At 37.1% G+C, this 72,089-nt stretch overlaps 4 protein-coding genes across 5 annotated transcripts; 2 read left to right on the top strand and 2 right to left on the bottom strand.

The window, feature by feature from the left end:
• Positions 1-18,352: 18,352 nt before the first annotated feature.
• Positions 18,353-34,857, bottom strand: ldlrap1a (low density lipoprotein receptor adaptor protein 1a). Of its 2 annotated transcripts, XM_030146531.1 has the most exons (10): positions 34,609-34,857; positions 27,366-27,508; positions 27,160-27,272; positions 26,868-26,982; positions 25,141-25,213; positions 24,849-24,944; positions 24,640-24,764; positions 22,503-22,537; positions 22,257-22,288; positions 18,353-19,598 (listed from the first exon to the last, which is right to left on the bottom strand). In XM_030146531.1, exons 1-10 carry the CDS (start codon positions 34,691-34,693, stop codon positions 19,552-19,554), a joined length of 864 nt encoding a protein of 287 aa, XP_030002391.1. In that variant the 5' UTR covers positions 34,694-34,857; the 3' UTR covers positions 18,353-19,551. The 2 variants fall into 2 exon arrangements, with proteins under 2 accessions (XP_030002391.1, XP_030002390.1); XM_030146530.1 differs by lacking the exon at positions 22,257-22,288 and having other exon boundaries at positions 18,355-19,598; positions 34,609-34,854.
• A 1,783-nt stretch (positions 34,858-36,640) lies between these two features.
• Positions 36,641-49,402, bottom strand: maco1a (macoilin 1a). The gene is made up of 11 exons (XM_030147375.1): positions 49,323-49,402; positions 47,990-48,131; positions 47,163-47,289; positions 46,882-47,005; positions 46,563-46,741; positions 45,278-45,803; positions 44,524-44,682; positions 43,133-43,315; positions 42,897-43,017; positions 41,043-41,217; positions 36,641-39,327 (listed from the first exon to the last, which is right to left on the bottom strand). Exons 1-11 carry the CDS (start codon positions 49,400-49,402, stop codon positions 39,125-39,127), a joined length of 2,019 nt encoding a protein of 672 aa, XP_030003235.1. The 3' UTR covers positions 36,641-39,124.
• A 192-nt stretch (positions 49,403-49,594) lies between these two features.
• srfbp1 (serum response factor binding protein 1) lies at positions 49,595-53,256 on the top strand. Its single transcript, XM_030147376.1, has 3 exons — positions 49,595-49,698; positions 50,561-51,013; positions 51,566-53,256. Exons 2-3 carry the CDS (start codon positions 50,561-50,563, stop codon positions 52,811-52,813), a joined length of 1,701 nt encoding a protein of 566 aa, XP_030003236.1. The 5' UTR covers positions 49,595-49,698; the 3' UTR covers positions 52,814-53,256.
• A 670-nt stretch (positions 53,257-53,926) lies between these two features.
• On the top strand, positions 53,927-63,544 carry e2f3 (E2F transcription factor 3). The gene is made up of 7 exons (XM_030147377.1): positions 53,927-54,000; positions 58,632-58,742; positions 59,605-59,824; positions 60,047-60,175; positions 60,371-60,485; positions 60,966-61,131; positions 62,187-63,544. The coding sequence occupies exons 2-7, from the start codon at positions 58,688-58,690 to the stop codon at positions 62,453-62,455; spliced, it is 954 nt and encodes a 317-aa protein (XP_030003237.1). The 5' UTR covers positions 53,927-54,000; positions 58,632-58,687; the 3' UTR covers positions 62,456-63,544.
• Positions 63,545-72,089: the final 8,545 nt, after the last annotated feature.

Genomic DNA, 72,089 nt, shown 5'->3' with positions numbered 1-72,089 from the left:
GGAGACAGTTGTTGGAAAGAGGATCACTGGCACATGCAGTCATATGTATCTAAATCACAGCGCTCGTTTAGAGTACCAATCAGGTGAAATTGGGTAGTCTTCCATGGCACACCTAATGATTTCTCATGGCACACTTATGTGCCGCGGCACACTGGTTGGGAAACACTGGTTTATAGGAAATAATAATAATAATAATGGATTGGATTTTATATAGCGCTTTTCTAGACACCCAAAGCGCTTTACATTACTGATCCATTATTCATTCGCTCTCACATTCTCCCTCTGGTGGTGGTAAACTACATTTGTAGCCACAGTTGCCCTAGGGCAGACTGACAGAAGCGCCTACAGCCCCTCCAACCACCAAACATTCATACACCAGTGTGAGTGGCACTGGAGGCAAGGAGGGTGAAGTGTCTTGCCCAAGGACACAATGGACTGACTAGGATAGAGCAGGATTCGAACCACCAACCCTTCGGTTATTGGACAATCCGCTCTACCACCTGAGCCATGGCCGCCCCGTAAATATGGATATGTGTGAATTGCCGCTTGCAAAACCAAAAAAATATGCATATTCAGGTAGGAAGTAGATGATCAGCTGATGGTTTTCTAGTATAAAGCTTTTATGTAGTTTTGCTTGAGTTTAACAGGGATTAAACTAAAATGGTGTAATTGGTCCTGAACTGGACACTGAAACTGATGCCCTTATAGAATAACTCTTTCCTAAACCGAATCAAAAGAAACAAACACTATTGAAACTTAGCTCATGAAAATAAGTGCATGTAGAGCTGACAACAACGGGTCACTGAACGTTGATCTGATATAGTGGTCGATAAAAGTCTGATTTAGCTTTGTAACTGTAATACTGTTAATACCTGAAGTGGTAATTTTCCCATATTGGTTTAATCCAAGCACAGCCACAGATCTCACACACACACATGTACACACACTTAAACACTCACTCATGCATCAAGTCCATTCTCCAACTGGCTGCCGTCCAAGCTGACACATTTGGGAAGCGGCAGAAGGCAGGTCTGGACCAGACAGCTCTGTCTCTGTCTATCTGAGGCTGCAGGAGGCGACTCAACAGCTGCTCAAGGTGAACATCCAATGAGGCATGTGTGAATATGGAGCCTACTGGAGCCTGAGAGAGAGAGACATTAAGACAGACAGAGAGAGAGAGAGACAGAGGGGATGATGAGTCAGAGAATCAGAGGGAGTCAAATGGGCAGTGACAGCCAGACACAGACTTGATTGTACCCAGTGAAGTTTATAGTGTCAAAGCTCCAAGTCCAGTCCAGCATGATGAAATATGTGAATGGCAACATCAGACAGAGCAAGACACTGCGGACGAATCATAGTCTGTACAAGAAAAGGAAAAAGAACAAGAACATCTAACAAATCTTTTCTAATTTGCCATCAATCATTGTCTCATTTTATGTTCCTGCAGGTTTCTATAAATTGACTTCCTTTCATTGTTCCAACAAGTGCCCTCTCCAAAGTGACATTATACTTGTTTTAATAAAGTGAACACAATACTATGTGTGACAAAGGAAGGATACCGTGTTAAAATTACACACACACCCCCCATCCCACTGGTTTGTCTGTTGATGACTGGATGAATGAATATTGAGAATAATCACCATACGGCCCTATACATAATACTAATAAAGACTAGGGGCCACTTATATATTTGTACTTTGTGTGGAATCAAATAACCAAGAAGCATGGATTTACAGCAGAATAATGGAGTCAGTGTTTTATGTACAATCATTAAGTCTGTGTTGAAACATTTTGATGTTCATGGGATAAAACCTGTTCATGAGGGCTAGCATGACTCTGCTATTGATCACACCCATGGTATATCCTATTTCTATGAAAATATAAATGTCTACTTATGTATTAACACAGAAAATAAATAAAATATTTTCATTGCATCATGTGAGTCTTGGTATTTACTGCAGGTTCTATATAGGAAAGGAATCTTAACCTCCTGAAATCCAGGAAAGTAAAAGTTCTGTTGTTGTTGTTGTTTTTTACATGAACTGATTGGGGAAACAGAATAATGCAACAGTTTTTTCAGACACATTTTTTATTGTTTTATTTATTTAATTTCTGGAACGTCCTCTGAAATGGACATTTTTTATCTTCTTTTCAAGTAAAGCTGTGAAACTCATGTCACCTTCAGAAGATAAAAATGCATTGCTGGGACTCAAGTGGTTAAAGTAAAAAAGGTAAAAGCTTGAGATTGTCCCTTTCTTCTACATATGATTTGCAAGTCAACATGGTGACTTCAGTTTTGAAGCTTTTATGGTAAATGGTAAATGGTCTGTACTTATATAGCACTTTTCCAGACTTTTATGGTGCCCAAAGCACCTTACAAAGCCTCACATTCACCCATTACCGCACACACTCATACACCAGTAGGCTTTTCTGTAAAACTTAGCTCAACAAGACTAAAGATGTAGTTAGGGATCATTGAACATGGAAACTAATTACAAGTTAGAAGCTTAGTGGCAGCTTATAAGTCACGCAACCAATGTGTGATTCATTTATAGCCCAACTTTTTGCATTTTACGCTTTAAAAAAATCATACAAAATGTTTTTCATTGGAGAAAAATGTCTTGTTGATCTAAATGTGTACATACCACAGTCTTTTGTTTGACACAGCTCAATTTGCGCAAAAGTCTGTGAAAATTTTGTGTTGGATTTTCGTAAATGGAACATATTCTTTTAAAGGTCTGGGACATGCCAGTAGCACTGCATCTGAAAGTGTATGGTGGGTGGGGAATGGGGGTACATCCTGCCTGTCATTGGCCTGTGTTTGGATTGACAGCCTTTAAATATAATGACTGCAACTAGATAAAGTATCTCAGGATTTGTCATTTAACATCAAGTATTAAATATATTCATGTTGGGTGGTATATGAAATGGAGGGGTACAGTGGGGCAGTGGTCAGCGCTGAAAGAAAATCTGAGTTTGATTCATAGTTGGACCGAGACCTTTCTGTGGACCTTCTTCTCAGGCTGTATGAGATTCCTCTAGATCACAGGTGTCAAACATGCGGCCCATGGGCCAAATCCGGCCTGCCAAAGGGTCTAATCTGGCCCGTAGGATGAATTTGTGAAATGCAAAAATTACACTGAAGATATTAATCAATAGTGTAAAAATCATGTTATTTCAGGTTCCATACAGACACATATAAACCAAATAGATCTCAACTGGGTCAGACCAGAAAAATACTGTCATAATAAACTATAATTAATGACAACGGCAGCTTTTATCTTTGTTTTAGTGTAAAAAAGTGAAATTATATGAAAATGTTTGCATTTACAAACTATCCTTTTACAAAAAATGTGAATAACCTGAAGAAATATGAACAATATGAAATGTCTTGAGAAACGTAAATGCAATTTCATCAATATTCTACCTGTTACTAAGTGTTTTGTGTATTTGTAATTGTAATGTAATGCACATGTGTGAATGATAAACAGATAAACTGATGCAGAATACTGTTAAAACTGCACTTGTTGCTCTTAAGACATTTCAAGTTGTTCACGTTATTCAGATTTTTAAGGAAACAATATAATTCTACTTATTTCACTGGTATTATTTTACTGGTTCGGCCCACTTGAGATCATATTGGAGTGAATGTGGCCCCTGAACTAGAATGAGTTTGACACCCCTGCTCTAGACGCTTTGGTTTCTCCCCACTACAATAAACATATGCTAGGTTCATTCTCCTGTCAGAGTCAAGGACCGCAGACCTGGCAAAGATCTGGAGTTGATCTGGAGTTGTGACTGGTTCAGTGGAGATGTTGAATTTCCTTACAGGGTCAAAGGAAGTGAACTTAATTTAATTTGAATTTAATATTTAATCCTAGCTGGTGATAAGCATTTGATAGTTATAATAAATATGTTCATTTCCTCATGGTAAAGTCAGCTAATGTAAAATATCCTTGTTGTATAATAATGTGAAGTACCGACATAACTCAATCTGAAGGTAATGTTGGTGCAGGTAGAGCTAAGTCATAACAAATGGAACTTGTGAAAACTGTTAAAACTGTATATTGGTTATTTATGGTAATAGAAATCATACTTTAGCTAATATTCTGCACTGAGTCGTGATTATCTACAAGCAGTATTTCAACAGTTAAACTCTTTTGTTCGTCTTGGCAGCAACACCATCAGCCAATGAGGAGCCAGGATGTACTCTGATTTCTTGCTCATGGTACACTTTCCAACCAACAGCCAATAATAATGTGTGACGTGAGTCTCTAAATTGATAGGGCGGGCCAAGGCGGTCTGTTAGCCTTGGCAGGACTCTAAGGGGGAGGGTGGGTGGGAGGATGAGGGCAGCGGTGACAAGTGTCATTTAGAACCTTGAAAGAGAATTTCCACAGAAATTCAGCCACTGAAACATCTGCAAAAACACAACTAAACTGCATCTATCTATCTATCTGGGTGCTTTTATGAAACTGGGTTCATTTGGTACCAGGCCCTTTTCCAGCTTTTTAGACCCAATAATAAAAGACAAATTTAGACATGTTTCCCCCACGATGTACCTAATGATGACCTCAGATGAATGCAAAAAAAATTATACACTTTCTCTGAGCCATCCCAAAATGTATTAATTTTTAATAAAATTTTGGGGCCAAAAATAGGACCGCAACCGGGACCTGAAAAGCTATCTAGGTGTCAGTGCATTTGATCTGAAAACATGGCTTGAAATGGTCTTATATAGCATTTTAAATAAAGACACTGCGTTAAATTTGAGGATCCTAGTGGTTGTTCTAACCCAGATGTGGGCTTTTCATCAATCGGCAGACTCATTCCAGGTTTCATGTGTAACCCATCGAGTCCACTCACGTTACATACAGAACCTGCCCGTTTAAACAAAAAATAAATTGCGTATGATTTTGCAACAGTGGTAGTATTTGTGAAACACTCTGCCTTGCATAACTAGTTTGATTCCCAAAATGTACCTATGAGAGAATAACGTTATATTTTTAAAAAGTAGCGCATAATTTTCGTGTCCTTTTGACCGTGTTACATGCAGATTTTTGTATTAAATATAATGTAAAATAATATAAAAATGTGTTTTATCTAAAAAACAGTTTCTATTTTATCTCAGTATTTATTTTTAAAATAGACCCAAAGTGCTTCCAAATTTGCTTAATAACATTAGTCTACATCTGGTTTGAATTTTTAGCCCACTGTCCTGTTTTTAGGGACCAGTTTCACAGAAGCATCTATCTATCTATCTATCTATCTATCTATCTATCTATCTATCTATCTATCTATCTATCTATCTATCTATCTATCTATCTATCTATCTATCTATCTATCTATCTATCTATCTATCTATCTATCTATCTATCTATCTATCTATCTACAAACAAGTGAATAGCCACTTTTACACAGAGATCCAAGAAAAAAGGTGAGATGGTAATCCCACCTTTTTTCCACCACTGACCCATTTCCCCAGCCAAACAAAGTAGTAACAGGTGAAACAGGCTGGACTTTTACACAGCGGACCTTTTGTTATGAAATCAAACGGGCAGTGATAATATCTGAATAAACTGTGAAATGCACAGTATAAAAGTATGTTCATATTACACTGGTCTACAAGGAAAATGCTTCCAGAATAAAAGTAATGAAATTTTACCACATGAGAGTCACTGATAAAGAAAAATCAAGTCAAAAATGCTGGTTGGCTGAACTTTCCAAGATACAGCCTTGGGTCAAAATGTGAAATTCAAGAATTAAAGATAGAATGGGTTTGACTCAAAAGGAATATTTGTCTCAGAGCAACAAGATCTACTTCAAAACACTGTCTGCACATTAGAATACATTCACTTTACAGGTTCTATTTAGTGGAAGATTTATAAAACTATTATATAAATGTACATAAACCAATACATATGTGTAATAACACTTAATCATATACCTTGAAAACATCAGCAAACCGGCACTTTTGTCATTTATTTTCCAATTAATCTTATTAAAATACATAACATTTAGCACATTTAATCTCTGAAGCAAATCATTTCTTAAATATTGTAGACCAGTGTTATCAGAACCACGTCATCATTAAAGTCTTTGATTTATGCAACCTTCAATCTTGTATTTAACCTTATTATTTAAGTGTTCAGCTATATTTGTCTTTAACTAAAACCTGTATTTTGCTGAAAAGGGGGTTAAGAAAATAGACATTGTGTTGCAAGTTTTTAGCCTATAATTGAGTTATTTTATCTTAAAATCACCTTATTTTCACTTACATATCACCTGATACAATAACCTATGAATTTGATTTTACAGAGATGCTGGAAAAATACCAGAAAAAGCAATTTGTGGATGCTTACAACCTCATTATATGTGATTTTCTGGGTTAAAATGAGTGTTTTTGGCATTTTTTGATGGGCCCTTCATACTTTGTGGTAGGAGGGGGTCAAATGTTGATGGATTTTGCTAAAAAAATTTTTGGGGGGGTATTATCATGTTGGAGATTAACTGGTTTAAATAACACCGTGATCTGAAGAGAAAAGTGATTTTTGAGACGCCCTACAGCGATGCAGCGTGTAGTGTGATGTATAACTTGTGCGTCGGAAATACCCCGAGCATAGCGGTGTTGGCTCTCAAAACAACAATGGAGTCCCCCACCCGAACTGACATGGGATCTCGGCGTCTCCCCAGTTTGACATCTTTCTAGTTGTGTTGATGTTTGTTTACTGTACACGGTCCACGTTCATTTTTAAATCCTCCCAGCGTGGCGGTCACACACGTAGTATGTCATCAAAACACCACACCTTGGTTGCGGAATGAGAGGTATTCCTTTCACATTGCATTCCGGAGTCATGATTCCACCTTTATCACGGCTCTGTTACTACCTCCAGAGGTGTTACAGAGCCATGACAGAGGTGGGACCGAATGATCCCACCATTTCATTTACACAGATGTCATTATAGAACAGGGGTGTCAAACTCATTTTCTTCCAGCGGCCACATTCAGCCCAGTTTAATCTGAAGTGGGCCGGAACAGTACAATAATAGCATGATAACCAATAAATAATAACAACTCCAACTTGTTTTAGTGCAAAAAATAACATTTAATTATGCCAATATTTACATTTACAAATTATCCAAACAAAAAGGATATGAATAACCTGAAAAAAATGCAATTTATTAAGAAATATAAGTACAATGTTATCAATATTATGCCTCGACTTATCATTTATACTGATGATATGATAAACTGAGGCAGAATATTGTTAAAATTATGCTTATTTTTTCAGTTTGTTCATTTTATTCACATCTTTTGAAAGGATAGTTTGCAGATGTAAACCTTTTCATAATGTAAATTAACTTTTCTCGCTCTAAAACATAGATAAAAGTTTGGAGTTGACATTATTTATATATTATTATGTTATTATTTTACTGGTTCGGCCCACTGCAGATCAAATTTAGCTCGACTTATCATTTATACATATGCATTACAGAGCAGATCTACAAAGGCACAAAACATGTAGTAACAGGCAGAATATTGTTAAAATTGCACTTAATTGTCTTTAGACATTTCAGGTTGTTCATAATTGTTCAGGTTATTCACATTTTATTGTTAAAGGATAGTTTGTTAATGTAAAAATTTTCATACTTTAATGTTTTTTGTACTAAATCAAAGGGAAAAAATGGTGTTGTCATTATTTATAGGTTATTATGATATTATTTTTGAGTTTGATGCCTTAACTTGCACTTTACAAATTCATATCGCGGGCCAGTTTTGGTCCCCGGGCCGCATGTTTGACACCTGTGTTATAGAATATAGGTGAAATATTCCCGGAACAGAAGTGCTGTGTAAAAGGGGCTAATGACATCGATGAACTATATGTGTCTGTAGTCCACAACAAATTTGTCTACAACTTCTTAGTTTACTGACAACGTAAGATGTAACGGACATACAGCTGTGTGGTGATCCTGGTGTCATGTACGTCACAATAAGTTTCTGTGTGAAAAACAATGGTGGAGCCAAGGTTTCACGCAACAAAATTAAGGAAACAAAGCTTTAATTCAGGAAAATTGTAATCGAAAAAAAAAATTTTTTTTTCAATTGATTTGAGTTGATTAATCGATTAATTGTTTAAGTCTAAATGGCTCCCTATATCAGCCTACATCATGATGACTACAGAGCTTGGAAAGTGCAAACTGGAACTTTGCATACTAATGTGTGGGTGTGTGTGGCCAAAGTTGACATCCAGCATATGGAGTGTGACGAGGTTGGACTGCGATAGATGTGGCCCAGGCCTTCAAACTCAAGGCTGGTTTATGAGGCTGGATCGGCATCAGTAGAACAACCCTTTGCATGCACACACACACACACACAACCACACACACACACACACACACACTCTCCCACCCATCCTGGGCATGCTGTGGAACCGAAAACATAAATTCGACCGGGGCTCCAGAGAGTGTACAACCGCAGGTGTTCACACGCTCAGACACACATACACACACACAAGCTTAATGGTGTTGTGTCAAATAAAATGGTGATATTTGCTTTATAATGAATGAGGTAAATAGCGGTGGCTGATGATGACTCAGTAGATTGCCAGAGGAGGCTGATGGAGCCTAATGATGCAGACAGCTTTGTTCTAGGTTCTAGCTGGCGTCTGTGTGATGTGACGTTCACGTCAAAAATGAAGACAAAGATGCACAAATATTCACACCAGCACAGGGACACACACATTCATTCCATTGCATGAGGATCATTTTAAACTCTCCGTTTTTTAGGCCCAGTGATCTCTGCTTCTCTTTCATTTTGTAGTCATTGCTTTTGCAGAGGTATGCACGATGCAAAATTAATATGACTGCTTTACTCTCCAACTGCTTCAATTCATTACTGATGGCAGGTCAAATTACACACAAACTTTATTAGATATATGAATTAAGAATGGCATTGATCGCAGCCACTGCAAATTAATCTTCTTTGAAGGTAATACTTTGCGTAAATGTTTATTCGATGCTGAGACAGTTTTACTGCAGTGCTTGCCTCAGCCATACAATAAGCACACCCCGCTACTGTTTGTGTGTTTATGTGTGTATGACATAACCACTGTATACCCTCTTTGACCGCTGCAAAGTCTGTTTACCCATGAGATTTTGCTGTTGAGTGAAAGCCAGAATTTTCCATCCATGTCAGTGACTGCATTTACACTTTGTTCTTATAGTGAAGAGGACTCAGTTGTCTTTTCTGTGTATAAAAGACATTTCTGGGCCTTGTGTCTTTATCCTAATGTGTACTATCTTGTGCAGAAACACTAAAGTAAACTGAAGCATCATTTAAAGCACAGGTGTCAAACATACGGCCCGGGGGCCAAAACCGGCTCACCAAAGGTTCCAGTCTGGCCCACGGGATGAATTTGGAAAGTGAAAGTTAGGGCATCAAATTCAAAAATAATATCATTATAACTTATTTATCACAGGTGTCAAACATGTGGCCCGGGGGCCAAATCCGGCCCAACAAAGGGTTCAGTCTGGCCCTTGGGATGAATTTGTGAAATGCAAAAATTACACTAAGATATTAACAATCCTTTTAGTTCAGGTTCCACATTCAGACCAATTCAATCTCAAGTGGGTCAGACCAGTCAAATACTATGATAATAACATATAAATAATGACAACTTCAAATGTTTCTCTTTGTAAATGTAAATATTTTCATGTATTTACACTAGAACAAAGTATAATTTCGCAAAAAATGTGAATAACCTGCAATGTCTTACAAGAAGTAAATACAATTTTAACAAAATTCTGCCTGTTACTCAATGTTTTGCGTATTTGTAGAGCCACTGTGATCTGTAAGTTATAATGTACATGTGTAAATGATAAACTGAGGCATAATATTGTTAAAATTATACTTATTTTTTCAGTTTGTTCATTTTATTCACATCTTTTAAAAGGATAGTTTGCAGATGTGAACCTTTTCATAATGTAAATTAACTTTTTTCGCTCTAAAACATAGATATAAGTTTGGAGTTGACATTATTTATATATTATTATGTTATTATTTTACTGGTTTGGCCCACTGCAGATCAAATTTAGCTCAGTCTGGCCCCTGAACTAAAATGAGTTTGACCCCCCTGCTATAAATAATGACAACACCATTTTTCCCTTTGATTTAGTGCAAAAAATATTAAATTATGAAAATGTTTACATTAACAAACTATCCTTTAACAATAAAAGGTCAATAACCTGAACAAATATGAACAACCTGAAATGTCTAAAGAAAATTAAGTGCAATTTTAACAATATTCTGCCTGTTACTACATGTTTTGTGCCTTTGTAGATCTGATCTGTAATGCATATGTATAAATGATAAGTCGAGGCAGAATATTGATAAAATTGTACATATATTTCTTAACAAATTTCTTTTTTTTTTTTTCAGGATATACACATCCTTTTTGTTTGAATAGTTTGTAAATGTATATATTGGCATAAATGAATATTATTTTTTGCACTAAAACAATGTGGAGTTGTCATTATTTATTGGTTATCATGCTATTATTTTACTGGTCCGGCCCACTTCAGATTAAATTGGGCTAAATTTGGCCCCTAGAAAAAATAAATTTGACTCCCCTGATTTAAAGAATAATCTAACATTCAACTAAACATTTTGGGATATATGTTTATTTTCATTTAGTTTCAAAAGACAGATGAGAAAATAGATCTTTTTGTCAGTGTAGTTACTTGAATATTTTAACTTCTGTTGCAAGTTATCCTTCTCCTTCCCATTTCCTCACCTAGCTTAGTAGAGGCAGAATTAGCAACTAGCTTAGCATAACAACTGGAATAAGTTAAAACTAGAACAAAATATACAATCTGCCATTTACTTACATGCAATACTCATTTATTTATTTATTCCATACAGTTATTATTGCTATGTGCACAGTGTCTGTGTCCTACCCCGTTTTTTTTTTTTTGTTTTGTTTTTTTGTTAAGCTATTCATCCCTTGCCTTTAAGCTAAAAGTAGCTTAGCAGAGCCATAGTTAGCCTAGCTTAGCAAAACAACTGGAATAGGTCACAAATAAAAGAAAAATTCTTCCAATTTTAACAAGTATTACCCATATAAAGACTAATGTGTTTAATTTCTTGCTTCCGCTTTTCATTTAGGTGGTAAATTAAGCTAACTTCCCTTTTTCTTGTATTCATCTGTAGCTCTATATCAGGGGTGTCAAACTCATTTTAGTTCAGGGGCCAGATTCAGCTAAATTTGATCTGCAGTGGGCCGGACCAGTAAAATAATAACATAAAAATATATAAATAATGTCAACTCCAAACTTTTCTCTATGTTTTAGAGCAAAACAAGTTAATTTACATTATGAAAAGGTTTACATCTACAAACTATCCTTTCAATGTGAATAACATGAACAAACTGAAAAAATAAGTATAATTTTAACAATATTCTGCCTCAGTTTATCATTCACACATGTACATTATAACTTACAGATCACAGTGGATCTACAAATACACAAAACATTGAGTAACAGGCAGAATATTGTTAAAATTGTACTTGCTTCTCTTAAGACATTTCAGGTTATTCACGTTTTTTTGCAAATTTACTTTTAGTGTAAATACATAAAAATATTTACATTTACAAAGAGAAACATTTGGGGTTGTCATTATTTATATGTTATTATGATAGTATTTTACTGGTCTGACCCACTTGAGATTGAATTGGTCTGAAAGTGAAACCTGAACTAAAAGGGTTGTTAATATCTTAGTGTAATTTTTGCATTTCACAACTTCATCCCAAGGGCCAGACTGGACCCTTTGGCGGGCTGGATTTGGCCCCCAGGCCGCATGTTTGACACCTGTGCTCTATATCATATTCATCCCAGATAGCAAATATTTTGGCAGTATTATGGCATACATCACTGGTCTACAATTTTTTAGAAATGATTTGCTTCAGAGATTAAATGTGCTTAATGTTACGTATTTTAATAAGATTAATTGGAAAATAAATGACAAAAGTGCCGGTTTGCTGATGTTTTCAAGGGACGTGATTAAGTGTTATTACACATATATATTGGTTTATGTACATTTATATAATAGTTTTCTAAATCTTCCACTAAATAGAACCTGTAAAGTGAATGTATTCTAATGTGCAGACAGTGTTTTGAAGTAGATCTTGTAGCTCTGAGACAAATATTCCTTTTGAGTCAAACCCATTCTATCTTTAATTCTTGAATTTCACATTTTGACCCAAGGCTGTATCTTGGAAAGTTCAGCCAACCAGCATTTTTTACTTGATTTTTCTTTATCAGTGACTCTCATGTGGTAAAATTTCATTACTTTTATTCTGGAAGCATTTTCCTTGTAGACCAGTGCATTTGGCATTTTTGGCTTTCTTTTGGCATTATGAAAACCTTTAGGCTTAACTGTGGTATGATTAAGGTTATCCATAATAGATATGGAGGCACCAGCTGTATATGGCTGAGTTCTGGCATATGTCTGGTTAACCAAAAGACTGGGCAAAGAGTGGGATCAAGTATAGGGATGGTATGGCATGTTTATGGCAAGCCAGAAGATTGAATAAAGAGCGGCAACATCTTATGCCATATATGGATGTGTTTTGGTTGTGTTTTGACATGTTTCTGTAAAGCCAAAACACTGCGCAAAGAGCGGGAATTTCTACCCAGAAGAAAACCCCACTTCATTTTAAAAGCATGATCAACACAAATTTTGGGTGAATTTTGGCCTCCTTGTGGCCTCTCTTTGGGTCAGTTTTGGCTACTTTTTGGCCAGATTATGGGGATTTGGGGCTTTTCTGGGACAATTATGGCTATATTTTGGATATCCGCCATTAGTTTTGGGTGAATTTTGGCTTCCTTCTGGTTTGATTTTGGCTTGCCTATTTTGGGCTGCCCAGAGCTTTGCCAAAATGGCATGCCAGTTTTGGGCCAGATTTAAGCCATAATGATTTTGCTATCTGGGATGTGTCTTATTTTCTGACAAACATGAACATTTTTCTTGTTGTGCTTCGTCTGAGCTTTAACTGTAATAAAAAGGTAGTATTCGTTCCAAAAAAACTGCATACTTTGGGATTTTAAAATGTATATTTCTGTCTTTTTTTTCAACCACTTTCAACAATTCAGAAATACTTGACCTTCATGCACAGAAGTCCATTCAAAGCTTTAGCCCTCATTGCTATTTCATTGTGTAAGTCTACCAGCGTCTGTCCCTTCCTTGACTGAGTGGAGCCTTTAGTCGGGCTGTATCTCACCGTTCATGCTTTCACCAAACTTACAGAGAGTTTGAGCTCCCTTTGAGGAAAGACTGTTAAATAATGCAGGTGGTTAAGTAAGCTTGTCGGGACGAATTGTAAAAAAGACCCTGCTTCAGTGAGCTGGAGCCTGTTAGAGAGAGAGAGACGAGGGTGGGGGTGGGTGGGGGTGGATATGGGGGCCGCGTGACTTCAGCCCTCCAGAGTCCTGTTCACACTCATGGGTCGAATACAGAACGTGGCGTGGAACGTGTGTGAGGGGTGCAGCCGTGACGAGGATGCCAACCCAGGTCCCGGCGCCCCCGCCATCATGTCCTCTCACTGGTGGGTTATGGATCAGTCTGGCACAAAAGCATTCTTAGTTTCTTTTCCCTTTCATGCATCAATATCTCTTAGAGCTAATAAAGTTGAGTTTATTGACCTACACTGTCACTTTGAATTTAGGACAGCGACAGGAAGAGGAGACACTTATTAGACATGTTATAACATCATCTTCTGACAAAGGAGAGTACAAATGAGTGTCTCTCAGAGTTGAGGATGTGACCAGCATCTGATACTCCTTCAGTCTCCAACAGCACAGATCTGAACAGTCATGTGTGGTGTTGTCAGTGTAGTCCGGGGCTGCCCCCTGCTGTCCACTCACACAAACCGCAACTCCACGTTGACATCCAAGCTGCTGAACACCTCCACCCATGAGTGACCGTTGGAGGCCCCGCTCGTTCCAGTCTGTGCTGTGGTAAAATGTTAAACACCAATTACACATTCCATAAATTCTTTACAAAGACTTCCAAACATAAATATAGCAATATGTGATTTATTGTGTCTGGAGTTTGTAAGACCTTTGAGTGACAGATTTACGGATTAACTCTTTAACCTGTGAAGACCCAAATCATCTACTGCAGGGGTGTCAAACATGCGGCCCAGGGGCTAAAACCAGCCCGCCAAATGGTCCAATCTGGCCTGCGAGGTGAAGTAGTGAAATGCAAAAATTACACTGAAGATATTAACAATCAAGGATGTTAAAATAATTTTAGGTCAATTTCATCTGAAGTGGATCAGACCAGTAAAATACCATACTATCATAATAACTATAAATAATGAAAACTACAAATTTTTTCTTTGTTTTAGTGTAAAAAAAAAGTAAAATTACACAAATGTTAACATTTACAGACTAGCCTTTTACAAAAAATGTGAAAAACCTGAACAAATATGAACAATCTGAAATGCCTTAAGAGAATTAAGTGTAATTGTACCAATATTCTGTCTGTTATTAAATGTTTTGTGTATTTGTAGATCCACTGTGATCTGTAAGTTGTAATGAACATGTGAAAATGAGAAGCTGAGGCCAAATAATGGCATAAATTGTTAAAAGTTCACTTTTTTTCTTAATAAATTTCATTTTGGTCATGGTTGTTCATGTTTTTCCACATTTTTTAAAAGGGTAGTTTGTAGGTGTAAAAAATTTGATAGTGTACAGTAATTTTACTTTTTTCACTCTAAAACATAGAAATCAGACATATACATTTTGAATTGATATTATTTATGTATTATTGTGTTATTATTTTAATCATCACCGGCCCACTGCAGGTCATATTGGGCTGTATGTGGCCCCTGAACTAACATGAGTTTGACACCCCTGATCTACTGATAGAAACTTTTTAATACCTGTTGATCCACTAATCCTATAAATATATGTAAATAATTTGTGTAAAATACCATTTGTCATCTTTTCATGGTCATCAGATATGACCCATTTAGACGTTCAGAGACTCCGTAGTGAATGTGGAAACACCATCATCTTCTACAACATTGATTCACCAGTAAAACCCATGGAGTTTAATAAATGACAGTGGATGGACACTCTGGGTTTATGTTCAGTTAATGATAGATTTTGCTGAAAAAGTCATTGTTTCTTCAGTTTTCTCTATTTTTTGATATAATAATCCTCAGCTTTACTCTTTACGTATGAACATCTACATCAGTGGTTCCCAACCTTTTTTGGCCCATGACCCCATTTTAACATCACACATTTCTGGCGACCCCAGACATTCAAAACAGACTTTTTTTTTTTTTTTTGCTGAAATTAATTTGTTTTTGATCATGTAATAGTTTTCTATACAATGTTGCAAATAAATGTTAATTTTTGAGGACATTTAGTCTATATAATGTATATTATTATGGACAGAGGCAGTAAAGCCAGGTGTAGATTACTGCACAAAGTGAGAATTTGATTTTCCTTGGTCAGGATATGTACAGTCAGTCCAGCTTGGATTTACAAGGCTGACAATTAATACTGAACAAACAACAACTCAAACTCTGAATTATGAAAGAGCTGCAGCATCTGAAACTGACCACAATGAACATTTGAAAGATAAACAGTACCACAGTGCTTCAGTTTCAGCTTCAGTTTGTCATGTCTTTTATGGATTGGGATTGGCTCGTTCAACTCACTATATATTTTTTATTAGTAAGATTTTTTTTTTAATCAATTACTAGAAATTTCAGGCGACCCCATTTGAATCCAGGTGACCCCACTTGGGGTCCCAACCCCAAGGTTGAAAAACACTGATCTACATGATTAGTAAATTAAATGTAGGAAATTACTTGATTTCTGTTGGAAAAAAAAACAAACAAAAAACCCCCCCCACAAAATGCAGAAGATAATGTTACAATAAGTGGTGATATATACTTAAGGGCAGTTAAATGTAGAGAAAACTTCATCTGGGAACTGCCACAAAGGTCATACTGGGTCCTTATGGGTTGAGTGCAAAAGTCTCAATACTGCGACAAGCAACATAACTGAATGATACAGATAGCTTTTTGAAATCTTAATATCAAAATTGATTTTTTTAAAAATAACTCTGGCACCTAAAAAGTTAATTATCAATTTTATGGATTATTAAGGCCTATATTCAGATCAATTATATTTATGACTTTTTAAGAATCCATGGAAACCCTGTGGATTTATAAGAACTGCGATCAGATGACGGGTTTATTTATACCTTCATGAGTGTGGTATCACTCAGATTGGTTCTTCTAGCACATCATCTGTAGCAGGTAGATTATAAAAGACATATTTGTTGTATCCCTTAGTTTCTCTGCACTCTTGTTAAGAAATGCCACAGTTGGTGCTCGAAATTTCACTCTAGTCTCATGCCTCTGTTAACAACTACATCCCTGCTTCAGCCAAGTTTTCTGTTGGATTAATATCAGAGCTTTGTCAGAGCCAGTTCTCAACATTTGCTTTAATGACTTTAAACCATACTGTACTGGTTTGGAGGCATGCTTAGGAACATTGTCCTGCTCAGATATTCACATGCAGGTTTTACATTCCTTACTGATATGTTTAGACAACATGAAAATGGCTGTAAAAACTGTCATAATGCAACCCGTTTGATTAAGAGCTACAGTCCCTCTGTAGAAAAAAACCCCAGATAATATGATGTTGTGTGTTCCCAGGGTGTTCATATGTGTAGTATTGCTTGGACAGATGAAGATGATGCCTTTAAGTGGTTCTTCTAAGGCAGGGGTCTCAAACATGCAGCCCGGGGGCCAAATGCGGCCCGCCAAAGGTTCCAATGCGGCCCCTGGGATGGATTTGCAAAGCGTAAAAATTCCACAGTCAAGGCTGTGGAACTCATTTTAGTTCAGGTTCCACATACAGACCAATATGATCTACAGTCAAATAATAACATAACCTACAAAAAACAATGACTCCATATTTTCTTCTTGGTTTGGTGTGAAAAAAATATTACACTACGCCTATAAATAATGACAACTTCAAATTTTTGTCTTTGTTTTAGTGCAAAAAATAACATTAAATTATGAAAATATTAACATTTACAAATTATCCTGTAACAATAAAATGTGAAAAACCTGAACAAATATGAACAATCTGAAATGTCTAAAGAAAATTAGGCACAATTTTAACAATTTTCTGCCTATTACTCAGTGTTCAGTGTCTTTGTAGATCCAATCCATACTGCACATGTAGAAATGATAAATTAAGGCATAATATTGTTAAAATTGCACTTATTTTTCTCAAGAAATTTCAGCTTTTTCAGGTTATTCATATTTTTTTTGTTTGGATAGTTCATAAAAGTAAGTATTTTCATAATTTAATGGGGTTTTTTTGCACTAAAACAAAGACAAACATTTGGAGTTGTCATTATTTATAGGTTATTATGTTGTTACTTTACTGGTGCGGCCCACTGGAGATCAAATCAGGCTGAATGTGGCCCCTGAAAGAAAATGAGTTTGAGACCCCTGTTCAAAGGACTAACCAGACTTGTGGCATACTAGAATTTCTCTGAAGTGCTTACATTTTAACAATTTTAACAAGTAAACTGACTCTACAAGGCCCTAAAACAGTGGGAAATACACAATTAACTTCCAAAGTAAACTTTTGTCAAAGTATATCAAAATCTGGGAGTTTCGAGGCAGTTGCCACTTACAGAATAAAATCAAATATATAAAAAGGTAAAAACTGTCTTTTTTTTTTTTTAACCTGAACTTTTTTAGGACAACCTAGGTGGACTATCTTAACTAAATGAGTGGTCTCTAAACAATGGTTTGAAATGTTGGAAGGTGTGAACTTTCTATTTCTAGTAATGCTGGGAAACATATGGGTTTAATTACTCTTAACGTATGACTTCCGGCCTTTACCGCAGTACTGTAGCCCAGCTGAAATAACAGCTGCAATTACTGTTAAAATATATTTCACCAACACACCGCTCTACACAGGTTTAGATTTTTAACAGAGGTCATATTTTTACACCAGAATCTATACAGTATGTATGTAACATGTCTACTGATTTTCAAGTTTGGGTTTGACTCATTTATTTCAAACAATACAACTATGATGTGTGTGTGTCAGTTATTCAATATCCTCCTGAGACCCAGCAATGTATTTTTGTCCTGTTTAGGGTACAAAAGTTTGACAGTTTTGTTGAAAAAATGCTGTCCCATTACAAAGGACATTCCATTAAAAAACACATACAAATAATTTTAAAAATATATCTGAAAAATAAAAAAAAACTGTTGCATTTTGCAGTTTCCAATCAAGAAAATTGTTTAATGCAAAAAAGCTAAAACTACCACTTTCCTGGGTCTCTGGAGGATATAAATAAATAATGAATATTTACAAGTAAAACACTATCATCATACATGAAATGTAATTATATCATACCGTTTGTTATTCTAACAGCAGAACAAGCCATAAATTGATATAAAGGTTCAATTATACAAAAAAAAAAGTGATGTAATAAGTATTGTAAATAGTAAGTGGTCTGTCAGGATAAAACATCTGGATCATTTATACACTTGTTCATCAACAAACTTGATAATAAAACAAAACTGGCTTCTTATTCATGAATATATTTTTATTCTGTATAATGCTGGTAAATTATAGCATAATTACAAAATGGCCATAACATGGTTCTGACAGCCTTGAACACAAATGAACTTCATTCCAGAGAAAACCGTTCCACTGCAGGGAAACATGCCTGGAACAGTCTGGTCTTGAATGAGCCACTGGAACGTAGATTTCATATAAATACAAAACTGATTTTAAAGTTTTAGACATGAGAGAACCTCCAATTTATATCTGAGGTGGCGGCAGTGCCAAATCCTCACGGTGATGTCTAAACACTGATTTGTTTTGTTTTTTTCTAACTTTCCAGCCGAGTGGAACTGATTGTCCTGCTGTCATTAAGGCCTGTTGATAATCTGTACATCAGTCTAAATTAAATCCTACTTTTATTTTGTTTTATCAATAAAAAAATAATTATAAAACTATAAATTATAACTAAGCACATACAAAAAACACTGATTATGATGCCAAAACTAAAGGAAATTAGGTTTCACCACAGTAAACAAAAAGGACAACAAATGCTGAGAAAATAAACGGAGATATGTGCAGGTTTGAGGAGTAGTAACAGAACAGGAGAGATGCTCATATTATTGCTTTGGTGTGCACCAAGAGGAAAAGTATGTCCAAATAAAGAGTGCAACATAAAGGTGAAGAGGTCAAGCTGCATCTCACAGTTTCACACTTATTCCCTTATGGACTTACTGTAACCTGGACTTAAATACACAGTGATGTCTTGTTAATTCATGGTAGATATTAACGCCTGCCCTCCCGCCCACTGTCGTTGTTCTTTGTGCCGCTCTGCGCTGCGCTGGTCAGAAGCCGAAGATGTCGTCGCCAAACGGGCTGATGGGAGTGTTTTCGTTAGTGCAGTCCCAGTCCGGTTCGGTCAGCCAGTCTTGGGGCGTCACCCCAATGTCCAGGACCTGGGGGTTAGTACGCGACACTGCCAGTCTGAGGAGACAGCAGGAAGAAAAATAAACCAAAGTAAACTCACTAAAAGCATGACATAGTCACTGTTCATTCCACTATTTTTCCTGTCAGCGTCCACTAAAAGTCTACAACTGTTACAGGAGAGTCAGTTTTGGACCACGGCATTCTATGATTCAAATGAACAAATTAAACAAATGATATCCCTTATAATACAGTCCTGTAGATAGTGGTCAGGAAACTTGGATAAACTATGAAACTGTAATATTAAAAATACTCAGAGAAACACTGATATGATTCTCACATAAACAACATCCATCTGTCACAAATGACTCACTTCCTATAGGATGTGACAAACCCACCCTGCTGCTGCTGAGCTTCACTTGTTAGCCTTTTAGCTCATTGGCTGGCAAGAATGGAACATTTTTCTTAAATAGCAGCCTTAATACACTGGAAGTTCTAGAAAACTGTTAGGATAACAGTTTGTTCTGAGGTTTGTGCCAATGATTTAACCCATAAAGAGTGATAAATTCATTATTTTAAAGTCCAAACACTTACTGACATTGAGTCCAAATGCAGGCTGATATGTGCCTCTGAGTTACATGAGTTGTCTCTACCTTAAGACAGGCTTCATTCATACACTCCTGATCAAAAATTTAAGACCAGCTGAGAAATTGCATCAGTTTACATTTTTCACTGTTGGATCTTAAGAAGGTCGTAAGTAGAGTTTCAAAATGCAAAAAGAAGAAATGGGAGTGAGAAAAAAAAATTGAGTGAGCAATTTATTAAAAACAATTAAATTGAAATAAGCTGTTCATCAGCCAATCAAAAGTTTAACACCACAGCCTTTAAAAGCCAAAATCTGCGCAAAAATGTGAATTCAATGTCATTTTCTGTCCAGTATTCACACTGTCATGACCTCCTGATGGCAAAGGCAAAAAAGCTTTCTCTCTTTGAACATGGTTGGATTGTTGAGCTGCATAAGCAAGGCCTCTCACAGCATGTCATCACTGCTGAGGTTTTTGAGGAAAAAGGTTTTTGCGGTTTTTGCTGAGGAACTTTTGATCAGCTGATGAACAGCCTATTTCAGTTTAATTGTTGTTTTCAAAAATTGCTTACTCAATTTTTTTATTTTTTTTTTTATGTCTCTCTCTCATTTCTTCTTTTTGCATTTTTAAACTCTTAGAACCCTCTAAAGATCCAACAGTGCAAGATGTAAATTCTTCCAGTTTTTCAACCGGTCTACAGGAGTGTATTTCACTTACAATGAGCCTAAAATGCTTTCAATGAACATTTCAACAAAAAAAAAACAACACAAGCAATAACTGTAAAGAAAATGTAATTATTGAGGAGATATGATTAAAATACTCAAAACAGAAACACAAGACTGGGACTTGTGCAGGGATATTATCATTTGTGCCTCATAAGCACCAGAACCTGGTTTAATAATATTTATGTGAGCATAACATGTTAAAAGCTGTAAGACAGAATGATATTACTGACTGAAAGAGTTTGGAATCAAACAACAATGACATACAATTTAATTAGGATGTGTTAAACAGCTAAACAGCCTTGGCCACTTTTACTCCTTTTAATTACTTGGAGGTGCTTTTATTTGTGTTTTTTGTCATCTACTTTTATTCAGGCCTCTTTCTTCTGCCTGCTGCCTGTTGACCAAATTAGCTGAGTTTATTTCATTTAGCCAGACTCATCTGCTGATTCAGTTTGATAAAGGAAATTCAGCTACAAGCATGAGAGGATTAAAAGGATCGATCTGTCGCTCATGTGTTTCATGTTAGGGGCTTATCATTTATTGATGTTAACGGCTGACAAAGTTGACTAAATCCATCATAACACACTGGTGGGTTTTTTCTGATCAAGTTGGCACTCCTGACCCTGCCGTTGGTTTACAAGTGACTGGCGTTAACAAATCACCAGCCTCCTGCAAAGCACAGACTCTGACAAACTGCACGTAATCACAAAAGCATGACCAAATCTTATATACGTTAGCTGAGCGACTCATTTTACAGAGCAGAGCTCAGCCCAGCCTCTCAGGCATGTTGGTGTAGCTATAACCTCAATCGCCTTAATCCCACTTCCTCTGTTTAGCTACAAACAGCGTTTTGTCATGTGGATAATAACGTGTACAAAGTCACGGTGAAGGTCAACAGGATTACTGTAAGTCCAAATTCAGTACACTGGAACCATGGAATAAGTGGTGTGATCTGTAATAATGTTAGCCAGTTTAAGTGACACACTGCTCTACTTAAAATATGAACATTTAAAGAAAGGTGTGTGTGTGTGTGTGTGTGTGTGTGAAGGGAAGGCACACTTCCACCACTACTTCAGTCCATTCAAGAAAAGACAAATAGTCTACATATCACATGAATGATTATGAGGAAAAAAAAAAAAAGACTAAAGGGAGTTTTAGTGATGATGAGATGAGTAAGAAAAACATTTTTCACTTTGACTGAAATTCAATACATCGAATTAGCTTTCTTTTCTGAACCCATTTGATCTGGGAGTCGGTGAAGAATACAGAAAGCTATTTCACACTATTGAAGCCAGCCAACGCTAACACTACTGACCTGTGGGACAGTATTATTGGGTTTGGCGGTGATGGAATGAACTGGATTGAGGTTAGTAATCAGGATAACTACACTAAGTAAAGCTCAGTTTTACCTGTAAATGAACCATAGCTATCCAGAGCACAGCTGGAGACACAAACACAACAGACAGGACAGTTTAAAGCTCAGCTAGACACTACAGATATTCTCACTGACTGTGTTATTTTGTCTCTCCATTTTCTATTCTCTAATTAAGAGTGCGGCATGTTTATTCTGCATTTTACACTAATCATCATTTGCTCATTGGAGAATCAATAAGGAATCATTTCACTAAATTAAAGCATTAAAGCTAATTTCTTACCTAGAGAAAGCTTCATCCAAGCCATCTTCTATTTCCTGGGAGAAAAAAGGATAATGAGGCTCAATACATGCTCCATGAATGAAGCAGAAGTGTGTGCAGAAGGTGTTTATTAGCAAGATTTATGCTTCAACATCACTGACAGATGTAGTATTCCAATGTTGAGTGACACTTTATTTGTATAAGCATATTTAAAGTGTCCTGATTTAAGATATTCTTGAAGCTATCATAAAACAGGACAATTTAATGTCACAGGATCTAAATCTAACATGAAACAGGTGTCAAGATTTAAATTCAAAGGGAAATTCATCACGTTTTACTGTTGATGTATGGAGTTTACATGTCGTAAAATGTATCCAAACTAGTGATGGATTTTTTCTGCTTCTGTTCCGATCCGATTTTTTTTAGGATTAGTTTTACTGATACTGATCTGATACTGATCCAATACTGACTTTTTACAAATAAATTTTGATTTAAATTTGGAGTAATTATTCATATGTTATTATGCTATTATTTTACTTGAGATCCAATTGGGCTGAATGTGGAACCTGAACTAAAACAAGTATGACACCTTTGATTCTTAATAATTTTAATATAATTTTTCAAAATCATACTGTGGGCCAAATCAGAACCTTTCGTGGGCCGGTTTTGGCCTGCGGGCTGTGTGTTTGCCACTGCTGTAGCGCGTTTATGGATAGGTCCATCCAGGTATATATATATGAGGGTGCGTTTTGTGCTGTATGTTAGTGATGCTTGCTGGTCGGGTCAGGTTAAAAGAGTGTCAGTTTATTTGCGAGGTGCGTTGGGTCGGGTCAAACAATTCCACAAAAGCCCCACGAATTGGAAAAAAAAAAAAACAGACTCACCCATCACTACCGCACGTACCTCTGAATGAGTACATGAAACTTATAGACGCTTTACTAATTCCTGTAAGCCTCCCGCTGATGTGCTGCTCATTTTTCTTTTCCCCACCTTTGGTAACTTTAATTTGAGGGGGCAGGACATTTGCGCCCCCACCCCCCCTCCCCGAACCGGTCCTGGAACCGCCCAATCTTGTGACTAAATCCAATCCCATCTTCTAAAAAAATGCCAGACTGGCAGCCGATACTGATCTGTAGATCAGATTGGGACATCCCTAACCCAAACTCCATTTTAATACACAGTACTACAGACTATTATTTTACATCTTACTAACAGAGGACTAATTTACAGATGGACCATCAGATCACTCATTAGAGGACCCAAATAAAGCATATGAGACTGGAAAATTACAGACTGGCTTCATTTTGGCACTGAGGTCCTCTCTCCATATATAGTCCCTCTGTTAGTTCAGTTAGTCCAACTATTTAATTTGGATTCGTCAAATTTCAGAATAATTGCATTTTAATTTCAGCTTTTATTTTCACACATTCTCAGAGGTTCAAAACCTTACATAAACCAAGTTCACTGCTTCTGTAAACATCCTGGAGGATTCTGGGAGTTAATGTCCTGTCTTTATAACTTCAGACTGTCATTAACTGCATTCACAAGGCTACAAGTCTGGTTCCTCTTTTAGGAGAATCAGCCGAAAGTTTTTCTTTTCCAAATAATAGTACATAAATATGGATATTTTGAAACTTCATCTTGAGACAGTATCCGAAAAGCTATAGGGATTTTTGAGCAGGGCAATGAACCCAAGTACAGTCCCCCAATGGTAACAACATGGCTTAATGCCAACAATGTAAACATAAACATTTGGAATGATCGTCACAAAGCCCTGACCTTAATCCAGTGGAACATTTGTGGCGAAACTGAAAAAATGGGTTTGTTCAAGGAGGCTAACAAACCTGACTCAGTGTCATGAGTTCTGCAGGAGGAATGTCTTGCAGAATTCCTACATGTTTATTGTTGGGTGACACTTATGAAAGGCTACTGTGTTTGTTTGATTCAAGTTAGAAAATTTGACAATCAAACCAAATAAACGTATGACCCTTAGAACACGTGATAAAAGAGTGGGGTAAAGTGGGGTTATTGAACTACATATGAGTTGTAGTAAACTGAATCTGATTGCATTTAGACAAAGTGCATGGAACCGTCCTCAACTGGGCAAATGCTGATTTTGCCAGTTTCAACGTGACACCAGAGGAGTGGGGGCTCTTACCCACGCTGGGTTGTTATTGGTCTCTGAAGACCTGTGGTTATCCAGCTCATCCTCTTCTACATTCCCATTGGTCTCCAGCCCATTAACACTGTCCACAAGGTCCAACAAGTTGTCTGTAGCAGCATCTTGGAAAGAGAGGAAAAGCTCATTTAGGTCAGGCCTGATGGTGGCACCAGAGGAAAGACAGTTAACCCTAATTTTTGTCTTACCCGATCCTTTCAGGCTCCCCGGGCTGTTGGATCGGTCTGAATCTGAACTATTGCTGGCCTCTCCTGCTGAACCAGATTTGACTCTTTTCCCTTTCTCTAAAAAAAAGAAGAGACACGCAAAGACATAACACCAGCAGGACAAGACTAGACTAGAACTTTACAGCAGAGATCAATGGCCTTGATGCATGAAGTCTGATAAGAGTAAAAATTACTCCTGTCGACAGTATGTGGGAACTGGGGATAATGTGTGTGTCATTTCCAGGACTGGATGAGTGAACGGTGCGATGCCTACCTTCTTTGGCTACTTGCCAGAGTTCAAAAGCTACTGTGAAAGCTTGTGCTACTGTCAAAGCCACTGCCTGAGCCTGAGAACAGGAGAAAAAGAACAAAGTATGGCTGAGAGAGTTTGGTAACTGTCTAGTGACACTTGTTCTGTGGAGTCATGGCTGTCATCACTTTGGAGACAGCTATGACTCGACATGTCTCACATTTGCTGTAGTGAACTCTTTCTGTGTTTTAGAGCCACCAATACCATAACAGATTAGCAATTTATTGGATTTTATTTTTATTTTCACTATTGGTTCTCCAAATTGTATTTACAATACTAACGTGCTTACATGGAATTTGTGTTGTTTGTCGACACTAGCTGACTGTATTTTTAAGTTAACAAAAGGGAAATATATCAGTATAGTGTATTAGTTCTTACTATTTATATCCTGTCACAACTGCTACAATTACACATACTGTGATGGAAGATTTTGACAATGTTGCCTACTACTACAGAAGCAGAACAGAGATGGTGGAAAATCCAACCTGAATCCTCTACATAGAAATTAGTTTATTGTGGCTGCTGTCTTGGGTGTAGGCAACTTGTATGTTTAACAGACATAACTAAATCTTTTCACAACATATTTTCTCTCTAAATATAATTTATTGTAGTTAGTTTTATAAACACACATTACAGTTTCTGTTAGTAATTTTTTTAGACTTCTTTTTAAATACCCTCCACACACCTAGTTTGTCAATCATTTGTTAATTTTTAATCCATGATAATCTTACTACCTAAAATTGTGCTGTAATTAAATGCAACCTGAAACCTGTTTAACCTATCCTCCAGGATACATTTTGATACTGCAAGCTGAGGGAAGGATGGGACAGAGAATAGCAAGAGGTTATGAGCTCTATGCCATGATAGAGACAATTATTAACGAACACTGTTATCTGAGGAGGAAAAGAGGAGCAAAGAGTGAAGTAGGTAAGATGAGAGGAAAAGTGCCCTTCTGCTTTTCAATGCACAGGAACAGGAAGACGACAGACAGCACGAGGCGCTCGCCTTCTAAAGTTTCCTCCTGAGGATGGAGAGAGATGAGGAGAGGGCTACACTGTCATAGACGAGGATAAGACACCAAGGAAATCACGTGGATTCTCTCATTCACCCAGTTACCTTCAAAGCAAATTTTGAGGTCAACTACTAAAGCCAAACATCTGTTTTAATTATGCATTTTACACTTCTTTTTTGTACTGCTATTAATTTAAGTTTTTATGCTCCAGTATATATTGGATCTGAGAGCCCAGTTACAGTAGAGCTTAGATTTGCATATAGAAACACTGTCCAATTACTTAACTAAAGACATCAGTTTAATAACACCATAGTGGTAGTTTGTGTATCTTTCAGTTGGCAAATACATGCTGAATGCATACATGAAATAGAAAAGCACTCGGATAGCGCAGACCTCCACCAAGGCAGATCACCAAAATGTAATCATTTGTTCCTTGTGCCAGTATCAACATTTCCTGATAATTTCTTCAAAATTCTTCCATAACTTTGAGTTATCTCGCTAACAGACAGACAAACAAACAAACCCCGATGAAAACATAATGAGTACATATTAACTATTTCTACAGGCAGAAATACTTATGAATATAGTTTCTGTACCTGTATGTGTGCTGTCCATTGAACATTCACCATATAATGAAAGACACTTATCTATATGTTGAGCATGGTGATGCACTACTCACCACTTTCCTCTTTGAGCAGAGGTAGGCGTGGCACTCTAGGGTCCCATTGAGGGTGTTTTGAGCGATATAAGCAAACACTTTATCGTGCAATTTGTCCACTGTGCAGTAGGATATCCTGTAGGTCAGAGGTGACAGGTCACACACACAGAGTACAAGAGTTCACAGGCTATGTAAGCCATGTGCCAGCAATGAGCTTACAAGGTCATGACTCTGCAGACTGAGGCTTCCACCTTGTGTAACAACACCAATACATACACACTTCTGTGTAGAATGTGAGCTGTTACACACATACCTGTATATGGAGACATTTTCCAGGAGTTTATTGGTCAAACTGTCGTACAAGACTATTCCTTGAGGGGAAACCTTAAGAGCAACCTTCTGAGGCTTCTTCCCACTGGCTTTAGCCTGTTACCCATAAACACATAGAGGCTTGTTTAATATCACATTGCTTGCTGACCTGTGGAAACTATTACAGCAGCAACAGCAACATCCTCTCACCGTGGCAACAATCCTTTTTACAGCAGCTGCTGATAGCTCCTGACCCTTGGGCTGGTCCACTAGTGTCATGCCGAGGTGACGAAGATTAAAGGTCATGCCCTCTAGGATTGTCTCCCTTGTGTCAGTCCAGTTCTCTGGGAGCTCTGCAGGGAAAGGCATATGTTCAGGAAAAAGTGGGTCGATACATTGATCAACAGGAAACTATCTGATAAACACAGTTCTTATTGAAAACATCAAAATGTTTGTTGGTTACAGCTTCAGACACTGATCTGACCGCAAATCAAAATAAATAACACCAAGTTTTGAGAAATTTCAAAGAGTCTGAGAAAAACATAGAGTCAGAGGAAATGTAAACAGTCTATGTTGAAGTTAAAGTTGAGCCATTTCATCTGCTCGCTCCCTGAAGCAGAACGCAAAACAGGGTATCTAGGTCAGAGGTACTGTCAATGTAAAGTAAATATTTCAACTCCAAAACAACTTACAGGGCAGGGTCAGGAGCAAATGCACATCAGTGACAAACTATGATGAGGGAAACATGCTTTTCTTTTTGAGAATAACAAAAACCACTGACATTTTACCTGGAAAGGAGTGGGAAGTATAAAAGGTTAACTGTTGAAGGAACAGAAGTTACAGTACTTCTGTGTGCTTTCTTATCAGTTTTGGTGTGGATGGGGCTGGCCCTGACCCTCTGCCTGTGTTTACACATATCTCCTGAGAGAATGAAGGGAGGGGAGAGGGCTAAGAGGAGAAAAACATCTCTATTACCTGGAAAGCCATCCTTGTAGCACTTAGGTCCTCTGGGATGGAGTGCATACCACATACTCATGCAGACACATGTTCACTTACACGTGCACAGACGCAGACTGTAATTTGTGAGGTCAGACCAGTGAGGGGGTTTTAAAGGCTGAGATGGTAGGGATTGGAATTTTTGTTTTTTATTTTACTGAAAATTTTAAAACATTTGCCCTTATCCATATTACAGAAGGTGGACACTGGAATATGCATCTTTTGAAGAACTACCTAGATCTATGTCTGTGTGACTTAGCCTATATATCCAGGCCAGCCACAATTTGTACATAATTGCAACCATTTGTCATTATTGTTATAATAAATAAATTCAGTTCCATTAAAACAGCTGGATGACTGGAAGTAATACAGGATTTATTTGCCATTGCCAAGATAATCCCCTCTCTTAGAGCAATGCTTCTCATTGAATAACATCTCTATTTCTTCTTTCTTCTGCTATGGTTTAATGCCTTTCGAGTGAAGCATTAGCACTCTGTGCTTTATTTTTGAACATCGATTATCCTCCTGAGATCCAGGAAAGTACAAGTTTTGGCTTTGTTTAATTAAATAATTGCCTATATTGGAAACATCATGATGCAACAGTTTTTTCAGATGCACTTTTAAAAAGTTTTTATGGAATGTCCATTGTGAAGGACATTTTTTTTCTTTGTATGAAGCTATAAAACTCTTGTCCACAAACGTAGACAGAAAAAACATAGGTGGCTCTTAGGGGGTTAAAATTAAAAGCATGGATTTAGTTCTGCTTTGGCCACAGTATACTGATCATTTTGGCAATTGGTGTCTTTAGTAATTTCTTTGCATATTTCAGTAATAAACCTTACACATTTAAAAGACTATTTATGTCAGACCTGCCCTGTGCAGTTTGTGTACAAAGTCTAAAAAGGTAAACATATATATCACTTGTATATACATGTTCCACTGTTCAATGTCAGTACAAGGCTCTGACAATTATTTGTAGGATAATTTAACTAAAATGTCCTAAACATGACAACCATATATAGCCTATTGTGATGACAGAAAAACACCTTTGTTGAGTCTCAAATCATACAGTACACTAGAAAATGTGTCATTGAAAACGTCGATGTCTGTGCTTCAGGGGACAACACTTTATATCTCATTTCCTGCCTGTATTCCTGATGTGTACAAGAACACAACAAACCAAGAAGGAGGACCAATGATAATGTGACCATGACATAGAATTGGTAGCCTAATTCGGAACAAAAAGACACTCCAAATAACCAAGACAAAATGAGGAATTTGGGTTGATGTATGAAATAGTCGGACAATCCATAAAACTACGCTAAAATTTGAAAATCACACTTGAGTAGCTACTTTTTATTTGTTGAGTATGTAATTCAAAGTACAATTAGGAATTGTCATGTGGTTATGTCATATGAACCATTTAATCCCTGAATTTACAGAAACGGTGCTACATTGTGATGGTACACAGCCTCACCTCAATCTGTGTCGATGTAGCTGAGCTTAATAAACGTCCTGGGTAAGTCTCTAGGTACCAGGCGGTGCTCAGACACAGAATGCAGAGTTTTGGGGTCAAAGGTCAGCGCCAGTGACACGTGAAAGGAAACAGCTGTGTTCTGTGTGAACTGAGACTAAGCAAAACCAGGTGACCCCACTGTAAATACAAGTGGACCTCACCATCTGTGAGCACCAGGAGATTAATTACTGGGTGTAAAAGTCTGGAGTTTTCTGATGGTAGTGTAGGTGAAGTGTCTCAGATGACAGAGGCATTAAAGGCACTCTTAGTGTTCCACCAAATCCCACACTGATGGATGAGGATCCATTTCATGCATCACCGTATAACAAAAGTCTTTGTGGAACAGTGTGACAACAAACATGCCGATTGAAAAGGACCCAACTGCAGTTCACATCCTGGCTGATTTGTGGTCCTACACCAAACACTGCATCACTGTGGAAACCACAAACTGTGCTCCTACAACTTAGGGGCTATCAAAGACAGTTTTTTTTTTTTTTTCTCAAAACCCAACTACTGCCACTACCATTTGGCTTTCTTTTTAACTCTACTGACTTAACTACACAGAAAAGCATGTTTCAAAGGATCCAAATTCATTACAGTCGATGTCAGATTTTTAGTGATGCACTGAAGTGAACAAATAAATGATAACGGGTTGGTTAAGAGGTCTCAGCAGGCACATACTTAAACAAGCATATCAGGAGCATTTTCAGAGCCAAACAGACAACGGCAGAATTCAAGACCGTTTCCCATCACTGCTGCAATGCAAAACTCACGTGTGTTGCAAAGCTCATTTGATCTAAGGATTCTGACCTTAATAGACATTTCAGTGCATAAATCACAGCCTTTTACCTTTACCCATTTGACCTCTGCTCTGCCTTTATGATCACAGGGACTCTATAAAACTAGGCTAAGCTAAATATTTTCCCACATACCAACTCTACTGTCTCCAAGTCTGAGTAGTGGGATTCTCTCACATGGACAAAAAGGAAAGTACAGTGATTGACTGTGATTAAAGAGAGGTTAAGATTAAAGAGCTCAATACACTTGAGAATAACATTTGAGTACAAACAACAAGGACATATTCAACTCCAAATTAACTGGTTTAATTATGAATTTTGTTGTGAATCCTATTCTCTTCATCCTTAAACATGCTGTGAGTTAAGTGCACACAAAGAGGCAACTGGGCTGGAAAATGAAGAAAACGCCAAGTACAAAAACCTGCAAATGCAATTAGGGCTACCTGAGCAAATTAGCAGGCTAGCTGGCTGACCACATAATTCAATATGAATTAATGCCAACATCAAGCAGTGCAGCCACATTATGCTGGTTATTGTAAGTAATTACCAGCTCACCTCATGACCAAATCTATAGTGGTCTTGTTAGTGTAACTCCATAAATCAACTATGGTAAAGCTACATGTCAGAGGAGACATTAACTTTATTCAATAAACAAGAGTTCTGCATGTCCAACTCAATCAAACACATGAGGGGAAACTGTTTTCAAGCAGTTTTCCGGAGAAGTTGGAAGAGTAGGGGTCAAACAAATCCTGACTTCATAACAGGTCAGATGTGCTCTAAGTCTGGCAGTGATTTATCTAAGTGCACATCTCCCATCACTGTATGCTAAGAAAGGATTTACATCTCCATTTGAGAAGGTTGAACACAGTTCACTGCAATAGACAAGCACCCTCTGGCTGGTCCTTGACACTGGCAGTGTGCCGGTGTGGGTCGTCTGGGTGACCAATACAGGGCCAGCCGAGAGGAGAAGGGGAAAAGAAGAGGGGCATTGCCATTTTCAAATAGAGCAGTCTCCATAGGGCTGAATAGGTTTGTCCTGTCATGCCCCTTTTTTAGTTCTGGGCTGGTGCTAGTGCCGGTTTGGAGTTGGTTCAACTTACAAACCTTCTAAGAAGCACTCTGAATTTTCCACAAACAAGAGAGCCACGTCATTACATCACTGTATACACCTTTGCTTTCCCAGCAATGCTAGTGCTAATGTCAAGAAGTCTGGCTCACAGGAAGTGCTCTATTGGAATAAGTCTGTCACTGGGTGACTATTACAATCAGTGTTCTCCTCCCCTTCACTATGTGTGTGTGTGTGTGTGTGTGTATGTCCCATGTTGACAAGTCTGGATTGGGGTTGACATTGTGCAGCGTAGATGTTTACATTTTGGGGAAATTTAAGGACATATGTTGTTTCACTGTGTGCAAATGTTCCACCACAACATTTCTCTGCTAACTCACTGTCAGTACATCCTGGGTTAAGATAGTTGATATCGGTTCAAAGAAATCCAAAGACATTGCTAGCGCCACCATCTCTGCTGAATACCATTCTAGAAAAGGTAGAGAATAGTAGAGATGGGCCTGCAGTTGTAGAACTCCAACCCTACATTGACATCTAAACACAACTAGACCAATGCTACACTTGCTGCTTTAGTACAGATTGCAGTCAAAAATGTTTCTTTGGATTTAATAGTAAAGATAATCCTGCCACTTGATGTAAACGGTTGGTTCTTGGTATAAAACCAGCCAAGTGTTGCTGTTGCTCTAGAGTCATTTCTCTTGGCTGAGAGCTTGTTTATTGACTTCTACAACATAAAGATGTGATTCTAGATGAAGCACCAGCTCCAAACTGCTTGTTGAGTAATGGATGGGAGGAATGAAACTGTTTGTTGTGATCAAACACACCAGATGCTGCATTAAAAAATGGGTTCAGTAGTTGAAACACTTTTGAGTTCATGCCAGTTAGCAGTATTCACCTGACATCCCTGAGCTCAAAAGGGTAAAGTGATCCCACATGGATCCTGTAGGCCAGAGTCTGACCTGGAAGTCTGGCATGGGCGATATGGGTCATTGCTGGTAAGGAATGTTTGCCCTGCAGCATTGAGAAGACCCTGGGATCTAGGCTACAAAACCATACCTCTATGACAAGTGGGTAAGTAGCTGCATGTAAGCTGCACTAATCACCAGAGGATACATCCAATTACAGAAAAACGCTTACTGCAGACAAGCCCAAATAAATAAAACAGACAAATCATATCTAGCATTATATTTAAGGATTTTTATCTTGTAAAATCTCAGTGGCCTGCCCTTTTGTGTGTTTCTGTATAAATATGTTTATAAGATTTGTCAGATGATTACATCCATATAGCAGGAAAAGGTTGGCTTAAGAATGTACAGTATGTAAACATCTGACTCATGCTTTAACAGAAATTTGCCAGCAAGAGAATATGTGTCTGCACTTATTTTCCAGGTTAGCTACTAAGGTTACAGGCAGTAATGGGGAACATACATTGTAATCTACCCTGCATTTTCTAATGGAGTGGTCCTATATGGAATTTAAAATAGACTGTGCTGAACTTGAGCCCATGGGGGCCGTGCACTGACTGACCCTCAGCATTCCTGTATTGTCTGCTTGGTTACAAACTGGGAGCTTTCAGGCTTTCTAAGCTCCCCCCTGGTCATTCCTCCAGAACTTTACGGCCAGGATCAAGTGAGATTTAGTTTACAAAGTGGCCCTTGAGTCCTTCAATGGGCACCAAAGTGGCCTCTAAGTTGGAAAAAAATAAGCACATGTTTCTGTGTGTGCAAGCTCCTAGCCTGTTGAAGGGCTCTTGAGCAAGACACAAAGTAGCTGTGGGTTTTTGGTCTGACCCTGACCCTTCTGGGAAGGGGTGGACATTTTTGCAACAAATGAGCACAAGAAAGAATCACTTTTCAACCTCATACCATAAAGTATTATTAGTTAGAGCTGCAACCGATGAATCAACTCAAAGTGATCCAAAAAAATCATTCAACCACAATTCTCCTGAATCGAAGCTTTGTTTCCATCGTTTCTCCGCTGTTAAACATTGGTTCCACTGTTGTGTTTCACACGGATGCTTATTGTGACACACAAAGAAGCTTCAATTCAGGAAAACTGCAGTAGAATATCTCCCTTCAATCAATTTGAATCGATTAATCGAGTCGGTAATTTTTGCATTGGCTTAGAGCACCTAATCGATTAATCGGTTGCAACTCTATTATTAGTGTATTCATTAACATTTATTAAGATATTCCACCTTAACCATCAATTGAAATGTTTTTTTCTTTAACAATATTTTCTAATTTAAACTACTTCAGCTAAATTCAGCCATGGTCTTCAGTTCCTCTTTCAACTTTTTCTACGTTAGGCTGTTCAGCTTCTTCAGTTTTCTTTTTTGACTTACACAATACTTTATAACTTCAGTAAATTCAGCCATTTTTCAAAAATTCAGCTGCATTCCAGCAAACCTTCAGCCCCCAGCCATCACACTCTGCAGAAATACCAATTCATCGAATTAATTCAGGATTGTATCTTAAAATTCAAAGTCAAAGGAGATGAGACACTAAAAAACAAGCTAAAACACAAAAAAAAAAAACCCACATGAGGAACCAAAAGCTAATTATGTATTCAGTGTAGAGTTTTGCATCTCTCAAAATAACATTGATTTCCAGGAAAATCAATAAACAGACTAAACCGCATAGCAAACAAGAGCAACCAATATTCCCTCTAAATAACTAAATAAATAAATAACACACTTCCCAAACTGCGTACAGTGAAAGAGTACAATTTTAGAAACGCGGTACTTTAGGTTAACTATGACAAACAAGTGATAACAAACTGAGACTTGAACGTTTAGCTAAAAAAAAGCCCATAACGCAACATTTTAGTACTTCTGAGATTAAAAAAAAAAAAAAAAAAGTTCACCTCTGGCACAGATGCTTTTTATAGTTTTCACAGACAATTTGTGTAACAGCGGTAAAAAAAAAAATAAAAAAAGAAAAGAAAAGAGAAAAAAACATATCAAAACAGAAACGGCTAATTATAGTAGTTAGCATAAATCAACATGTACGCAAAGTGGAAAATCTTGCTAACGGTCAAAACAAAGCTTTGCGGTGGTTTTTGTCCAAGTTTTCTTACTTCTGTGTCTGCCGGCCGTCCAGGACTGTTTCGCCATACTCGGACTCCGGATAATAGCTCTTCCAGCCGACCTCAGGGCATCCATGTCGGTGTTTTAGGGCACAGAGAGCGGCTGAAGTTGTCCGCTGAGTGTTTTGAGGCGGGTTGTTGTTGCTCGGACTGCTGATGATGGGGAGGACGGAGCCGTGTTGCCTTCCTGTGCTGTCAGAAATACCGCAATTTACGAGCGCAGTGCACGTGAACAAGCCCAACAGAGGTATGGGAGATGCATTTGAGTCAGCTGGGACATTTGACTTTCTTTACAAGCGAAAAGAAAACACAACTAACCTGCTGTGTTAATTTTATTGCTTAGTTCAAATTTCTTCCTATTTTTGCGGAGATTTGAAACACTTGTGATCATAGTTCATAGCCATACTCGTGTATTTTCCTCTTTGTATCAAAGAGTACACAGCATGATGAAAAAACAAAAACAAAAAAACGCTCAGAAAATCGTCTGGGAAAATCTAGGTAGTTTCCTGGGGGTAAATTTGCAAATTTGTGGTTAATCTCAACTTTTCAAGCAATTTCGTTATTAGTTTAAAAAAAAAATCTTATTATTCGGGTACTCGTGAATGCATCGTATGGAAAACCTGTTGATGATCAGCAGCATATCAGATTAAACAACTGGTTTGTGTACATTTATGTGGATATATTCGACCTTATCGTTGTACCTGCAATTTTTTTTTTTTTTTTTTTTTCATACTTTATTTACATAATACCATATACACAGAACAGAACATGGCATGGAGAAAACATAATGCTCGAGGTGAGGCAGGAAGAAATTAAATATAAATACATATATAGGTAAGCAAATTAAATAAATAAAAGTAAAGGAATAAACAAGAAGAGAAAAAAATAAAAATATATTTTTTTAAAATTACTACTTATATTCGTCACATAAGGTTTTAGTCTTTACAGCTTTAGGGTTTGTGCAAAAGTTATGTTTGTCTAGGTAGGATTTTAAGTCAGATTTAAAGACCACAAAGCTGGGTTTCTGATTGGCATTGTATCTGCAACTTTTACAGCCAAAACAATTGCTGCCTGTTGTCAGAGAAAAAGTTCCTAAAGAAGATCTTTCTCTGTAGAACTTATGGAGAAAAAAAACAACAAAAAACATTGTCTTCAGTTAAATAAATATTGTATATTTTCCTTCACACCAGAAAAATCAATCAATATATTTGATTTAAAAAGAACTTATGTAAGTAAAAGCAAAGTCTAATTTGTGCCATTTTCTCACTTTTTACTTAAAATACAAGGTTTTGTTTTGCACTGTGGCCTGCATGCTGAATGTCTAAGTACTATATATGAATCACACAGAAATATTTGAGCAGGATGGAGTTGTGTGCAGGAAAAAGTACAATATTTCAGAAGTTCATCAGCATGAGATACTTTTCATAATGTCATCACTTTGACTTACTGTCTCTGAAAAATGAAAAGCTTGTCCTGTAATTTCAGATACTATCTATGCTGTAGTTTGTATACATTTTGAGAAACAAAGGGTGTTTTTACTGAAAGCCTGAATTGAGGTTGGTGTTTTTTGTTCTGCTTTGTTTTGTTTTCACATTGCAGTTGTGGGAAAAAAGACTAAAGTTGTCCTACTGTCACCATAAACATGTGATGTGTCTCCTTTGTAGGTGGGCATGAGTCTGATTTAAGCATGTTGTTTCTTGGTTTCTTTGGTGACAGTACCCGGGTGTAACTTCCTCTAAATGGTTCCAAAGTGTAAACTACACAATGTGAGAACTATCATAGCAGCCACATCCACCGTGGTAAAGGTTGATCTGCTTCTTTGGTTGGACCATGGGCCAACCATCTGGGGAGGTTTCACACCTATAACTTCAGTTGAGATCAAACTAGAAGGTCTGAAAGTCCAGATCAACCATACCTCTTTTCCTATACATTCACTAATATTGGCTTCCGTACTCTCACAGTGAACTTTGTTTACCTTGTGTTGGTGTCAAAAAAAGAAAAAAACAGAACCGGACACATGACATAACATGTACTGAACGGCTTGCATTGCCACCAGCAAGACTTTCTTTAATAGTGATGGTCAAAGTGAAAAGTGTGACACAGCCACCATCACTCTGAATAAAGAAAATAAACATGGTGGAACAATGAGAAGATAAAACAAAGCACTTTTTTTTTTACTTTCTTTTCCTTCTAAACAAACTTGTAAAAACAACTTGAGAACTGAATTCACAATGCCAGAGCGATCCACAAAATACTTTTTTTTTCCAGGTTAGGCAACATGACAGCACAACATGATCAAATGGTTCAGGGGTGACCTTTCCCAACACAACAACATTCACAGAATCCTTCCTGGTAGAAAAAAAAAAGAGGAAATCAACTGAATATGATGGGAAATATCAAAGAGGTGCCACTCAATAAAATTTCATAACAAATAAATAAATGTGCGAAGAACACAATCAGTCCAACTAATCACCCGCCTGTTAACTTTATCATGATCAGCCCAGAACCTTGTAAACACGACACCATCCAAATATGTTCAAATGACAAAAATAACATCACTCTTATGCAAACATTATGCTAGCTACATCGATCAAAAATATGGATGGAAACCAAACATCAACACTTGGCACTTAAGAACGGAAATAAACAAAGAAAACATTCCTCAGTAAGCTAATGTACATTGTTGTAAACAACTAAATGCCAACTCCAGGGCATCGTATTAGACAATCAGTTTGGTTGGTGTTTGGCATACCAAGACTGTGTCACCGTGAAATGACATGTACCACGGCTAGTGTTATGGTTTCCCTTTGAGACAGACCTAGTGAACTGGAAAAAGATCCAAAGTGTCCGATATATAAGGTGACGCTTAATTATTTTAGCCTTCAATTACTGGATGGCGATGATTGAAATATGAGTAATATTTCACTGGTACAAATGAAAACCAGGCAAATCAGAACGAGAGAGAGAAGGTTGGTTGTGTTTAGATCCCAGGATTGCAAAATATGTAGTTTCTGTGTCTTAAAAAGAGAAATCGCAAGGCACTGTAAAACTGCAAGAAATGGTAACGAGCGGTTACCTCGACATCATAAAATCCACTGGTCAAATATGGCCTAACACTTTCTAATTTGGTCCAGAGGGAGAGAAAAGGTGTCTGCAGCAAACAGGTGAACGTTAGCACAACATTTTTGGCAGTGCCAGGTCAAATCTAGACGGTTTTTTTGTTTTGTTTTTTGTTTTTTCTAGGACAAAAACTATCATCAGCTTAATCCATTTACTGATAATCCTGGAGAATTCACTATTCCAGCATAAGAGAATAAATTGTATACGTGTCGGAATATCTGAGGAACACATCGAACATTAATCTGTCCTTAAGCACTATTATCAAAGAAATGTACACTGAACCGAAATGGTACAAAAAAAACAATCACTGATTTTGGTTGATGATATCAAAACATGAACAGCTTTACATTCATGTATTTCTCACAGGGCTTTCTTTACTTTACAGGTGAGCTTCAAATCTGATCTAAACCGAAAACAGGTTTTGCCTTAACAGAAATCATCTCAAAAAGGCGGTTCTTAAGGAAATCATAAGCCTGGGTGTCAGTCCAATAGAGGAAAAAAATATGGCTGTGGGGGCATTGAAACTGTACATTAAAAGAAGACTGACATGAAGCAATGCAAAATGGCTCGTCAGAAGACATTTGGCCAACGAATTGGTCTTTGTTTCTCCCCTTTCTTTGTTTTTTCTTTTAAAAACTACCACAAAACAAGGCAGGAAAGGGGGTCATACTCTGAGAGAAAAACCGCAAAAATTTCAGAGATTATTTGAGTCAGAGTTGGAAATTTACAAAAAGAAAAACCTTGAAATTCTATGAGATTCAGTGATATATTTATGAGAAGAAAACCCAGAATATTCTGATATTAAAAGATCCTTCATACCACTTCATCTAACTACCTATTTTTCCTGTAAATTTGTAATTTAAATCTTATAGTATATATTTCTATAACATTTTAGATCATCCCATTTAATCTTACTTTAATCTCAGACCATATTTTAGTTTTTTTATGTTTTTATCTCAGAAAAGTAGGCAAATTTGTTACTTTAATCTCAGAATTAATTCTCCCCCATTCCTGAATTGCCTTTTTTTTTTTTACCTAAATGAGCCCCAATACGTTGTCATAAAAACTGTTAACACTGTCTGATGGCTAAATCCCAAAGCTCAAAAGTGAATCCTGTCAGACACAACCTCCTTAAAAATCAGTTCTCATAACAGAACTGAAAAAAAAGGGGGAGAAAGGACCCAAATGCACATGTATTGAGGGGTTGTGTGCAGCTTATGTGTGTGTTTTTGTTTGTCTGTATGTGGTACTACAGAGTGCAAAAACTGTCGGGGGAGGGGCTGGCTGCTAAAATCAACACGACCCAAACAAGAACTGAGAGCTTCACCGAAATAAACAAAGAGAAAAAAGTTCTGTCAGACAAAAAATGTGTGTGTGTGTATCAGAGTCATTTCTTGAGGGGCTGGTAGACTGAGGCGTTGGGGTCCAGGGAGGAGGGACTACTGTCCATGAACTTGGAGGAGTAGTGTGGGGTGACGGGGCTCAGGCTGCTGCCGTCTGAGGAGTACGACAAACTGGGCATCACTGCCATCACCTCCGCTATCTTCTGCTTCAGCTCGGCGATCTCCTGCTCCCTCTGGTGGATCTGGCCTGGAGGGATTCAGGAAAGAAACACACCGTTATATCAGAATCAGAACATACAGTTGTCAAACTTCATGTATAACTCAGTAGTGAAATGCAAATTTAGTAACATACAGTCGTGGAAAAATTATTAGACCACACTTTTTTCTTCAATTTCTTGTTCAGTTTAATGCCTGGTACAACTAAAGGTACATTTGTTTGGACAAATATAATGATAACAACAAAATTAGCGCATAAGAGTTTAATCTCAAAGCTGATATGTAGCCATTTTCTATGTTTTCTTGATAATAACCAAAATCACTTCAGTTCTCACATCAATATCTATGGCATTGTACTGAAAAAACAGTGCTTTTAGGGATTCATGTTTGCTTTTTTGTCTGTTTTAGTCACATGATACACACAGAAGTTAGCACTTGCATAACTGTTGCTTTTGATGACTTTTGATCGTTTTATAATTCTAATAATTTTTTCTGCAACTGTACAACTATGGATGCATACATACGATATTCTGGCTTTTGCCCATACGTTTCCTAAAAGGTTGTTTAGATGGCAAATGAAAGTCAATATTCTACTGATATTCTTGATTACATCCTACCATTAACACCCTGGAAAATAGGATTCCAGGTAAACACGTCATCCCTCCTTCATACCTTCTTGAAAACTTTGCTTATGCAGCATTATCCAAAAACCTTTTGCTATTTAAGTATTTCTCATTCTGACCATATTTGTAGGCCTTTCTTTTGGGCATCGATCTATACTTTGGCCAACTCTGAATTTCAATCCAACTGAGATATAAATGTCCAAGTATTTTCAAAATCTCAGCCTTTATGGTATGGGGCAGAATTTTAAAATTTAAATAATCTGGAGGAATATTTGCGCATAAGGCGACACTGTTAAGCTGTTGTTCTTAAATCTGCTTCTGTTGTGTGTACACCTGCTGTTCCTGTGACCTAGGACAAACTCCAGTGTCTTGATTGACAGTATTGACTACAATGACAGAGACATCCAACTGTTTGACTGGGTCTCATCACTCACTACTCATCCTTCCCTGATTCATCACATCATGTCCAGGTGTTGACGCAACATCGATACTGAATTATCAGATGGTTCTGTTCTTGTTGTCTCTGATAGTGGCTGTTGCACAGTTAAATTCTGCATTTTATCATCACACTACTAACTAGCTGAATGTAAATCTTGCCATTTTGCCACAATTCTCTGTGTCCAGTGTTATTATGGCCCCCCCCCCCCCCTGGTCCTGTGACATGCATTTCAGGCATGTTACAAGGTCATTTGATCATTTCTGAAACTCTTCTAATATGCTACAAACTGTCATTTTTGTGTTCAAACATCCCCCTTTAAAAACAAAAACATATTAGTGTAGCGTGAATGTCGCCAAAGCCGAACATCTGCACCGAGAATCATTCATCTGTGTGTCAGAGAATGGACTGGAAGTACTTTGGCAAACCTTCTGTTGCATATTAGAGCAGATATTTTAAGACCTTTCTAAGACTAAGAACAGAATTTAATGCCCATTTCACAGCCATACTGGCAAAAATTTGTGACTTTTAGAATTTAGGAAAATGTATTTATTTACTCTATTTGCCTTAATTTATATGTAATGTCAAGAAAAGCAAAGTTGTACTTAAAAACAACAATAATTGCTGGATTCCATTCAGGTGAGATCTGAGCATCTGAAATGCCCATATCCCCAGTATCCATAATACCTTGTGCTATCTCCAGCTGCCTCTTAGCATCGCCCAGTGCAGAGAACAGGTCCAGTTTGATCCTGGTCTCAGCGCTCAGGCTGTTCTCCAGGTGCTGGGTCTTCTCCTGCATGGCTGACAACGCTGACATCAACACCTCTGTGTCCTTTTCATTCTCCTTATACTTCCGAAGCTCCTGTATGTCAAACAGAACAGTTAGATACACAGGGAACAGAACATACAAGCAACTATCGCTAAGGCACAATTTAGTGCCTTCAAATACTCATCAATTTAGTGAATAAATCTTATTTGTAATTACAGAAATGTGGGCATTGCTACAGCTTGTTAACTGCAAATGACAAGTGAACATCAGTTAAACTTCAAATACAAATGACCTCATGGAAGTGGACTCTGCAATGATGATGTTTACATCCTGTTTATGTGCTAATGCAAATACTCTGATTTAACACAGGTTTCTGCTGGTGGAGGTTCAGCCAAATGAGCATAGTCTTCCACACGTTCAACCACCTTCTTGAGATTGCGTTTGTAATATTATCAAAAACACACTCTTTCATAATACTTAAAGGGGTCATATTTTGCTAAACCCATTTTTATTAGTCTTTGGTACATTTATTTGTGTATTTGGGGACCGCAACAGTTCAAAAAGTTTGAATTTGAACCCTCCAGGTGCTGCAAAGCTATCTTTATATAAATTTTGACAAAAATTGAGTGGATTTCTACAACCCGTTTTAATTCCTGCTTAATTTGTTGCGTCTACAACTAGTTATGTCACAACACTTGCACATATAAGGTCAAGACTTCCGATGAACATTTCTCCGAGTACAACATAATTGTTTGTCAGCAGCAGCGCCTGTAGTAAAAACTGAAAATATGTCCAAACTTCGAGTCGATTTCCTAAAATGTTCGTTGTTGGTTGAACGGGACAGATCAGCACAGCCAAAAGCATAGCATTTACAGTTTATGTAGACCACAGGGAAATGTTTGAAAATGCATAATTCCATTTAAAAAAACAAAATATCACTCCTTTAAAAGTAGGTATGATTATCCTGATAAAATTAGTCCCCCCCCCATTTGATATGAGGGCTAACTGAATGGTTTGATAAGTATGAATATAATGTTAATGATATTCTATGACCTTTGCAGTCACAATATCTCAACCCAACTGAATATTTATGGCAGATTTTTAAGTAAAACTCTTAACACAGTGCTTAACACAGTCATTTCTCCCTTTTTTGGAAGAATAGTGTTCATCCATCCAGTTGAGTTCATACACTTGTCTGTTTCAGAACAAAGACTCACAATATTATAAAACTGTTTTAAACCCCTACAGAGAGAAGCTGCAGTGGTGATGATGATGGGGGTGTCATCAACAACTCAGTTCATCAAATCATCAGTGGCAGGTTTAAGCACATACTGTTATAAAGTGTACGTATTTCTCAGTATTTATGAGCTGTCTAAAAGAAGTATAGAGTTGTTATAATGGTCCTCTCATTTGTTTTTTAATGATCTGGCAGTTTCATCAAGTAACAGATGCTCTTAAAATGTAAATGTACTAAATAAGTTGATATCATCATCACTATTGTCATTCATATTTTAAGACAAGGCAAATTACAACAGGCAAAAAAAAGCCTGAAAAGTTGTCAGTGATAATGGAAATAACACAGAAATGACTGACATGTTTTTAGAACATGTCATACCGGTGCATTGTAAGCAGTTGTTTAGGTAATTTTCAACTCATGTCAGGACTTTACTAAGGAACTTTGTCTCTTTTTTTACTTTCATTTGTCTCCCGTCTATATATTTAACCTTTCTAAAGTGTACATTCACCACCAAAAGCATATTATGTAGTCCCACCTGGCATTTTCCCTCCAGATCTCTAATCTGTTCCTCCTTCACTTTCATGTCGATGCTGAGCTTCTTGCACTCTGTCTCCAGTTCTCTGATACGACCACGTAAACTATCAGTGGACTCCACTCTGTTGGACAAAACAGATTAACACCTCTGACATTCACCTCCTTATTTCAGGTTCTTTTTCAAAACACTGAAGCCATTTGGTGAAACTTCTTCCGGTCCACTGATCTAATTCGTACCTGGTGGCAGCAGCTAACGCTACGGCTCTGGCTGCGGTGGCCTCTTCCATCTTCTTCCTCTTCCTCTCCTCAGCCAGCTGCTTCTCGGCCAGGGCTCGAGCCTCCTGCTCAGCCTTTAGCCTCTTCTCCAGCTGAGAGATGGTCTGCTTATCCTTCTGCTTGGCCTGCACAGCACTGTGGAGCCTAAGCACAGGAAAATACAGCTGACGCCTCAATTTCCACTATGTTCATTCAACTTTTTCATTGTTATTAGTCGCTATTAAAAGTCCCAGATTATTTATTTCCTCATTAAAAGGAAATAAACTGCAGCACTTGCAGACCAATTACAGCAGGGATTAAACCACCACAAAAAGCTTTCAGTATCAGTCAGCACAAATGTCATTACACAGATTACAACAGAATGTGCAACAAAATAAACATTTATTCATTTGATTTAAGCGGCAGCTATTAACATCACATGTTTTATGTAATTGTTTTTTGGATGTTTAATACAAACCTCAACTTAATCAACTGAGAAATTAGCAAAAGGTGAAGCTTAGAATATGATTAAATTTACATTAAAATTAGATTTTTGGCCAAATCCTTTCAAAAAAGCATTTAGAACATATTGTAAGGTCTTGTGAATTTGGCAGAAGTTTTCACATGAAGCTTTTTAAGAAACTCCATAATATAAACCAGGAGGTCGACATCAGTAACACAGACTAAGAGTGGGGTGTTTTTGTAGTGCGCATAATCGTGTGTCTGTATCTCAATCTGTGTGTGCATAAAAAGATTTGTAAATATGTAAAAGAATCTGCAAATGCGTGCTGAGATTTGAAACATATGTAGAGGACTGTGCAAATGTGCCGGTGAATGCAGATTTCTCCCTGACGTCTCATATTTCCATACCAGTCGCTTAAATATGGCGTACAGTAATCCCAATTCCCCTGTTTCCTGAAGGCACCAACCACTGAGTTACAGAGAAACCTCCCATATGCACTGGCAGTTGCCACATATTTGCATGTAGAAAAAAAACACATGTGTGGAAACAGCCAATTGAGAGGTTCGCCTGATTTGTAACTGATGACATGTCTGTGCCTCCAGCTCCAAGAGCAGAAGACTTAGGCTTTTCAATGGTTAATATCTATGCACACATTTAGAGATTTGCCTACATATGTACAGGGCTATGTATGCATTACCTAATCTGATTATAAACAAAATCTGAATACACATTTGCAGACCCTGGTACACATTCATGAATCTCAGCTTGTGTTTACATGTTCTGAACAGACATTTACATATGTTACGATAATACACCATAGAATGAACCCTAACAGATGGAAGCAGAGCGGTTTGACTGCCAAGTTCAAACTGAATTCAGGGAGAGGTGAGTATAATCTTAATGCACCCACTTGTTTTGCAGCAGCTCATTGTCCTGGCGGAGCTGGCCCAGTTCAGAGCGGAGGCTGCGGTCCTGGCTGCTCAGAGAGGAAAGCTGACTCCGCAGCTCTGACTCCAACTGCCTGTTGGCCTGAAGATCTGCTTTCAGACGCTTTACATCCTGCTCCAGCCTTTCACAAAAAAGAAGAAGAAGAAAAAGAGAGGGCCATCAGAAGGAAGCCACAGGAGACACTTCTACATGGTTGGCCATAATTTCTGTCACTCAAACAGTATCTACATGATTACTTTATTTAGCATCATAAGGGGAATGTTTTCTAAGCTGGATTTGATAAACCACTGCATCTGGTGTTAGATCTCCTGTAGTTTCGAGTGAAATATAATGTGTGTATATGTGTACATGTAAGTGTGTATATGTATGTGTGTAGGTGTGTATGTATATATATATATATATATATATATATATGAGCTCATTGTGGACTGACTACCTCCTTGCGGTGTATTAATTTGTCTATTTCATTTTATTGTCTCCTAGGTTGGTTCTTATGCACTTCCATTGGTTTTTATGCACTTTTATATATTTATAGATGTACATGGACTTTTTTTTACAGAACTATGTGTTTTTTCTAGTATCCTTTATCTGACTCCCTGAAAGACCGCACAAAAGTTCCTATGCGTATATGTATGCACAAATGGCAAATAAAATTTCTTGAATCTTTTGATACGAGTACCTGTGTGTGCAGATATTGCTGTGTTTGTGTCTCTTACCTCACTAAAGCATCAGGTTTGCCCAGCTGGTTGTTAGGGATGCAGTTCTCCACCGGATCCTTCTGACCTTTCCCCGCCCCCTTCTGCTTCTTCTCATTCTTATTGGTTGAAGAACCCGGAGGTACGCTCCCGTTTGTAGAGCTGTGATTCCGTGGAGATGAGTTGGAAATGCTTCCCCCACCTCCACTGGCATTTTTGTAGTTCTTCCCCCCCATTTCCTCTTTCGAATGTGTGTTAGCGTCTGCAAGTGTGTTTTCTCCTGCTAGGTCGTTATTCAGTCTCTTTGCCCCGACGTAGTTTTCAATATACTCTGTCTCCTGTAGTTTGGAGTCCAGTGTGTGTATAATACTGTTATTATTGATTCCAATTGTGTTTTGTTTTTTACCCTCTTTTGCAGTACTGTCTTTGCCCTTTTCCCGGTACTCTAGTTCTGGTAACGGGACTGAAGTGTTTTTCTTTCCAGGAGGTGCTCCGTTTTGGGATATTACTGAAGGTTCAACCTCTGAGATCCCTTTAGCTAGAGCAGCTGGAAGAGAGCACAGATACAGATAGGATCAGAGCACCCACATGTACGCACATTCAAAACAGAATTAACTAAATGTAAAAACAAACTGGAATCCTGTTTAGCCGTAAACAAACTCAGTGATGGACACTACTTGACCCCACAACTGAAACAGAGAAATGTACATATCCTCACAGGCAGATGGCAGTTGGTTAAAGGAGGACAGTATCATACTTTCATCATATTTTTCTAATTTAATGGAAAAATACAATGGGCAAAATAAACAAGACTGAGGGTGATCTATCCAGCCAAAAGATCATATGACAATCTGTCAAGGTAGAATCACAGTCTACAATCTGATTCACAATTTTTCAGCCTCATGAGAAATGTAGTCTGGTCACAACCAAAACTATGCATATGATTGCAAAATTTAGACAAAAGCGAGAAAAGCATGCTGAAGAAGTAAATCTTATATCCTCAAGCCTCTATCTGTAGAACCAGTATTATTGTCCAGTCTGCAGCCATCAACACTTCTCTAAGGTACGAATGCAAGCCAGTCTCAGAATTATATCACTGACACTTCACTATTTTCACACATTTTCAGCTCAATATCTGTGACAGATGTAATTTCTGGCTATCTGACAGATTTTCTCTGGAGGCAAGAGATTGCTTAGCAAAAGATTTGATCTTCCATCGTCATGACTTTATTTCCTTAATGTCAAAAAATATGTTACGTATATTCTCTGTGATTTGCATTTCATAGCCTCTGTGTGTGTGCCTCACCCTCTTCTGCTTCTCTCTCTTGTCTCTGCAGCATCTGTTGCTCTGGCGGTAAAGCCTGCTGTAGGAGCTGCATGTAGAATTCATTCTCTTTCTGCACTTCCTTCTGTTTCCTCAGTCGCATCTTATAGCTAACGTAGCTCTTAAAGCCGAAGCCCAGAGTCACGACCGGATAGCCGATGCTGTGAAGTGAAAAGAAACAATGAAAAAGAACTCTGAAAGTTAGGATAGGCGTTTAGTTATGTTTTTTTCTTACAGAGTTGAATGGGCATGGACAACAGCTTAAAAAAAAAAAAGATCGAGGACAGAATGAGATGGTTACCAATGAGCTGCAAAAGGTCGACACAGGTCTACATGAAAGTTCTTTAGATCTTTGAATCGGATAGCTGCTTCGATGTACACAAACAGGATCCACAGCGAAACAGTGGGTAAGCAGACTCCTCTCTCTGTATGAAGGAGACAGAAAAATAGAATAAAATTAGTCCTCTGGAGTTTGAAGAAGCTTGGCAGCTATAAATTCCTTGTGCAGGGAGTCTTTGAGGGGAAGGTGGACCTTCGGCTGGCAGAGATAAAAAAGAATCAGCAGAAAAGTTGAAACCTAACCTGTGTGCCAGACATACTGGACCCATACGTAGGTGCTGGCAGCAAAAAACAGCCATTGGACAGGAATGAAGAGCAGGCAGATGATGTCTGATGTAAACGCAACACATACGAAGAAGACAGAGAATGCCTAGAGTAAGGAAACACAGACAGAAATGTCATTATATTGTGATCTTGTGCAGAAATAAAGTACATTAAACACATAACAGGTACAAACCAGGGTTATTTAATTACTTAGTAAGAACTTGGACTAAAACTAGCAGCATTGAAACACATTTTGATAATTAAAATAAAATAAAGAAAAAGGAAAACAGAAGAACAACTACACTTAGTGATGAAAAACAAACTAAAATAAACACAAATGGCAGGAAAAGCTTTGTTTTCCCATTGTGTTATTGGTTCATTGCATAGTGGAAGGAAAGGAATTTGCATGATTTGGAACATTTTATGAACAATGTTTTTGTAAAACATACTTAATGTATTATTCTTTCATCTAGGGCTGCAACTAACATTATACTTTACTATCAGTTAAGCTGCTGATTACTTTGTCAACTAATCTATTCTTTATTTGATCAATAAAATGTCAGACACTGGTGAAAAATATTAATCGCAGTTCCTAAAGCATGTCTTATTTGATTCACAGCATTTTTTTTTAATCACAGAAGAGAGAACCCAGAAAATATTACAATTTAGAAGAAGCTGGCCACAGAGATCAGTTAATTTAATACCAAAATTGTTGCCAATTAATGTAGGATACTGAATTTTCTGTTTCTTTTCCTTCAACTGTCAGGTGTTAAGGAACAATCAGGGTCACACAAAGAAGTTCTTACCAGCCCCTGATATCTGAAAGAGTCGTAGACACTTCGAATGAAAAGCCAGAAGGGCCACAGGTACTCAAACCTGAACTCCAGCACGAAGTCAGCCAGCAGAACTAACACCCACACTACCAGGAACTTCAGGTACAGGAATGTACTACAAGAGAAGATGAGACAGAGAAGTTAAAATGGAAGAAAAAATATCAGAGAGAGCCAATTATGAAATTACTTGGGTATCTAGCATCAGTTTTCCTAAAACGGGTCTTGACTAACCCTTAGATTTTACAGAGCACATACTATAATGGTTTCAGTCTTTGTCACAACTTTTTTCAGCGTGTTGCACACTTTAAAACCATAAAATTCAACATATAAGTGAAAACACTGAAAATCGATGCACTGTACTCCTGTCAGTTAAACAAAGGTTCAAGCAAATGAACAAATCACAGGTATTAGTTTGGAGTGCAAGTTAGAAAATGTCCCAATAGTCCTGAAATTGGGGTTTGCACCTTGGCCAGTCTTAAAAGCTTTAGTCTGGCTCCCATACACCTTTGTGAACCCTGCTCCAGGTCTATAAAACAGTCTGATTTGTTCTTTGCATGTTTGATGACAGATGAGAGCTACTGCAACTGAGAGCATATCTATAATACTATATTCCCAACAGTACAGTCAAATTGATACTAATGGTTGAGAGAAGCATGCAAAACAGAAGGAGGGGGGGTCCAGGGCCAAGTCTGGGCATGTTAACTAGTCTACCTAAGGCACAGCTGGTTTTCCCACTCTGTTTTGCCATACATTTACAGGGGGGGGGGAAAAGCATCAGGTTTCTGTCTGTCGTCACTCTTCAAGTATCAGTTTCAATGATTATTTTTACTGAAGCATGAAAAACTGAGATTGAGACAAAGCACAGGTGAGAGCCCCGCCGCCAGCGTCACCCCGGACAATAAAACGAGCGCCCCTGTCTCTGCCGCTGTCATTTCAATCTTCAACAACATTATTCTCACAAGTTCATCATATCTCTTTTGTCTGAGAATAATTCAACAAAGAAAAAAAAAACGCCAAACAATTCGGACGTAACGCTTAAACGCTCTCAATGCTACATTTAAGTTGAATTTAGCAAGAATTTCATTTCAACTAGCTAGCTAGGGACAAATCATGTATGAGATGCCACTTAAATAACGTTAGGCCTATAAATTTGACAATATAACGGCATGTTAATTGAGCTCACTGTGCACCTTCAAATGAGAACATGCCTCAATATCAGTTCAGAAGAAGCAGGCAGCCGTGTCTTGACATATTAAGAGAGGCGCCATTGTTATACAATAACGTCCCTCCAGCCCCTTTTTTGTACCTGCTATATATACCCTCGGTGATTCGGTTCCGTTTTATCGGCCGTCGGAGTTTGCTGCAGTCCGCATTGCGCCGCTTCATCCTCCCCCTGCTGATTCACTTGTAATATCGGTCGGGTAACTGTGACAGAAAATGTCATTCGCTCATCCTACTATTCACACTTCTTCAATTATCCACCATTGTTGATGTTTTATGCACATGAAACAAAGAAATAAATAAAAACAGTCCGCGGAAGGCCCTCCCCTTTTCACGACACTCTACGTCCCGTGGCTACGCGTGACGTCACTCCGTCTCCGAGGACGTACGAATCATGGCAGCGCCCTGTGACTACTAGTGTTTCTCTTAGTTTTAATACTGATTTTGTCGGCTAAACAGCAGTAAGTGTGCTTTAAACTGGACATTATGGTTTTATTTGACGTTATGTGTTGCAGTTTAGTATAGAAACTGGTTTGGGACGCGGTAAAGTCTACAAACACATGGAATTTCACGGTGAAAATTTACCATGCTTACTCTACCACGTTTGTTTTGGCTGTCTTTGCAGATATGGAAGAAGTGTTCAGATAATTTTCTTAACGTCCAGTCGATATAGAAAATAACGGCGTACCACTAGAGGTATGCAAAAATATCAAAGCGTAAACTGTAGTAAACGTATTCCATGAAAATCTTATCTTAGGAAGCGTACAGACGTATTAATACTAAATTATACTCAAAGTATTACTGTTTTGGTCTGTTTTACTAAGTTAATATTGTATATGACCTCAGCATATTGTTTATAAAAACAGATCAGTGTTGTTTTAACATGTTACTGTTGGATCTGCTGCAGATGAAGCTAGATTGAATAACTTTATATCCAGCCTTCAACCTCAGAGCTCATGACATTATTTCTTTCAATTAATGGACTTTTTTTTTTTTATATGTTTGTCCTTTATTTACATCAGAAATGAAGTAGAGTAGAAGTATTAAACAGTATAAAAGTGATTCCTAAGCACCAGTACTTTCCTTTCATACTCAAGCACAGAATTTATAATAAAGATTAGACTAAACTAAAAAATTTAAACCTAACAGAAGAAAAGGTAATAAGGGTGTTAATCTGGTTTGTGTAATGGGTGTAATGTAGACTCATAGGTGTCATGATCACAATTTTTTTCCCCGAGTAATATGATCATGGCTCCCTGTCTCTTTGATTGAATCAATTTATCAGTAGTAAGCCCTGATCTAAAACATGTTTCTTTTCTACAGATGATAAAAATGGCGACACCTGCTGACGAAGAGCAGGAGAAAAAGATTGACTTGAAGGAAGAAGTGGAAGCAAAACAAGAAACAGAAGAAGAGATAGGAGAAAGTGATGAGGAAGAGGAGTCAGGTGATGATGAAGATGATGATGATGGAGAAGCAGAAGATGGAGCTGATGAAAAGGATGATAAAAAAGAAGAAGAAAAAGCAACACCAACACCACGGCAAGCGGTCAAAGCCAAGAAAAAGCAGGATGATGTCCTCAACCTGAATAATGAGGTGGTGAAGATGAGAAAGGACATGAAGAGGGTACGAGCTCTGATCATCAGGAAGCTGATATCCCAGATTGCTGCTTTGAAGAAGAAGAAGGGGAAAGAGATGGAGGTTGAGCGGAACCAGAGGAGAGCAGCCAGACTGCTGGAGGAGATCCATGCCATGAAGATCCTTGTGCCAGATCTGGTAGGGTGCACTCTGCAAATGTAACCTGTTATGATGTTTAAGTACAGGGGCTCTTACTCAGTTTAAAAAAAAATAGAAATCACAAGAAAAACCACAGAGTTTGCTGTGATTTTTTTTAAGGTTAATGTGAAATTTGAAGAAACCAGTATGTTAATAGTGTCTTTAAATGATTCTTACAGAACAGTGGGACATTTTACAGATTTGAAGTAGAGAAGCTGATCAGTCATCATACCTGTAAACAATACACTCTGCTGTCCTCTGTCCTTTGTGTGGGTTAAACAGACTAAACATCACTAATGTACTGTTAACCTTACCCTGCCGATTGGGTATGAAGGCCTATCCTTAAACATTATGAATTGTATTAAACACTTACCAAACACTACATATGTCAAGAAAAATTATGTCTTCATAAATGTCGTTAGTGTCATAAGTGTTTTATCCCAAGGTTAATTTTGAAATCTCTAGTAAATGTATAATTTCTATTGTATGTTCATATATATTTGTAAATATTTCCACAAATATGGCTTTGATCTTTGTTTTTCCCCTTTTCAGGTCACCAAAACAGCCTTGCAGAAGAGTCTCAACTTTGACCAAGTATGTAAAAATCCCAAGTCTACTATTTCTGATCGAGCTATAGCTCGCATCGCCACCCACCCACAGTTCAACAAGAAGATAGAGCAGATCAAAGCTGCTGTGAAAGCCTTCAAAGAGGAGAGGATGAAGGGAGAAAAGCAGAGAGGGAAGGTACAAGGGCAAAATCAGGTTGAAAAGTCAAAGCTACAGTCAGAAGGCAGTGATGGAAAAAAAGGACAAACAAAGGAAGAGAAAGATGAGGACATTGAAAAGGCAAACGTTGATAAACTGTCTATAGAGGACAAAGGGAATGCAAATGTTTCAGCTGATACTGTTGATGTTCAAGAGAAAAAGACACCAGAAACTGAGACTATAAAACCAGCATCAATAAAAAATTGTGAAGTGCTCGAGACTGTGAGAAGTAAACCTCAAAGCGTAGCTGCGGAAACCAAACCAAATCTAAAATCTGTTCCTGAAGTGATCCAGAAAAAGGACGTTGAGGCTGAGAGTGATTTAGAGTCATCATCAGAGGAGGAGGAGGATGGGGAGGAGAAAGAGTACTTTGATGACAGCACTGAGGAACGTTTTCACAAGCAGTCCTCCGGGTCTGAAAGCGATGATGATGACTTTTTTCTGGGAAAAGTTAGCAAATTCAAGAAGAAAAAGACAAGTGGGGGAGTGGTGCAGCAGACGCAAGAAGTGAAAGGGGAAACAACCAGTCCACTGAAAACTTCTGACCCGGTCCAGAGTGAACTTGATGAGCTTGAATCCAGACTAAAATCCAAGGCAACTTCCCTGAAATCTGTTTTCTGCTCCTCCCTATCAGGGACGAAGCAGAGTCGTGGTGGAGGTGGAGGCAGAGGTGGAAATAAATTTAGTAAACAGAGGGGTGGAAGGGATGGAAATAGAGATTTTAGCAAACAAAGTAAGTTCCAAAATCAGGATAAAAGCAAGGAGGGATTGAAATACAATAAACCCTGCCCTGAAGACAGGCGTCCTGACTCTGAGGAGAGGGGTTTTGCATCCGCTGGCCGAGGGAGGGGGCGGGGGAGGGGGAGAGGGGATTTCACAAGACAAAAGGATCACAGAGGAGGAGGTGTCATTTCCCATCAGGCACCACAGCAGGCACTGCACCCATCCTGGGAGGCTAGTAAAAAGAGGAAAGAGCAGCAAGGACAGATCCAGGCCTTCCAGGGGAAAAAGATCAAGTTTGATGATGATGACTGAACTTTTTTATTTAAGGCTTCAGCTGTAAGATGAGCATCTTAGTGTGTCTGTATGAAGTTTGTTTTGGAGTCCATTTCTTGAGTCCCTACATCCATGTAAAACTGTTATTTCTATGTAAAGGACTCAGATCCTTATGCTTGCTCCTGTGTTCATCAAAACCTCTTTTCCAGTCATACAGAGGCTGACATTTGCAACACTAGTTTAGCTTAGAAATTGAGTTAACATCAACAAATGACCATCTCCAAACACAAACTTCACATAAGTATACAAGTACACATGATTGTAACATATTGAAGTGTTACTAAAACAAGGTTCATCTATCTATTATATAGTAAAGTGTCTACATGTCATATTTGTCAGATATTTGAACAAGAAGATGCTCTGCAACAGTGGAAACCCTGGAATAATTAAATGACAATGTTTTGCAGGGTGTAATTTTTTTTTTTTATCTTTATGGTTGAACAGACCCTTGGATTTTTGAATAACACATCCACACATCTGTATCATTCCTTAATGTAATTAAATTGGAATTCATCACTTGAAATACTGTACATATCATTTCAGTGTGACTGTGGAACACGTCATTCTTTTGGCGATCCAGATTTGTTAAAACATGTAAGTGAAGATGACGTACATGTTTCTTGCCTGATTATCTACATGTGATTTGCAACAACCAGACTGACTGTCTTATCAGTTGTTTATTTGTCTCAAATGTGTTACACTTATTTCATCTGCTCATTTATCTGCTTTGACCCCAGAAATATATTAAATGACTCATGTTGTTTGAATCAGAAATGAATCACGTCCATTGAGTTCATTCAGTTTTTAGAAAGAAAAAAAAAACAGCTCTCAGGACACTGGTGCGTCAGACGTAAAAGGTGACCGTATCACGCTTTGACCAATAGTATTTTACATGCAAATCCGATTCAAAGTGTCCCCGGGATCCTTGGCGCCACAAACGTAACATAGCTTTGGTTTAAAGAGGCTGAAATGCATCCGAGCAGTAGAAATGACTGTTGAGGTTATTAGTATCAGGTGAGTGAGACAACGTGACAAGATTAAAGACGCATTTTCTTTAGTCGCAGAGAAGTCTCCGATCATCATTACACCAAAACAGCACAAAACACAACAGCACACCACCTGGACCACCAACAACTGGAGACACAACTCTCACCGAAAGAGTAAAGGTAAGCTGATAACACTAGCAAATACTGGACTAAAGGGGGTTAGCAACTGGTGCGCAGTTAGCTAACAACAGTTCTAGCAGTGTATTAGCTTTACCTAATGTAAACAATGTGGTTTGTTCCCACTTGAACTGTTCCGGTGTACGTTCACAATTCTATTCAACTGGGAATTCATTTCACATCAGCAGGACATCACCGCTTGGGAGATAATCACGTTATTACTAATTTTTACTTTGTAATGTGTTCATAAACTTACAATGTTTATCAATGGCTGACCCTCATACTTTGTCACGTGAGCCAAGATTACGTCAGTAAACAACGGAAGTTTTTTTTTAATTATTTTTTTTTAAATATATTTATTTATTTTATGTTATACAAAATACAATGGAAACATAAAGAATACAGTACAATATTAACCCTTTCATGTATGAATTATGAAACCTTAATCAAGATTTTTTCACCTGAGTGTTTTCAGTCAACTTTAGGCATGAAAAAAACAATGTGATTGAAATTTTTTTATGAACCTATTTTTCATGGAGTTACAAAAATGTCCACTTAGCTGGACACCATTTAATTAATTTATTTTTTGAAGCAAAAAAAACCATGTATTTACTGATATACTGTGTGAAAACTATGAAATAAAAAAAAAAAAAAACATTTTTAATGCCGCTGATTTGATGTTTTCTCACATTTTATGCTAGTTATTATTCACTCAAATAATATGAAAAAAACAAAACAAAACCTTTTTGTTTAAAAAACAAAACAAAAACCCTGTTAATTACAGTCTAATAACAATTAGCAATTGATTTACGCCCAAATATGATTGTGCAGATCAGGTTTATCAAGAACAGGAAAGTTACAGTAATGGTCTGAATGTCAGTGTATGGGATGATGCAGAAGCATCCACTGTGTTAGCTGATATGGAACTAAAACAACAAAACTTGTGAATATACAAGAGAACAGCTGGAGAATAACTGTCCACTGTAGTGACCAGTATGCATGAAAGGGTTAAAATAACATCATGAACAAAACAGAACATAACCAGGGGACAAACTATACAGGCAGAAATAATACATCAGTTTACATAAGAATTTTAAGTGTTACATCGATCAGTGGTTTTGCTAGCTTTTTTATTTTCAGAATATTGAATACTTGAAATATACTGTTTAAGATCAATTTTAAAGATTAAAAAAGAAGGTTTGGGATTAGAGAATTTGAATTTATAAATATGATATTTTGCTAGAAACAGAATTAAATTGATGATATAATATTGATCTGATTTGGTAGCAGGATATGAGAAAATACCAAACAATATTTTTGCACAAGTTAGAGAAAAATCTGAATCAATAATTTTAACAAATAAAAAAACAGACATCTTGCCAGAAAAGGAAGGGACAGGACCAAAACAGATGATATAAGTTTCCTTCTGATTGATTACAAAAAGAGCAATCCACACTGATGTTCTTTTTATATCTTTGTAGGAACACTTTTCAAGGATAGAAACGATGAATTAATTTGAGAGAAACTTCTTTTATCTTGTTTATAATTAAATACTTACAGGGTGGACACCAGATTTCCTTCCGTTTCAGGTTTGGAATGAGATTATTCCAATGGAATTTTGGGGGTTTTACAGAATAAAAGCTTTCAAAGTGTCCAAACTACACAGGACAATAATGTGGCATTTCCGTTCTATAATAATGCATTTTTATTTAGTACCAACTATAATATATATAGTTGGATATGGAATTGAGCAGGTAACATTGATGTATGACGCTTATTGGAAATTGTTGGAGTAAATGAATGCAAGAGATTCTGTTCTACACTTAAAGCTACAACTTCCTGTATAAAATCAGTTGCAATGTACTGATCCATTCCTCAGTGTTGCATGGTATATGACACGGCAGTGGGGTGTTTTCATACTGTCTAATAAGGTTCAAGTGCTCCTACAATAAAATAGGTCATGTATAGAGTGAAACTGAAAATTATAGATAAGAAGCCAATTAACTGGCATCAGTGTCATGTCCTGGAAAAATACAACTTACTGAGTTTTATTTCTGAAATTTATTGATAAATGTATTAATAAATCAGCTCCAGAGCCACTTCATGGTTTCTTCCAAGCACAGGACGGCAGCACAGTCACCGTGAGCTTTGTATAAGATAACTGTATAATACACCACTGTAGAACCACATTTGGACAGTCAGCTTTATCCATAAAGGACAGTCACATCTGGAACACAATGCCAAATGAAATAAAACTGGTAACAGATGTCAAAACATTTGCAGCAAAAGTTAAGAACTGGCTGAAAACGAATCAAGAATCTACCTAACTCTAAAATGTATTATGTTTGAGGTTGGACTGTTATTCTTTATTTTCTTCATTTCTTTTATGTTTTTTTGTTTGTACTATTGTTAACACAGCTTTTATATCATTGTTGTTTATACTGTAAATGCATTTTTCTGTTGAAAAGCCCAACCAGGGACGGGGGTTGCAAAACTATAGCTCAATGCTTTTATATTCTTTGTGCAGAACATCAGATATTCTGTATGACTGTGTATATTACTTGGGTTTCAGACTAATAGTAAACTTAATGTCCATACTAAGCCCGCTGCATACTCCACGAGGACAAAATGACTTCACTTGACTCGCGCGGCCCCGGTGTCCCATAGAACTTTAATCTCGTGCGTGTGCGAGAACTAGTGCACGATTGGCCAGAAATTCGAAGTGGGTGTGGTCAATGCGGATAAGCGGAAACCAGTGCTGGAATCCGGAACAGTAGGTCATACACTACAGTAAAAGGAGTTACTTATTAAAACAACGTGTAAACTGGGTTAGGTAGTCTTAACAAGTAAGTAAGTAAGTAAATAAGTGTTGTCCTGACCTGGAAAGTGACGTCATGAGGTTGGTTAACTTTGACGTTCTAATTATAATGCGCATAAGTAGCTAACTTAACTAATAACAGTGCATGAGTAGCTGTCTTAACTAATAACAGTGCATTAGTAGCTAACTTAACTAATAACAATGCATAAGTAGCTAACTTAACTAATAACAGTGCATAAGTAGCTAACTTAACTAATAACAATGCATAAGTAGCTAACTTAACTAATAACAGTGCATAAGTAGCTAACTTAACTAATAACAGTGCATAAATAGCTAACTTAACTTATAACAGTGCATGAGTAGCTATCTTAACTAATAACAGTGCATTAGTAGCTAACTTAACTAATAACAATGCATAAGTAGCTAACTTAACTAATAACAGTGCATAAATAGCTAACTTAACTTATAACAGTGCATGAGTAGCTATCTTAACTAATAACAGTGCATTAGTAGCTAACTTAACTAATAACAATGCATAAGTAGCTAACTTAACTAATAACAGTGCATAAGTAGCTAACTTAACTAATAACAGTGCATAAATAGCTAACTTAACTTATAACAGTGCATGAGTAGCTATCTTAACTAATAACAGTGCATAAATAGCTAACTTAACTTATAACAGTGCATGAGTAGCTATCTTAACTAATAACAGTGCATAAATAGCTAACTTAACTTATAACAGTGCATGAGTAGCTATCTTAACTAATAACAGTGCATAAGTAGCTAACTTAACTAATAACAATGCATAAGTAGCTAACTTAACTAATAACAGTGCATAAGTAGCTAACTTAACTTATAACAGTGCATGAGTAGCTGTCTTAACTAATAACAGTGCATAAGTAGCTAACTAAACTAACAGTGAATAAGTAGCTATCTTAACTAATAACAATGCATAAGTAGCTAACTTAACGAGTAACAGCGCTGAATTTAATGGAATGTAAGGAAACTGGGAGAAAAAAAAAAACGAATAAAGGGAGGACACTACTGTATCGCCCCTGAGTGCAACAATGAATTTAACAGAATAAAAAGTAAAGGAAAGAATCTCCGCTATCATTCCTTGCCTGTAATATGTTACAAAATAATGAGAGTTTGAGTTGTCCCAGACAACTCCGTACTGTTTCTAAATATTTATTAACAGTCTAAGTGGATACTATAGTTTTGTGATGAACTACAAAGTACAACTAGACCTGTAACACATGCATGTAGGTTTTATTTAACTATTAGTCATGTTTCTACAGCCAGTCCTCATATGCCCTTTTTTTTTTTTTTGCTTAACCTTTCTACGCTTTCTCAGCTCATCTCTATTTCTGAAGCAAATATGTCTGCGTGTAATCTGATCTGAACTTATTTTTTCCTTCACACATGTAGTTAAAAAAGGTTACACAAATGCTTTCATGCTGAAATTGATTAACCAAACACTTAAAAGTGCTGAAGAATTGCCATGAGTGTCTTAAATAAGATCATTAGCCCAGTAACATTAATTCTATAAAACCAACAATGCAAAGCTAAAATACATTGTTTCTCTGCCATTTTCAAATAAATGTATGTCCATGTGACAGAGAGAGTAATGAAAATAATACTCTGATGTCACTGACTTTGCACTCAGTGTTTGTAGTCACTCAATTCTGGGCAGAATTTCTCATACATATCGTTAAGTACAAATTCCTGTCCAAGAGGTAACGAGATTGGTGTAAATAAAAAGTCTTAAGAATGTAGGATTTGTACTATTATTTATGCATGTGTTCCTTTCCCACAGGTGAAAAGAAAACTGATTTGGAAGTGCTTGATCTGAATGGCCAAGAAGACGGTACCATGGCCTACAAAATTTCAAACACTGAGTCTTCTTCATCCAACACAGAGGAAAGAAGTAGGGCTCTCTGTTTTTTTTGACAACTTCTTAATTTTCCAAGAGATGTGTGTTTGGGTTTTCAGAGTCCTTAAAAATAAAATCCATGGCATGGAGATGTCACTCGCAACAGTCAAGCAAACTTCTGTGAGGGTGGTATCACTATGGGCTGTACGTTTTACAGTATTATTTATTTAACTGATTAGAAATAAAAGCAAAACAAAAAAAACTGCAAAATACAGAATATACTTCCTTTATATACCTTTTACATGTGACACTTAAAAAATAAAAACATGATTTGTCTAAAACTGAGTCCTAAATTTTAAAAAGGTCTTAATGGATCAATGTATAATATTTATGGGATGAAACTGATTATAACATTCATTATCATGTTTTCATTTCTACATCAGTAGAATCTCCAGAATTGTATTCTTAACTGCAGAGAGTATGTGATTTTTCTACTGAATTAAGCATGTAGTATGTTTCTACTGTAGTGCAACTTAGAAAGACGATCAAAAATAGCTAATATTAGTTGGAAATTCAGTGTGTCAAATACAGCAATCTTTAAAGTTGCTTAAAAATTAATTCTCTTAGAACTAAACCAAATCTGTCCCCAATTCTACAGCACACAAAACCTAGAGACCCTGCAGTTTCTGAAAAGTCCAGATGATTTTGGCAAGTTTTTAAATGATTGACTTTATGCAGAAAGGCATTAGAGTCAAGCAGGAAGCCAGAAAAACTTAAAACCACAGTGAAAAGCCTCCCCTCATGCAGTATTGTTTTATATTCATATCAGGACCATCACTATGGTCCTGACATTATTTGCAGTGGATCTTCACCATGATGTTGGAAAAAGGCTTAAATGTAACTTGGAAATCTGCAGAATCCCATGAGTTTTGTGAGAGGAGCCGCAACGACACAGCGCTGGCAGCCTTGACGCGGAGGTTTATGGAGCTGGTGAAGAGGTCTGAAAATGGAAGCTTGGACCTGAATGTGGCAAGCTTACTGCTCAATGCCCCAAAGAGACGCATCTATGACATCATCAATGTTCTGGAAGGGATCTGTCTGCTCAAAAAGAGGTCTAAAAACTACATTGAGTGGGCGTAAGTATAAGTGCAGGTTTTTAGGTACTGTGTGTGTGTGTGTGTGTGTTTTGTGTTGGAGTTTGGTACATGTTTCTACTTTAATCAATTTAATGAATAATCTCAGTTTGGATTAAACTGTGTTATTCTGTGTGTAGTCTGCTTCCAATTCAGGCACATCATGTCGTGATATTTGTTTTGGTCTTGATCCTGTGTTTTTGAATTGTCTTTTTGTGTGCACAGAGGAGGTCAAGGGAACATCTTAAGAGATGCACAACTGATGACCCTCATTAAGGAGGAGGAGAAGCTGGATCAGCTGATTGACCGCTCTAGGCGGCAGCTTCGACGGGTGTTTAAAGAGCACACCCAGAGATATCCTTCTGTTTTCTCTCACTTATCATTTATGACAGTATATACTGTAGTTTCACTCTCCTATGAGAACTCGGGGTATTTTCATTTTTCAAGCTGTGAATAGCTCCATTTCAAGCACTAGGAGACACTAGATTGCAGAAATGACTTGTATCCTGAGCTTCATACTGTCTTTTCTTTCCTTGACTTTGTAATCACATTTGCGTATTTGACCTACGAAGATGTCAAAAATATTCCCTCCTTAAAGGAACAGACTGTGATCGTGATTAAAGCCCCTGCAGAGACTAAAGTTGAGGTGCCACACCCAGGAAAGGTACATGTCTAAACCTATACCTGTCTGATTTGAGGAAGATGTAAAAGTTGCTTAGTAGTTTCTGTTCCACAGGTTCAACAGCAGCTGAAACCAAAACATCCATAGATCTGTTATCTGAGCATATCTGTTTGAAGTCTGATATCCAATAATGCTGAATTTAGGCTCTACAGTATTTTGTTAGTATTGATCATGATGTAACTAAACCAATAAGCTCTATCGCCTAGTTGAGTGTAAAAGTATTGGAGTTGCAGTTGTAAAAGGTTACCAAACTTCAATATTCTTTTTGATATTTGGAGTCTGATTTTCCTTCATATCTTTTGTACTTTTTTGGTTAGTATTAGTGTGAAACAGGTCTGAAATAGAATTTAAAAGTGGCCCTGAAAATTGTTGATTTTGCTACAATGTGCAGAAACCTGTATGCTGTCGGTTCATATTAAAGATTGCATCATAAGAGTCTTTTGTTTCCTTCCACATATTCAGAGTCTCCAGGTCCACCTCAGCAGCACCCAGGGGCCTATTGATGTCTTTGTTTGCGCCGATGACCCCATGCCTGAAGACTGTGGCTGTCTCGCAAACGCCTCCACAGACGGGGACAACTCCATCGACCCAGTGCCTTACTCTTCCACCGTCCAGGTCTCCTCCACAGGTGAGCATTGCACCCAGGGGCTCCAGAGAGAAAACGGTCTCAGAACTGTCGTAAACATGGAGCTTGAACTTTCAAATATGGTGGAAAATGATAAGTGCGTCATTTATATTTCAATCTGCACCTAAATACAAGCAGTTTTAACACATGCAGAATTTTACTAACCTGAAAATTTACTGAATGATATATTTTATGTACAGATTTTTAACTCGGGCCTCTTCAGAGTTGATCGTTTTCACTTAAAAAAAAACTTATATAAAATAAATGACAAAATATCTGCAACTAAACTGTCTTGATTAATTGTTAAATGTATGTATTCGGATCATATGATACACATTGATCAGGATCTTTTCATGATCTCAGCCCCATGTAAATCCACTAATAAAAGGATAACTCGCTTTATTATCCTTGTAGGGAAATGTAGTCTCTGCATTTTACCCATCATAACACACACACACCTAGTTTTAGTATCAGCACAGCAGTGGGCTGCTTTTGAAGACACTCCTACCTACATGTAGCTGTTTTTAATACATTTTACTTTTATGTTCTGGTAGAAAACTTATGTGGGGGTCTGGTGGATTGAGGTCAGGGTCTTCATAGTCAATAAAAACAAAGACAAAGAATTCAAGAAAAAGAAAGAAAGTTTAGTTTTAAAAAACATAAAAACTATTGATGTCTAGATATTCCAGAAGTCTTTAAAATATGAAAAAAAGATTAGATGTATTTTGCAGTAAGACCCAGAACTGTGAAGGTGAACTGACAAGTGTGTGTATTGTTCTGTAGCTGTTTCTCAGCCAGGTTGTTCATGGAAAGAAATGCTTTGTTGCCTCATTGAAGAGAGCAACAAGGTAATATTTTGTTTAAGTGTTAACATTCATTAAGTTTAATATTTTACTGGCATGGAAACTTTTTACAGTTTGGCATCGTGAGCTTGAGAAGAAAAAAAAAACAAAACACATACAACACAACATTTAGGTGTGACTCCACTGATTTTTACATTGTTATACATTCATGGCTCATCTCACGCCTCCTTACCTACTGTCCTGTTATCTCTCCAGACGATGTTAGCCATAATACCGGACTCAGTCGTGATTCCATCCTTCAGCCTGAGCCAACACAACACTCATCGCCCGTTAGCGTCACCCCCTTCTCCCCCCTACTGCCCACTTCCGAAGACCAACAAAGCTTTGTCACCCTCTCCCCGCCTCAGCCCTTCTCCCTCGATGGGGTGGGGTACTTTCAAAGCCTTGTCAAGGACGAGGGCATAACTGACCTGTTTTCTGCTGTTGATCCGGACCTGGCACCCCTGGATTTGGATATGGTCTAAAATTTGTTTGGAAATGCTGCCTTTTTTAAACTGAACACAATTTCAACAAGCAAAAAACCAAAAAAAACCAAAAACCTTTGACTGTCTGGGAAGATGTGGCCAAAGTTTGACAGCTGTCATGAGTGGATGAGGACATTTCTCAGAAGCATTACCTGCAGTCATACCGGAGTAGCTGTGTAGTCCTAAAAAAGGCTTTCTTTTCATCTTTTGGACCCAGACTGGCAGACGAGTTGTCAAAAACCACCTGTTCTTTAAACATTTAATGAAAAATATTCACTGTGGATCAAGTGTCCCTCTGTGATGTCTGAGCTCTGCTGTCTCAGTACAGGATCTTTGGCCTGTTTGGTGTTCGAACATTCTGTTGTGGGGTTCTGGAAAGGCTACATGGTGCTTTTCAGTTTCTGATTGTAGAGGAATGACAAAGCCTCAAGGTTTAGTCTCCTGCTTCTGCTAGTTCTACCTCTTTGTTTCCTTGCGACATTAAGAATAAGAATGTAGATTTGATTCTGTCTTCACTTTGCACTGATATGGAAAATTTCTGTTTTTAAATCCAGTTAGAGCTCATTACTCTGACTGCGGGAGTGGCTTCATGGCTTTATCACATTTTTAGGAGCTTTTCTTAGAAGTGCAGTGGTGTTTTTTTTTTGTTTTTGTTTTTTTTCTTTTTTACCTCATGGCATTATTACTGCAGTATTTGTTGTTATCTGTAAAAACAATCCCTCATCTTAAAGAAAATCTCAACCAGTAACTTGTTTAGTTTCCCGTGCAGCCTGCCCTCCCTCTTGTGGCTGTTTGGAAGAATGGAAACTGATACAGCAAGTAATGAGACACTTATTCCTTTATTGCTCAGTAAGTGATTCCTGTCATTCAGTTGTTTTCATTACATTAAGTGCCTGAAATAATTGCCGTATAGTGTAGAATCTTCTACATTATTTGCTTGTTACTAGCTTTGTCTATAAGGCGCTAAACACTTCACTAATGTTGGTTTTTAGTGTGATAACGCCTTAAACAGAGAGCCAAGGTTTGAACGAGCATCCTTGACACTTAGCAGTAGGAGTGGGTGAAAATATGATATTGCATTAAAAAAAATCAGTACACAATTTGCATTCAGATTTTTCCTCTCGATCTTAAAATGAATTCAGATGGAATAGCTGCTTTCCACAATTAAAACACCATTAATTCAAGATACCCCTATTACCACTATCAGTCATTATTTTAGTATTAAACAGATAATTACTACAGATTATTACTTATAACTACTACTAGGGTTGTTTGATAATCAAAATGAAGAATGTCGCCATTAATTTCCTCAACTGTGACTGCCTACCATCGTCTAATTTGTCTCCCACAGCTTCATAATGATCTTAAAATACACTGCCTGGCCCCCCAAAAAAGTCGCATATGCAATATTTCACTGCACCACCTTTGGTTTTGATTACAGAAGACATTCATTGGATTTAACTAAGCAAATAGTTCAGATCCTTCTATGGGTAAGAACTGCAGTGGTTAATAATGTTTCAGTTTGAACGTGTTATTTAACTCTGATGCAGTAAGTGTCCTCTCATGTCTCTAATGTCAAACAGATTGGACAGTGCCAGGATTGATCAGGATCATCTGACTTGTGACAGAATGGTTCAGGGAGAATGAGACATCATTTACACACATGGATTAACCTCCATAAAGTCCAGACTCTAATATGGGATGTGATGAAGACTTGATGCAGCGGTCTGATTCTTCATCATCAAAAATCAAAAACTAATGCAGCTATGGATGGGAAAAATATTATGAACCTTATTGTGACACTACATAAGCATTTTGTCGCAAAAAAGATGTCACAGTGAATGTCTCCTGTGATCAAAATCAAAGGTGGTGCAGTGAAATATTGCATGTGTGTTTTTTTTTTTTTTTTTTTCATACAGTTGTTGCAGGTCGTACTGAGTATTCCCATACTTATTTTTCTTTTTTTAAGACTCAAGAAAAAACAACAGAAAATATGTGCACAGTATTGAAAACAACAAATCAGAACTTAATGGCTTCTACAGGCAAAAGACATTATTTAGTGTGACCTCCATTCCAGATGCAAAACAGTTCAGACAAAAGGACACATTTAATGTGTGTTGAATGAAACCCAGTGTAACATTAATGCAGAAAATTTTACAGGGTTTGCATGAAATAATTAAAAATGTGAAGTACCAAAGGAGGTCACACTAAGTTCTTACCACTTCAGATAGAAAGCATTTTTAATACCTCCATATTTCCTCTATATTCTGGTTGTATCGTGGTACAGATAACACATCACACCTACAACTTGTACTCCCTGTTGATTATGAAAAACTGTTCATGTCATTTGTCAATAGCTGTTATAATTAATGCCAAATCAATATTTTAAGGCTGATTGGAGTAAACTTAAGTAAAATCAAACTCTGAAGCATCTTGTAGGTGCAAATAACCAAACCTAAAGTCAAAATGAAAATGTTTGCAGAATGATATTTCTATGAATGTAAAATTATTTGATATTATCCATTATTGTTTTGAGCTCCATGTTAATGAGTCCTGATACTTTTGTCACTTTAGTGTACGCATGGTCATTCTAATGTAGTAAAACAATAGAGTTACAGACTTTGGCACAGTATTCATAATGCGTATAAACGTCAGCAGACTGTTAAACTGAACATACTACACAGTAGGACGTCTGTCTGCTTCCATCTACTCCTGCACAGACGGGCTGTTGTCGTCATTATCATCAGAAATTTGTCCCCAGCTGCTGAAAAATAAGTTACATGTATGCCTTCAAGTTGATGAACTGAACATACTTACCGCTGTCAGACTCTAAACAATTTTTATGAACTGACTTACATACTCTCAAAAGACTGAATAGTAATGATAACCCATAATGCAGTGCTCTCTATATGTTATAACACTAATAATCATGTATTCAGACTATCTACAATGAATTTTATTGGAGTAGGAAAGTTTGGACAGTGTTCATGATGATCTGATTGCTCTGGAAAGTAGATATAGTGACAATTTAAAAAAAAAAAAAAAAAAAAAAATTATGCAAGTTCACCACTTCACCCAGCCTTACCCTGAAATACTAGATTTGATGCTCTGTCTATCGATATTTTATTTTTAACCTCCTATTCATAGCATGATCTGATGGTTTTCCCTCATGTATTCAGTTATGCCTTGTTCCTATACCTGCTTTTCCACTTGGTTTAACAAACACAAACCAAACATGTGCCTTAGTCACTGTTAATACCTCATAGATCTTTACTATCATGGTTTTTATGTGACGTGTTTATTTGATGCAGTTGAGGTACATTTATCAGATGATCCGGAGATGAGCCTGATCATGTAAAGCTCATTCTTTTATGATCCCAAGTTCATCTGTTGTGATTAAAAAAAACACACTAATGTCTTCATTGCTGTCTCAAATGTTGTTTTGGCTGCAGTGCAAGTTTTTTTTTTTTTTTTCTTCAAATAAATTCCAACCATTTTGCCTCTCACATTGGATAATTTGATGCTTTTTGTTGATTTAAGTGACGGTAAATCTAATATTTTCTAGATCATTGTAAACTTATCACATCTGACCCTTTTCTGTAATCAAAGAACCACTTTTTATCGCTCAAAAGATGATACCAATCTCATCTACTTTTGTAAAACAACTGATTAACCTCTAGTCCAGTGTTTTTCAACCGTGGGGTCGCCTGAAAATTTTAGTAATTGATTAAAAAAAACTTACTAATAAAATATATATGGTGAGTTGAGAGAGACGATCACAATACATAAAACACAGAACAACCTCTGAGGCTGAAACTTTCAAATGTTCATTGTGGTCAGTTTCAGATGCTGCAACTCTTTCATAATTCATAGTTGAGTTCTTGTTTGTTCAGTATTAATTGTCATCCTTGTAAATCCAAGCTGGACTGACTGTACATATCCTGACCAAGGAAAATAAAATTCTCACTTTGTGCAGTAATCTACACCTGGCTTTTCTGCCTCCGTCCAGAATATTATACATTATATAGACTAAATGTTGTCTAAAATTAATGTTTATTTGCAACATAGTATAGCAAACTATTACATGATCAAAAACAAATAAATTTTAACAAAAAAATGTCTGTTTTGAATGTCTGGGGTCAGCAGAAATTTGTGATGTCAAACTGGGGTCACAAGCAAAAAAAGGTTGGGAACCACTGCTCTAGTCGTACCAATGTGGAGTATTTCTATTTGGACAGTCAGCGGTTCCATAATTTAGGCAAATACATATGTTTGACTGTATTAGTGTAGTTGATAAAATAATTCACTGAACACATGTAGACACAGACAGTTTAATATTAATAAATACCCTGAAAAACACCCAGAATATTAAAACAAAGGGCCTTAATTTGCTTAGTAAAAAGTAAAATCATCTGGAAGCTAGAAACTGTGACTTGCTTTAGTGTTTTTAGTTTGGATCATTTTGCTTAAATACTTTTTCAGACAAAGAAAGTATAAATTCTTGACTTTAAAATAACTGGATGAAACTTCAGGTTCTTCCAAAATAAAATATTATATAACAAACAGAATAAATACAGCAGAAGCAGCGGTCTGAAACACAGCTCTGGGCCAGGATTTGAGTGAGATTACGGTCTAACCTGCCCTGGAATCTCTTTAATTGTGTTGCGATATAAGTGTAGACACTAGGAGGCGGTGTGGTTCCACAGATCCCCTCGCACATCATCACATCTCAAGGTTGCGTTGTTTGGAAACTAAAAGAAAGTGTGACCTGAGTCTTGAACGTCTGCGAAGTGACGTGTGAATTGTTGTTGAAATGATCCCAAAAACCTCTTCACAGTGAGGACGCCTCCACACTTGGGTTTGGCTGCTTCATCACACACAACTTGTTGTCACCCTGGATGGTTCTAATGAAAAGCCTGTTAACCTAACACTTGAAAACAAAAATTAGATGATACTTACACAAAAGTCAGTATGGAAGAGTGTCACCCACTTCAACACCAGTGTTTGAATGAGCTCAGTGTCTCAATACCAAGACTTTAATCCATCTACAGAGTGAGAGAACTTACTGTTATGTGTCTCAATACATTATCTCACTGCAGATTGAATGAAAACTTTTTTTTAACATATAGAACAATAAATAAATAATTACATAAATGTATATAATCTCTGTAATGTGTTCAAAATGAAGTAGGCTGAAGCAAAAGCTAATTCATTCCTACCCCAAATTCAGCACATTACAATGCAACACTCAAAGTACGTTAATTTATATTAACACAACATGTATATATGTTTATATCAATCAATATGATAAATATATATATTTATATAATTCTACATCATAATCCACTACAAATGTGCTGAATATTAACCAATGTAAATGCAATCTGCTATAGCTTATATGACTCATATATGACTATCTCTTAGTTTTTTTATGCAACCCACAAATTATATTAGTTTATATAGCCTAAGTATAATATATACATGTAATCCACTACATAATATCTAAGACATCTGTGTGTGCTGCCCTAATAATCATCAGTCATCACCAATCATACATTCTTTCAACTTCTCCAAACTGTTCCACAAATTCACCCCACATATTGTTATACACTTTAGTTTTGTTTTGTTTTTTTTTTATTTATTTTTTAATTAAGTTCTCCCCTTTCTTACTTTGTCCCCAAAATGTCCAAGCTGACCTGTCCCTCTGATGTGCTCCTTCCTAGGGTTGTGTATTGGCAAGAATCTGGTGATACGATACAAATCACAGTACTAGGATCACAATACGATATATCCCAATATATCACGATATTGTTAAAAAAGGCAATTTTTTGTTTGTTTCTTTTTTTAAATGATTATTTCCTGGAAGAATTGAATTACACCAAAAATATGCACAAATACTAAACACATTTTTATTTGCTCACAACAGGATCTGATGCTGTATCACAAAATGTTCCTGTGTTAAAACTTAAATGATGTTTTACAGACATTACAGTTTAAGATCCTGTTCAAATGTTCATATTCTATGTGTTCATAACTAACATCAGAACATTATTTTTGTGCAATCCCAACAAAGGAACTAACATTATTTAATAAAAGAGTGTTAAATAATAATAGTAGATAAGATATAAACAATAAAGAAAACCAAAAAACAAAAATGAACCTCTGCCATATCTGCATTTGAATAAATACTTTAAAATATCGATACAGTAGTTTTTAATATCGATACAGTATTGTGAAATGAAATATTGCGATATATTGCAGAGCTGATATTTTCTAACACCCCTACTCCTTCCTAGTCCTGTCCATCCCTGTCACTGCCAAAGAAAACGTCAACATCGTCAGCTCTGTCTTTTCGTCAGCGCGAAAGACTTGGACACAATTCTGCTTCCTGAAGTGGACTCAGTATACAGGAAATATGTAAACAGCATTAAAAATCAAATAAACTTCAGTTAAAATCTGAATGTTACAGAAGTTCTATGTGATCATCTGGATGGAGACCAGACTAAAAGACATCAGGAAACTGTCAAGAACACATCAGACAATAGACTGTAGACTGTGAGATACAAAGTCCAAATGGAAGTTGCACTAAATACAGACTTTTACCAGTAGAGGATATTTAGATCTGTTTTTTAAGTTTCATTGCACAAATGTTCTGCTGGGCGATACGATGGTGCAGTGGATAGCATTGGCACCTCATAGCAAGAAGGTTCTGGGTTCGATTCCAACCAGGGACCTTTCTGTGTGGAGTTTACATGTTCTCCCCTTGTTTGTGTGGGTTCTCTCCATGTACTCCACCTTCCTCCCACCATCCAAAGACATGGTTAATTGGTCAATCTAAAACTGCCCATAGGTGTGAATGTGAGAGTGATTGTTTGTTCCTCTCTATATGTTGGCTCTGCGATGAACTGGGTGTACCCCGCCTTTGCCCATAGGTAGCTGGGATAGGCTCTGCCACCCCCTGTGACCAAGGTTGTTATCGTTATCGAAAACTAACGAAATGACGAAAACTAGAATTGTGAAAACATTTTTGTTAACTGAAATAAATAAAAACTATAATTAAAAGAAAAAAACATAACTAACTGAAACTGTATTGTGTGTTTACAAAACTAACTGAAACGGATAAAAATTATGGATAAAATTCCCTTCGTTTTCGTCTTTGTCAACGTTGGAATGATACGAAATCAATTTATTTCGCTCTAGCAATTTTCTCTGCTGTCACCTACGACACTTGACAACCCGTCACTTGTGGTCACTTGTGGTTTCCAGTCGTCTTCTGGTCCCCAGTCTACCTGGAAACATGGAGACTAAAGTTGGGAGAAAGCAGCAGAGTCCTGTCTGGGATTTATTTGAATACGACGGAGAAGAAGAGAAAAGAGACGACAAAACTAAAATGAATACTAAAACTAAACTAAAACTAAGCATTTAGAAAAGAATGAAAACTAATAAAAACTGGCAAACTTGCTCTAAAAACAAATTAAAACTAACTGAATTAGAGAAAAAAAAGTCAAAACTAAATAAAACTAAACTACAAAGAAAAATCCAAAACTATTAGAACCTTGCCTGCAACCCTAGTGAGGATAAAGCAGGTTCAGAAGATGAATGAATGAAATGTTCTGCATTTTCTTATATCTCAATAAGACTGACAGACAAATATACTCATTACAACACTATACAAGCAACAAAACTAAAGGTGGCCTAAGACTTTTCCACAGCACTGTAAGTTATCATGAAAAGTGTGATTTCTGGCAAAATGGATGAAGAGACACTTTTTCTTTACCTTTTCACCTTTAAAGTGAAAACCACTAAACAAAGATGAAACTACAATTGTGTGAATTCACAGCTCCATAAAAGTACATTTAGTTTTTACTCGGTTTCTAAAGTGTGGTGTTTGGTGTCCTGAATGAATCATCTTCAGATAAAACTGAGCAGAAAAGGCCTTTTTTTCCCCTTTTCTGTCTTCATAAAGCATTAAAGCAATAAAGTTAGAACATACAAAGTGTGATGTAGGTGCAGTCAGGTCCAGGAGTATTCGGACAGCGACACAAATTGTGTAATGTTACCTCTGTCCAACACTACAGTGGATCACAAAATAGAGTAATCCACTTCACTGTTGCACCTTTATTGTTTATTTATTGTCTCCTCAATCCCCTGCTGTTTATAGTTATATTCTCTTTATAAGTATATTATATTCTGTTTTTTATATTTTTTCAGCTGTGTTCATTGTTGCACCATGAGGCCTTAGAGTTTTTGCAATTTCAGTCTTCTATATGTGTTGTACATAAGACAAAACTGACAATAAAGCTGACGATAAGATAAGATAAGATAAGTTAAGATAAGATAAGATAAGATAAGATAAGACTTCATTGATCCCACCATGGGGAAATTTCACAGTTGACAGCAGCAAATGCAAAGAGAAAGACAGATAGAAAAAAAAAACACGTGAGAATGAAATATAAAGGAAAATGAGAAATTTGGTATTCATATGCACATTTATATAAAAAGAGAATTAGAATTAAACATTTTTAAAAATTTAAATAGTATTTACGTATTTATATTATTTACATTGTGGTTGCACATGTACATGATGTGATATGGGGCGGGGGGGGGGTTACTGGGAGGGAACACTTACATAGTCTGATGGCTGTGGGGAGGAATGACCTGTGGAAGCGCTCCTTCTTGCACAGGGGATGTGAGAGTCTGGTGCTGAAGGAGCTGCTCAGGGCCTCTTCAGTGTGGTGCAGGGGGTGGAAGGGGTTGTCCATGATGGATGTCAGCTTTGCCAGCATCCTCCTCGATGGAGTCCAGCGGACAGAGCTGACTAGGACTAATCCAGATGTGACTGAAATGTGAACTTTCAGCGTTAATTCAAATGTTTTTAACAAAAAAAAAAAAAAATAGTGCATTAATCATTTAGTGATTACAACCATTTTTAATAAAGTCCTTCTGTGTATATTGTTGCCTCTATTGTTCAATCCAATGGCTTCCTGTTGTCACTCCATCCTCTAGCACACAGGTGTCAAACATGCGGCCCGGGGGCCAAATCTGGCCCGCCAAAGGGTCCAATCTGGCTCATGGGATGAATTTGTGAAATGCAAAAATTACACTGAAGAAATTAACAATCAGTGGTGTCAAAATCATTTTAATCCAGGTTCCACATACAGACACATACAGTCCAATTAGATTTCAAGTGGGTCAGAACCAGTAAAATATTATCATAATAACCAATAAATAATGACAACCCCAAATTCTCTCTTTGTGTTTTTTGGTGTAAAAAAAGTAAAATTACACTGAAGTGTTTACATTACCAAACTATACTTTTACAAAAAACATGACTAACCTGAACAAATATGAACAAACGGAAATGTCTTAAGAAAAGTAAATGCAATTTTAACAATATTCTGCCTGATACTAAATGTTTTGTGCGATTGTAACACACGTGTGTAAATGATAAACTGAGGCATAATATTTGTTAAAATTGCACTTGTTTTTTTTTTAAGACTATTCAAGTTGTTCATGTTATTCAGATTTTTAAGGAAACTTTGTAGATGTAAACCTGATCATAATATAATTTTATGTTTTTTCACTGTAATATTGTAAAAATTGTTCAAATTTTAGTTCTAAACTCCAAAATTGT

The sequence above is a fragment of the Sphaeramia orbicularis genome, chromosome 11 (assembly GCF_902148855.1).
Source record: "Sphaeramia orbicularis chromosome 11, fSphaOr1.1, whole genome shotgun sequence".
Classification (NCBI taxonomy): domain Eukaryota; kingdom Metazoa; phylum Chordata; class Actinopteri; order Kurtiformes; family Apogonidae; genus Sphaeramia; species Sphaeramia orbicularis.
This window is presented reverse-complemented; position numbering and strand designations above follow the sequence as displayed.

Excerpts from the sequence above, each read along its gene's own strand:
- ldlrap1a (XM_030146530.1), bottom strand. The coding sequence starts at position 34,693 with ATGGATGCCCTGAGGTCGGCTGGAAGAGCTATTATCCGGAGTCCGAGT. Across the intron at positions 26,983-27,159 it reads GAAAATGTCTCCATATACAG|GATATCCTACTGCACAGTGG; the intron begins GTATGTGTGTAA and ends TCTGACCTACAG. Across the intron at positions 25,214-26,867 it reads TCTGCTCAAAGAGGAAAGTG|GCTCAGGCAGTGGCTTTGAC; the intron begins GTGAGTAGTGCA and ends TCCTGTTCTCAG.
- maco1a (XM_030147375.1), bottom strand. The coding sequence starts at position 49,402 with ATGAAGCGGCGCAATGCGGACTGCAGCAAACTCCGACGGCCGATAAAA. Across the intron at positions 43,316-44,523 it reads AATGAGCTGCTGCAAAACAA|GCTCCACAGTGCTGTGCAGG; the intron begins GTGGGTGCATTA and ends TCCTGTGCTTAG. Across the intron at positions 41,218-42,896 it reads ATCTGGAGGGAAAATGCCAG|GAGCTTCGGAAGTATAAGGA; the intron begins GTGGGACTACAT and ends TTTGACATACAG.
- srfbp1 (XM_030147376.1), top strand. The coding sequence starts at position 50,561 with ATGATAAAAATGGCGACACCTGCTGACGAAGAGCAGGAGAAAAAGATT. Across the intron at positions 51,014-51,565 it reads AGATCCTTGTGCCAGATCTG|GTCACCAAAACAGCCTTGCA; the intron begins GTAGGGTGCACT and ends TCCCCTTTTCAG.
- e2f3 (XM_030147377.1), top strand. The coding sequence starts at position 58,688 with ATGGCCTACAAAATTTCAAACACTGAGTCTTCTTCATCCAACACAGAG. Across the intron at positions 60,176-60,370 it reads TTTAAAGAGCACACCCAGAG|ATTTGCGTATTTGACCTACG; the intron begins ATATCCTTCTGT and ends CTTTGTAATCAC. Across the intron at positions 60,486-60,965 it reads AGGTGCCACACCCAGGAAAG|AGTCTCCAGGTCCACCTCAG; the intron begins GTACATGTCTAA and ends CCACATATTCAG.